The sequence below is a fragment of the Eulemur rufifrons genome, chromosome 8 (assembly GCF_041146395.1).
Source record: "Eulemur rufifrons isolate Redbay chromosome 8, OSU_ERuf_1, whole genome shotgun sequence".
Taxonomy (NCBI): Eukaryota; Metazoa; Chordata; class Mammalia; order Primates; family Lemuridae; genus Eulemur; species Eulemur rufifrons.
The window spans coordinates 97,319,214-97,391,302 of NC_090990.1; the positions used below are offsets into that span (position 1 = coordinate 97,319,214).

Genomic DNA, 72,089 nt, shown 5'->3' on the forward strand with positions numbered 1-72,089 from the left:
ATCTTGAAAATCTGAGAGGACTTTTAAGTAGAAATGTCCAATTGTCATTAAAGATGAAGAACTGGAGTTGAGAAGAGATGACAAGTCTATGGACACAGATGTTTGTTATTTAAGTAACGATTATAATTAAACTGTGAGAATACATTAGATAATTGAAAAAGAAAATATTGAAAGTGAGAAGAGACTGGAAGATTACAAGTGGTAAGTAGGAGAGAAATGGGATTAATAATTAACACCTACCATTTTACTAAATATGTGCCAAAATAGGCTAAGCCATTTTTATATTTCATCTCATTTCATCTTTTCAGTATTCCTGTGGTCCTTATTATCCCCACCTCAAAGAGGAGAAAACTAAAGTTAATGACTATGTATCTTCCCCATAGTCATGTGGCTAAGAAAGTGGCAGAGCCAGAATTTGAACGTAGGTTTATCTTACCAATTTATCACAAAGTGTTCAGGAAACTAAGAGAGCAATGGCAGTCCTGTATCAAAGAAATCAAGGGAGAGAATTATAGGAGCAAAGAAATGTTTAGTGGGTTGAGAAATGGTCTGGATTTTACTATTATTATTTCTAATACTTAGTGTCTAGAAACTAATACATCTAGGAACTTATATATGTATAATATATAAACATATATATTATATATGTGAATAATTAATTATTAGGGAAAATGAGAACTAAGAAATGGCAATTAAATTTTGTGATTAAGGAAAAAAAGACATTCTATAATAAAAACATCTGCGCTCAAATATTTATGGCAGCACAAGTCATAATTGCAAAGATGTGGAAACAACCCAAGTGCCCATCAATACATGAGTGGATTAAGAAAATATGGCATATGTATACCATGGAATACTGCTCAACCACAAAAAACAATGCTGATCTAGCACCTTTTATATTAATTATCCTGGATAGAGCTGGAGCCCAACCTTCAAAGTGAAGTATCACAAGAATGGAAAAACAGACACCACATTTACTCACCATCAAATTGGTACTAACTGATCATCACTAAGGTTCTCACATGGAACTAATATTAATCAGGTGGTGGACAGGTGGGAGGAGGGTGGTGGTGGGTAAACTCACAACTAATGGGTGCAGAGTGCACTGTATGGGGGAAGAGCATGCCTGTAGCTCTGGCTTGGGCAAGGCAAAGGAATTATATGTAACCAAAATGCTTGTACCCTCATAATATTCTGAAATTAAACAAAAATAAATAAATAAAACAATAAAAAATAATGTAAATATTTTAAATAAATAAATAAACTTTGTGATTAAGGGGTTACTGGCAAATGTGGAGTAAATATAATTTTAGTCATGAAAGCTTCTATATAGATTGTAGAGTATGAAAAAAGTTTAATTTAAAAATAAATTAGTCAGTGTGGATCACTTTCAAGAAGGTTGATAATAAAAGGATGGGAGAACTAGAGTTGGTAATGTAATAAAGGTTACTTTCCCTAAGATATAGTAAATATGTGCATATTTGAAAGTGAAAGGAAGAAGTCGGTAGTGAAAGATGAGGTAGAAATACTAGAGAACAGAGATAATAAATGGAGCAAGTGAAAGATTGGAAGGTATAATGAATGCACACATAGAGGGAATGGTCTTGGAAAGAGAAAGGATAAAAGTATGGTTGGGTATTTTTCGATATTTTGACATAGAGAAACAATTAGGGAAAGCACCCAAACAACTTTCTGATGTGAGTTGGAAAATCACTGTAAATAGATGTCACAAATCAATATGAAATTTAAAAATCTGAATAATATTCTTTTCATTAAGTGAATTATTAAACTACTTTTTTAAAAGGACAGCATCAGGCCACAATAGCTTACCTATGAGCTTTATCAAATAGTAAAGGAATAAAAAATTATAAGCTTATTAGAACATTTAGAGACTAAAAATCAAACACTCCTGCATTTTATAGTACTATATTCTTGATACCAAAGCTAGACAAGAATAGTATAAGAAATAAAAGTCACATAAATTTATACTCATAGTCATGAATGCAGAAATTATAAATCTCAAAAAAAATTCAGTGATATATTAAAAATCTATTAAGTTGCAAGTCCAAGATAAAATTTATTCCAAAATATATGTTTGGTTAACATTAGATATCTATTAATATTATTCATCATGTTATATGATTAAAGGGGGAAAACTGCACTGTCATGTCAATAAATGCAGAGAAAATATTTCTTATAATTCAGCCCTTATTTTAATTTAAAAAAAAGTCTTAGCACACTAGGAGCAGAAGAAAATTCTTTTTAATACTAATAAATAATATATTTTAAAAGTCATAAAATCGTATTTGATGATTAAATATTAAAAGTGTTCTTTTTTATTTCAATTAGATTTAGAGGTACAAGTGGATGTTGTTACATCAATGAATTGTATAAAGGTGAAATCTGGGCTTTTAGTGTACCATCACCAAACAATGTACATTGTACCCAGTAGGTAATTTTTCATCCCTTACCCTCCTCCCACTCTGCCCCCTTCAATCTCTAATGTCCATTATGTCACTCCGTATGTCCCTGAATACCCATAACTTAGTTCCCACTTATAAGTGAAAACTTGTACTATTTAGTTTTCCATTCCTGAGACACTTCACTTAGGATAATGGTCACCAGTTCCACACAAGTTGCTGCAAAAGATATTATTTTATTCTTTTTTTATGTCTGAGTAGTTTTTCATGAGGGGGGGGTGTGTGTGTGTGTATTTGTCTATATATACATCACATTTTCTTTAACCACTCATTGGTTGGTAGGCACATTGATTCCATACCTTTGCAATTGTGAATTGTGCTGCAATAAACATGTGAGTGCAGATGTCTTTTTGATATAATGACTTCTTTTCCCTTTTTAGATTCCCAGCAGTGGGATTGCTGGATCAAATGGTATATCTCCTTTTAGTTCTTTGAGAAATCTCCATACCATTTTCTATAGAGGTTATATTAATTTACAATTCTACCAACAATGGATAAGCATTCCCTTTTCATTGAATCTGTGTCAACATCTGGGTTTTTTTTTTTGTTGTTTAATAATAGCTATTCTGACAAGGCTAAGGTGGTATCTCATAGTTTTAGCTTGCATTTCCCTGATGATTAGTATTGTTGAATTTTTTCGTATGTTTATTGACCATTTCTACTTCTTCTTTTAAAAAATATTCATGTCGTTTGCTCACTTTTTAATGAGGTTCATTTGTTTTTCTTGCTGAGTTGTTTGAATTCCTTGTAGATTCCAAATATTAGTCCTTTGTCAGATGTATATTTTGCAAATATTTTCTCCCTTTCTGCAGGCTATCTTTTTACTCTGTTGATTCTTTGTTTTGCTGTGCAGAAGCTTTTTAGTTTAATTAAGTCTCATTTGTTTACCTTTGTTGTTGTTGCATTTGCTGTTGAAGTCTTAGTCATAATTATTTTTCTAGATCAAGGTCTAGAAGAGTTTTTCTAGGTTTTCTTCTAAAATTTGTATGGTTTCAGGTCTTACATTTAAGTCTTTAATCTATCTTAATTTAATTTTTATATATAGTGAGAAATAGAGATCTCATTCTTCTGTATGTGGCTATCCAATTTTCCCACCACCATTTATTGAATAGGATGTTCTTTTCCCCATGTGTTTTTGCCTACTGTGTTGAAGATCAGTTGGTTCTAGGTATATTGCTTTATTTCTGGGTTCTCTATTCTGTTTAATTGACCTATGTGTTACTTTTATACCAGTACCATGATATTTTGGTTAGTATAGCCTTTTAGTATAATTTGAAATCAAATAACGTGATGCTTACAGTTTTGTTCATATTGCTAAGGATTGCTTTGGTTATTTGAGCCCTTTTTTGGATCCACGTAAATTTTAGGATTGTTTTTCTAATTCTGTGAAAAATAATGTTGGTATTTTGATAGTAATTGCATAAAATCTGTATAATTCTTTGGGCAGTATGGTCATTTTTACAATATTAATTGTTCTAATGCATGACCATGGTATGTTTTTCCAATTGTTTATGTCATCTACAATTTCTTTCACCAGTGTTTTGTAGTTTTTCTTGCAGAGATCTCTCACTTCCTTCATTAAATATATTCCTAGGTATTTTATTATTATTTTTTTTAACTATTGTAAATGTGATTGAGTTACTGACTTGATTTTCAACTTTGTCATTACTGGTGTATAGAAATGCTACTAATTTGTGTGCATTGGTTTTGTAACCTGAGACATTACTGAGTCTTTTGGAGTAGTCTTTAGGGTTTTTTATGTATAAGATCGTATTATCAGGAAATAGATACAGTTTGACTTTCTCTTTTCCAATTTGGATGTCTTTTATTTCTTTATCTTGCCTGATTGCTCTGGCCAAGACTTCCATTACTATGTCGAATAGAAGTGGTGAAACTGAGCACAATTTTCTTCTTCCGGTTCTTAGGAGGAATGATTTCAACTTTTCCTCATTTAGTATAATGTTGGCTGTGGGACTGTAATATGTGGCTTTTATTAGTTTGAGGTTTGTTCCTTATAGGCCTCGTTTGTTGATGGTTTTTATCATGAAGAGATGCTGGATTTTATCAAATGTTTTTTCTGCATCTATTGAGATGATCATATGGTCTTTGTTTTTAATTCTCTTTGTATTGTGAATTTTATTTATTACTTTCATATGTTGAAGCAACCTTGCACCCATGGGATGAAACCCACTTGATCACGATGAATTATCTTTTTGATGTACTGTTGGATTCAGTATGCTAGAATTGTGTTGAGGGTTTTTGTGTCTACATTCATCAGGTATATAGGTCTGTAGTTTTCTTTTTTTGTTGTGTCCTTTTCTCCCTTTGGTTTCAGGATAATACTGGCTTTGTAGAATGAGTTAGAGAGAATTCCCTCCTTCTCAATCTTTTGGAATAAGTTCAGTAGGATTGGAAATCAGCTCCTTTTTGTATATCTGGTAGAATTCAGCTATTAATCTGTCTAATACTGGGGTTCCTTTTTAGTAGAGACTTTTTATTACTGATTCAATCTTACTACTTGTTGGTCTGTTCAGGATTTCTATTTCTTCTTGATTCAAGCTTGTGGGGTTGTATGTTTTCAGGAACTTATCCTTTTTTTTCTAGATTTTTTGTTTGTGTGCATGAAGGTTTTCATAGTAGTCTCAGATCATCTTTTGTATTTATGTGGTGTCAGTTGGAATATATCCTTTTTCATTTCTGATTGAGCTTATTTTAATTCTCTTCCTTCTGGTCTTGGTTAATTTAGCTAGTGGTCTATCAATTTGGTTTATCTTTTCAAAGAACCAAGTTTTTGTTTCAATTATCCTTTGTCTTGCTGGTGTGTGTATGTTATGTGTGAATTTTGTCTAGTTCAGTGTGATTTTTCTTATTTATTTTTTTCTGCTATCTTTGGATTGGGTTTGGTCTTGTTTTTCTAGATATGACTTTAGGTTGTTAATTTGTGATCTTTCTGTATTTTTGAGTAAGCATTTAGTGCTATAAACTTGCCTCTTACCACACTGTTTTTTCTGTATCCCAGAGATTTTGGTAACTTATGTCACTATTATCATTCATTTAATAAAATTAAATTTTCATATTGATTTCATTGTTAAGAAAAAGGTCATTTGGGGCAGGTTGCTTAATTTCCATGTATTTGTAAATTTTTGAGATTTCTCCTTGGAATTGATTTCCAGTTTTATTCTGCTGTTGTCAGAGAAGATACTTGACATGATTTTCATTTTTTTAAGTTTACTGAGATTTGCTTTGTGGCCTGCTGTATGTTCTATCTTGAAAAATTTTCCGTGTGCTGATGAGAAAATTGTATATTCTGCAGTTTGGGGGCAGAATGTTCTGTAAATGTCTGTGAGGTGCATTTATTCTAGAGTCCAATTTCAGTCCAGTGTTTCTTTGGTGACTTTCTGCCTCAATGATCTCTCTAGTGCTGTCAGTGGAGTGTTGGAGTCACCACTATTTTTGTACTGCTATCTATCTTTTTTCTTAGGTCTGCTAGTATTTGTTTTATGAATCTGGGAGTTCTGGTTTTACATGTATATATATTTAGGATTTTTATAACCATTTTTCATTGTATTATGACTTTCTTTGTCTTTTTTTCTATTATTGATTTAACATCTGTTTTATTGGATGTAAGAATAGCTACTCCTGCTTGCTTTGGGTCTCCATTTGCATGAAAAATTTTTCCCACCCCTTTACCTTGAGTCTATGAGACTCCTTATGAGTTAAATGGATTTCTTAGGGACCACAGATATTTGATTTGTGTGTTTTTATTCATTTTGCCAATCTATATATTTTAAGTGGGGGCATTTAAACCATTTACATTCAATGTTAATGTTGATATGTGAGACATTTTTCCAGTCATCATGTTGATTGCTACCTAGTTACTTTGTATTCTACATTGTTATTGTTTTCTAAGACCTTTGCATTTTATACTTTTGAGTGTTTTTATACTGGTGAGTACCAACCTTTTGTTTTGATGTTTAGAACATCTGTAAGCATTTCTTGTAGGGCCAATTTAGTGGTGACAGAATCCCTTATTGTTTGCTTTTCTGGGAAAGACTTTATTTCTTCTTCATTTATGAAACTTACTTTTTCAGGATACAAAATTTTTGGTTGACAATTGTTCTGTTTAAGAAGACTAATGATATGATCACAATCCCTTCTGGACTGTAAGGTTTCTGCTGAGAACTCTGCTGTTAGTCTGAAAGGTTTTCTTATAAGTTATTTGAAGTTTTTGTCTTTCTGCTCTTAAGATTCTTTCCTTCACATTGACTTTAGATAGTCTGATGATGACTGTATTCCTTGGTGATGTCCTTTATGTAATCAATATCCCAGGAGTTTGTTGAGTTTCTTGTGTGTGGAAATCTAAATCTCTAGCCAGACCAGGGAAATTTTCCTTAATTATTCCCTCAAATCGGATTTTTAAAACTTTTTTCCTTTTCTTCTTTCCCTCAAGAATATCTATGATTCTTAGGTTTGGGCAGTTTTTATAATCCTATATTTCACAAAGAATTTGTTCATTTCTTTTAATTTTTTTTATCTGATTGCATTAATTCATAAGACCTGTCTTCAAATTCTGAAATTCTCTTCTCAGCTTGGTGTATTCTGTTGTCTGAGTTCTCAACTTCATTTTGTAATTCCATCAATGTGTCTTTCATTTCCAGAAGTTATGTTTGTTTGTTTGTTTGTTTGTTTCAAAATATCCATTTCTCTAGTAAATTTTTTATTAATGTCCTCAATTATATTTCTGGTTTCTTTGTGTTGGTTTTCAGCTTTCTCTTGGATTTCATTGAGCTTCCTTACAATCCATATTATGAATCCTTTATCTGTCATTTCAGAATTTTCCTTTTGGTAAGGATCCGTTGATTGAGACCTAGCGTGATCCTTTGGTGGTGTCAAAACAGTCTGTTCATACTGCCAGCATTGTTATACTGGTTCCTTCTCATCTGGAGAAAATGTCACTTCTTATCTTTTGGTTTACTTTCATTTAGATGGTTTTTTTAATTTATTTATATTATTCTATTTTCCCCCTTGACGATATGTCCGTAATGTATGTTGTGTTTGTTTATTTAGTTTTGATTTTGGGTACTTTCAGGGATCTAAGGCTCTTTATGTGTTCCTTGATTATAGATTTTTTTGTGGTGTCTTTTTCAGATGTTGGTTGTAGTAGGGAGGTACCGGGTGCAGTTCAAGCACGTGGCCAGTAGGTGGCGAATATGTTGTAAGAGCCCGCTGCAGCAGGAGGTGCGGGGGCGGGGGATGGGGGTGTGTGCTTGGTCTCAGTTTGTTCAGGTAGTGGTGTGGTCTGTGGGATGCCTGATGTCTTTTGCTCCCTACTCATCCCGGTAGAAGGGGACAAAGCTGGGTGGAGCTGGGCTGCCAAGCTTACCCTCATACATCCCAATGATAAGCAGAAATACCAGCCCTGACAAGGGTGGCGAGGAAGCTTGTATTGAATTGCACTGCTGTCTCTGTCAGGAGTTGGGGTATGGAGGCAGGGGACTCCACTTCTTCAACAGCCTGGATAGGTAGAAATGTGATCCATCTCCCTATCACACCACTGTCCTGGGGCTCATGACTTTCAGTTCAGATACACACTGACATTTTCCTATAGGCTATAATGTTGCTGAGGGCCACAGAAAACTCTCCCACAGATCTCCACCCAGATGGCCTTAGGGCAAAACTTCTCTCTACCTGAAATTGGAAGCTCTGAGGCTCACCTGTACTCCACTGTAGGAAGCTGCAGCTCCTTAAAGAGGGGGGGCTCCACCCTCCATTCAAGCTGGGGTGTGGTGGGCATGCTATCAGTTGGAGTGCAGGCACTCTTAAGCTTCCTGGAATGATGGTCCCTCTGCCTGCCCCTGCCCCCTGCCAAGGGAACAGCCATGGCTGCATCAGCAGCAGTGAGGGGAGTGAGGAGAAGTCCATGAATGGAAGAGAGTATGGGCAGCCTGTGCTCAATGTTAAAGCTCCAGGAATCCCGCAGTTCCCCAGGGAACCGCTGGCCCCAGGAGGCTGCTGTAGTCTGAGTGGGTGCTGTGGAAAGTTTGCTGGGGATCTAGTGATGTGGATACCCGAGGACTGAAATTTCCTATGCAGGGCAGCTGCAAAAACACTGCCTCTCTGTGTAGGGAGGGAAATGGGCTGCATTCCGCATTCAAAACCAGGTGCTGTGAGCACACTGTGAGTGGGGGTGCAGTCCCCTGCCAAAAGCCCAGGACTGGTCACACCCTGGCCCACCTGCAGCAAACCCTTGTGGGAGCAGCCATAGCTATGTCCACAGCAGTGGTAGGTGCTGGGAGGAGAATTCCCTGTTTCCATGTCCCTTCCTGGGTCCTGGTGCTGCTTGTGTTTTGGGGTAGAACCATTCTCGTCCCCTAGAGACTTTGTTCTGCACCTGTGTTTCCACTAAGAGGGGTGCAGACAGCTTAGGATCACAGCAGGTAGCTCTCAAGTGAAGAAGGGCACAAGCTCTGGTTTCCTTTGTCCCAAAGTGCACTTCTGCGTGCTGCACTTTCCCATCTCCTAGGGGAAGCCTGTCCTGTGGGTTAGAACTCCAGGGAACCTATTGCTCCTTTGGGTCCCTTTGGACCTATGTGGTTGCCACAGTCTTAATGGTTGTTGGGGAATGTTTGTGTTTGTGTGGGATACAGTGATATGGAGACAGAAGGGCTGAGACTCCTTGCATGGAATAGAGACCCACAATGGGTGCATAAGCGGTATGGTACCTGCCACCTTGGCTTGGGTTTGTGGGGAGGGGAAGTGACTCTGTACATGCTGACAGCCTAGTGCTCTGCCCTTAAGAAGTTTCCAGTTTGTCAACTGCAGCAGTCCTGGGGCTCATAAGGGTAGAGGGGCTCTCGGACGATTCAGGAGCCAGTAGTCTGCCTTGGGGTGAGGTGAGAAAAAATAAACACCTCCACCTACCATTTCCATGGCACTCCAAATTCCTTGTGGATTGATCTCTGCCAAAATGTTGTTTCTTCTTTTTCTACTTCCCAAGTTCTTCTCATGGGTTCTCTGGCAGGTTCTTGCACTCTTCCCTCAGTATTCCACTTGAGCTATGCTTATTCACGTGCAACTTTTTCTTCTTCCTGGGGAGAACTGGCGATCTATCTCTCTAGTCAGACATCTTGAAAAAAAGTGCTCTCCTCAAAATAAAAAATAAAATATGAGTGTCCACCATAAAAAGTAGAACTTTGGAAACAAGAAAAGAGAAAGAAACATACAGCATTAAGATTATAAAGAAGAAAGAATGGCATTAAAGCTAGCATAAAATTTTACATAGAAACAAAAAGAATGTACAAACAAATTATAAGAGGAAGTTAAGGAAGTGAATGGATACAAGTTTATGTATTTAACAGCTGCATTATTATATAACAGCAACAGTTGATAGAAAATGTAATAAAAAGATACTCTTTGAAGTATCAACAAAATAAGGCACTATATGAGATCTGTTACATCTAAATATAGCACTTTATAAAACTGTGTTGGAAGATATCCAACACCTAAATAAATCAATTCATATGCTTGATCAGTAAATAGAATGGCTCAGTAACATACATATGCCAATCATCTACAAATCCATCTATTACTTCAATGCAATTCCAATCAAAATACCATTTTGAGTAGAGAGGATTGGAATACGTAAAAGGGAGGGCCAAGAATAAGACATTTTTAAAGAGAAGATTAAAATGATGAGGCTTGTCATATTATATATCAAAGGTTATTATAAAGCAATATATGTAACAAAATACCAATGGGAGAGAACAAGCTTATGAAAGCCAAGAAATAGACAGATGTAATGTGGAAGTTTGACATATGGGAGAACAGATACAGCGGATTACTTGGGAAAAGATGGACAGAGCTGGTATAATACGTGTGTGGGGAAAGGTGGATTATTTAATCAATAGTGTTGGAATTTCAGTTTAAAATCATTAATTCAATAAAATTATAAACCATAAATGAAAAAACTTATGAATTCAACTGTATAATATTTCTATTCAACAAATGGTATCATTAAAAAATGAAAATATAAGATACATACTAAGAGTTTGTATTTGTAACATATATATCTGACAATTATTGTTCATAATATAAAGAGTTCCTACAATTAATAAGAAAGAGGTGAACAGCTAAATGAGGATATGTATATGTATGTATATGTGTGTGTGCTCAAATTCATTTATAAGCAGGGAAATGCAAACCAAAATAATAGCATATTATTTATACAACAAGCAAATAGCAACTAATATGACCACACAGAATGTAAGAAATGATGTGCATCAATACGAGCACATGCACTGTTGATGTAAACAGACTTTGGAAAACAATTTGGCAGCATCTAGTAAAGTTGAAGATGCAAATACTCTAAATATTAAAGGTTCATGCCTAATGAATGATGAAAGTTTGTCTTATTTATAGAAGACAGCCATGATTTTCTTTTAAAGCTGCAGCTAGATACATTGACATGAATGATTCTCAAAAACATAATGTTGAGTGAATAAGCAAGCTGTAAAATAACACCTAAAATATGATTATATTTGCATAGACAGAACTAAGCAGACAGAACTAAACAGACAAAACTAAACAATATATTATTTTTGACTGTGTATACATGTGCTTACTAGAATAATAAACACAAAATTTAGGTTAGTGGCAATATGTAATATGAGAGGAAATAATTGTATTGGGAGGAGCATAGAATGGGATTCCAAGTTATTGATAATATTCTATCTCTTAAGTGGGGTTACAGGTTCATGTGAATGAGAGATGAAAAAGTGGAGACAGAAATAGAGATAAAAATGTAAACTACTCTTTTAAGAGGATGAAGAAGGGGAGAAAAAGGAAGTCTGGTAGCCTTAAAGCAACAATAAGTAGAGGAAGAATATGCATTTTAAGATGGATATACTTGAGCATATTTATAACCTGAATAGGTACACTAAGTAGAGAGGAAGTATTTGAGGATATATAGATAAGTAGGGCACCTGAAGAAGCACTATCTCTGCATGAGATGAAGCAAATAGCTTCAGGGCATCAAAGGAATTTGTCTTAGATGGCAAGAATGAGTGAAACAAAGTGAGGAGGTAAACACGAGTGTAGCTACAGATTGGTCTATCCTTGGGTCACTATCTGATTCTTAAAATTAGCTAATTCATCCATCCATTCAATTATTTATTCATTTGGTTGCATATTCATTCATCAAATGCTTATTGAGGGTCTGCCTTTTAAAATCACCTTTTTAAAATTTAGACTTTCGGAGTCAATAGATAGAGTCACCTCTATTCTGTTTTTGTGTCAGATATACCCTTGTCTTATCAGGTTTTATTTTTTTTTTAATTTCAAGTCTGTTTTCAAATTCTATTTCCTTTCCATATTCACTGCTACCATTATATTAGATATTTAACACTTTGTGTCTGTTTTACACATCTTCTTGTGAGAGAAGAAAAAAAAATCTTATGTGTTGTATATGTCTTTTCCCCCTGGCTTTACTCATTTGGAGGTTAATATTAGGTCAAATTTCAGTTTTTAAAAGAGGGGTAAAAGAAACAAAAGTCTCCCTCCATTTGTATTTCCCACCCAGTATATGAGGGACTTTTCCACACCCCTGTCTCTCCAAGGGTAGCTCATATGTGCTCATTAATACAGCTTTCGTGTAGCAGGAAAGGTTGTCCTCAAATCTTTTTGTGACTCCAGCCCCTTGGGGACATCTGCTCCTGGGACCACTGAAGCCTGTGAAATCTCATGAGAGCCCCTCACTCCTGCTACCACCACTAATGGCTGTGTGATCCCTTGGATCCTTCTGAAGAAGTTCTGCTGCCCTGTGTTGGGCATCTTCTGGCTGAATCTTTTGTAACACACTTCAGGTTTGTGCTGTGCTATCACTAAGCTGCTCTGAAGCTGTTTTAATGAAAAGAGGGGAAAATCCTCCTGCCTTTGAACCACAATTTTGTTAGCATGATTCCTTTTGTCTCTTATCCTTCCCCTGTCTCAGCAAACACTTTGTAATATAGAGTCTTTCACCCTTTGGGCAGAAAGGAAAACCAAGTATATCTTTCCTTCTGACTTCTAGCCTGATTTAAAAATGTAGTTTCCTGTAGTGTGGTGATCTCATGAAAGGTAAGTGTGGCAATAAACATTCCTCTAATTAGCCACATGGGGCATAGAGTTGCTTTCCCCTTCCCCTAGGCACTGGGGGAGAATTCCTCAGAAGAAAGCCTTTCTCCCACTTAGCTATTCCCTGAGAAGTTGAGAGTTGTGGTTGTGGTTTCAACCTTCCTACTTGTTGGGCTGCACAGAAGTGAAGATGAAGACATTTGGAAAAGAGGAGGTGGCCCTCTTGGTTTCTGGAAGAGGTGGGTATGAGATGAGGGGCGAGCTCTGTACTTGGTGGTATGAGTGAGTGGCTTTGCTTGCTGTGTATTGGGGAAGATTCTCGCAGAACCATATTAATAATATAAGTCTGTTGGGCTTAAATTAAAGGAGATTTGTGGAAACTTTGTTGAGGTTGTAAAAGCACATGAGGTGAAGGAAAAGACCATAACTCAGGGATGAGGAGCTTTGGGAAGTTTGTGTCTTTTTTTTGTTGTTGTTTGTTTGTTTGTTTTTGTTTTTGTTTTAGTTTTTCAGCTCATTATGGGGGTACAAAAGTTCAGGTTATTATTGCCCATGCTCCCCCATCCCCCCGAGTCTGAGCTTCAATTGTGTCCATTCCCTAGACAATGCATATGGCACTCATCATGTAGGTATGCACTCATCCCCTCCCACCACCCACTCCCCCCCCAGTAAGAACTTCAAGCACGTCCATTCCCCATGCAGTGCGCATTGCACTCATCAAGTAGGTATACACCCATCCCTTCCACCCAGCCCCGACCTCTGTCTGATACCCAATTGGTGTTATTCCCAAATGTGCACTCAGGGAAACCAGTTTGCTGGTGAGTACATGCGGTGCTTATTTTTCCATTCTTGGGATACTTCACTTAATAGAACGGGTTCCAGCTCTCTCCAGGAGAACCAAAGAGATGCCATATCGCCATTATTTCTAATAGCTGAGTAATATTCCATGGTGTACATGTACCACATTTTGCTAATCCATTCATGAATTGATGGGCATTTGGGTTGTTTCCACATCTTTGCAATTGTGAATTGTGCTGCTATAAACATTCGGGTGCAGGTGTCTTTTTTATAGAATGACTTTTGTTTTTCTGGGTAGATGCCCAATAATGGGATTGCTGGATCGAATGGTAGGTCTACTTGAATCTGTTTAAGGTATCTCCACATTGCTTTCCACAGGGGTTGCACTAGTTTACAGTCCCACCAGCAATGTAGGAGTATACCTGTCTCTCCACATCAACGCCAACATGTGTAGTTTTGGGACTTTTTGATAAAGGCCATTCTCACTGGAGTTAAGTGATATCTCATTGTGGTTTTGATTTGCATTTCCCTGATGATTAGAGATGTTGAACACTTTTTTTCATATGTTTGTTAGCCATTTTTATATCTTCTTTTGAAAAATTTCTATTCATGTCATTTGCCCACTTTTTGATAGGGTTGTTTGATTTTTTCTTGCTGATTTTCCTGAGTTCTAAATAGATTCTTGTTATCAGTCCTTTATCTGACGTGTAGCATGCGAAAATTTTTTCCCATTCTGTAGGTTGTCTGTTTACTCTTGTGACTGTTTCTTTGGCTGTGCAGAAGCTTTTTAATTTGATCAGGTCCCATTTATTTATTTTTGTTGTTGCTGTGATTGCCTTAGGGGTCTTCTTCATAAATTCTTTGCCTAGGCCAAAGTCTGTAAGAGTCTTTCCTACGTTTTCTTCTAGAATTCTAATAGTTTCCGACCTAAGGCTTAAGTCTGTTAACCACCGTGATTTGATTTTTGTGAGAGGTGAGAGCTGTGTGTCGTGTTTTAGTCTTCTACATGTGGCTATCCAGTTTTCCCAGCACCATTTATTAAATAAGGAATCTTTTCCCCAGAGTATGTTTTTGTCTACTTTGTCAAAGATTAGATGGCTATATGAGGACAGTTTTATATTTTAATTTTCTGTTTTGTTCCAGTGGTCTGTGTCCCTGCACTTGTGCCAATACCAGGCAGTTTTAAGAACCACAGCCTTGTAGTATAGTTTGAAGTCTGGCAAATTTATACCTCCCATTTTGTTTTTGTTGTTTAAGATTGCTTTTGCTCAACGGGGTCTTCTCTGGTTCCATACAAAGCATAAAATTATTTTTCTATATCTGTGAAAAATGATGTTGGTAATTTAATAGGAATTGCATTGAATCTGTAGATAACTTTGGGCACTATAGACATTTTAACAATGTTGATTCTACCGATCCATGAGCATGGTATGGTTTTCCACCTATTTAAATGTTCTGCAATTTCCTTCCTCAGTGTTTCGTAGTTCTCCCTACAGAGGTCCTTTACCTCCTTAGTTAAATATATTCCTAGGTATTTTATTTTCTTTGTTGCTATTTTGAAGGATATTGAGTCCTTAATTTGGTTCTCCGTTTGACTGTTGTTGGCATATATGAATGCGTCTGATTTGTGTGTATTGATTTTGTATCCTGAGACTTTAGTGAATTCATTGATCAACTCCAGGAGTCTCTTGGTTGAATCCTTGGGGTTTTCTAGATATAACCTCATATCATCAGCAAAGAGTGAAAGTTTGATCTCTTCTGTCCCTATTTGGACTCCCTTGATTCTGCTCTCTTGCCTGATAGCTCTTGCAAGGACTTCCAATACTATGTTGAAAAGTAATGGGGACAGTGGGCAGCCCTGTCTGGTTCCAGTTTGAAGTGGGAATGCCTTCAGTTTTTCCACATTCAGTATGATGTTGGCTGTGGGTTTGTCATATATGGCTTGTATCATTTTTAGATAGGCCCCATCTATGCCTATTTTGTTAAGTGTTCTTATCATAAAAGGGTGTTGAATTTTCTGAAATGCTTTTTCTGCATCTATTGAGAGGATCATATGATCTTTATTTTTGCTTCTACTATGTGGTGAATTACATTTATAGATTTGCGTATGTTAAACCATCCCTGCATCTCTGGGATAAAGCCCACTTGGTCATGATGGATTATTTTTTTGATAAGCACTTGGATACAATTTGCTGGGATTTTATTGAGAATTTTTGCATCTATATTCATAAGAGAAATTGGTCTGTAGTTCTCTATTTTTTTTGCATCCTTTCCTGGTTTTGGTATCAGGATTATGTTGGCTTGGTAAAAAGTGTTGGGGAGAATCCCATCCTTCTTGATATTGGAGAATAGTTTATGTAGGATGGGCACCAGTTCTTCTTTGTAGGTGTGGTAAAATTCAGATGTGAACCCATCTGGTCCAGGGCTTTTCTTTTTGGGAAGGTTTTTTATTGCTGTTTCGATTTCAGATCTAGATATCAGTCTATTCAGGAATTCTATTTCTTCCTGGTTGAGCCTGGGAAGGCTGTGAGTTTCTAAGAATTTGTCCATTTCCTCCAGGTTTTCTAATTTGTGTGCATAAAGATTTTTGTAGAATTCATAGATGATATCATGTATCTCTGTGACATCAGTCGTGATTTCTCCTTTTATGTTCCTGATGGAGGTTATAAGAGTTTTTTCTTTTCTGCTCTTGGTTAGTCTAGCCAGAGGCATGTCAATTTTGTTTATTTTTTCAACGAACCAACTTTTTGTTTTATTAATCTCCCTTATGGTTTGATTGTTGTCCTTTCCATTTAGTTCTGATTTAATCTTAATAATTTCTCTCCTTCTGCTGGGTTTGGGGTCGGTCTGTTCTTCCTTCTCCAGCTCTTTGAGTCTATTCATTAGGTTGTCTATTTGTAAGTTTTCTGTCTCTTTGGTATAGGCATTTATGGAAATAAATTTTCCTCTCAGGACTGCTTTAGCTATGTCCCACAGATTTTGATAAGTTGTGTCTCCTTTGTCATTTAATTCAAAAAATCTTTTGATTTCTGACTTGATTTCTTCATTTATAAAATGATTGTTCAGGAGAAGGTTATTTAGCTTCCATGACTTTGAGTAGAAATGAGAATTTCTGTTAGGGTTCATTGTTACTTTTATTCCACTGTGATCTGAGAAGATGCATAGTATAATTTCTATTTTTTTAAATTTTTTAAGACATGCTTTATGTCCTAGGATATGGTCAATCTTGGAGAATGTCCCATGAGGTGATGAGAAGAAAGTATATTCAATGGTTTTTGGGTAGAATGCCCTGTAGATGTCAGTCAGGCCCATTTGTTCTAGCATTCTATTTAAGTCCAATATTTCTTTGTTTATTTTTTGTTTGGAGGATCTGTCCTGAACTGTCAGTGGCATGTTAAAATCTCCAGCTACTAAAGTGTTGTTATCTATCATTTGGTTCAGATCAAGTAGGGTTTACTTTATGAATCTGGGTACACCTAGATTGGCCGCATATATACTAAATATAGTTATGTCTTCTTGCTGAATTGTACCCTTGACCAGTATATAGTAACCATCTTTGTCTTTCATTACTTTTGTTGATTTAAAAACTAAGTTATTGGAGATTAAAACCACCATGCCAGCTTTCTTTTGGGTTCCATTTGCTTGAAATATTGATTTCCACCCTTTTATTTTCAGTCTAAATGCATCCTTGCAGGTTAGATGAGTTTCCTGAAGACAGCAGATACTTGGCTTATATTTTTTTATCCATTGGGCCAGTCCATGTGTCTTGAGTGGGGAATTCAATCCATTCACATTTAATGAGAGAACTGATAAGTGAGATAGATTGCTGTTCCTCATGTTGGGTTGAATTTCATTGATCTGTTTTCTCTCTTGAGCCATTATGATAACTGGGTTTTTATCTTTATCTCTTGATTAGTTTTACATTCGTGGGTTTCTTGTGCTGGACCACATGTAACTCTGTTTTGAGTACTTCTTGGAGAGCTGGTCATGTCTTGGTGAATTCTCTGAGTTTTTGTTTATCTGAGAATGTCTTAATTTCACCTTCATATATAAAACTGAGCTTAGCTGGGTACAGGATTCTAGGCTGGGCATTATTCTGTTTCAGAAGAATGAGAATGGGGCCCCAATCTCTTCTTGCTTGTAAGGTTTCAGTTGAGAAATCTGGTGTGATTCGGATGGACTTTCCTTTGTATGTTACTTGTTTCTTTCTCCCTACAGCTCGAAGAAGGGCCTCTTTAGTGGATATTTTCGTCAGTCTGATAACTGCCTGACGTGGTGTCTTCCTATTTGGTATGAATCTCCCAGGGGTTCTTTGAGCTTCTTGAACCTGTATATCTAGAGATTTAGCAAGGCCTGGGAAATTTTCCTCAATTATATCTTCAAATAGTTTATCCAGCCCTTGCTTATTGTCTTCTTCACCCTCAGGAATGCCGATAACTCTGACGTTAGGCTTCTTCACATAATCCCACATTTCTTGTAGACTCTGGTCTTTTCTCTTGTTTCTTTGCTCTATCTCTGTGACTGACTTATTTAATTGGAAATTAAATTGTTATCTTCGATCTCTGAGATTTTTTCTTCTGTTTGATCTACCCTGCTCTTGAGACTTTCCACTGTGTTTTGTAGCTCCCTGAATAAATTCTTCATTTCTAGGAGTTCAGTTTGATTTTTCTTCAATATTTCAATTTCTTTAGTGAATTTTCTTCCAAGCCCTGGATCTTTTTTGTGGTTTCTTTGTGTTGGCTATCCATTTTTTCTTGCATAATGTTCAGCTTATTTATGATCCATGTTTTAAATTCTTCCTGTGACATGTTGCTATTTAGAATCTGGTTTGTGTCAATTGGTGGAGAACTAGTAATCCTCTTTGAGGGCAAGGTTTCAGCTTGATTCTTTATACTTCCAGAGTTCTTTCTCTGAGCCCTTCCCATCTGGATGAATCCTTAACATCCCTTCTTTCAGCTTTAGTCTTGATAGGGTCATGCTGTGCGCACCAGGTAAGCTGCCTCCTCTGTAGCTAGGGGGAGCCCTTTGCGTGTTGTTCAGGATTTTGCTACCTCTACTGAGGGGGCTGCTCCTCTTCCTCTCCCAAGGTGGTTTCCGTGTCTCTCTGGGAGAAAGATAGTGGATGGGGGGGACGGCACCCTCATTCACCCAGCACCCCAGCCTCTGCAGTTCCCGCGGGCGATGGTCTGCCACACCACAATGTCTGCAAGGTCCATGCTCCACTCTCTCGCGACTGGGGAAGCACTCAGTGTTCATACAAAGGCGGAGCTCCTAGTTGGGGTCCGCGGACTAGGGGAGGGAGCCGCCTAGGAAGTCACACGGTACCCAATCGCTCCGCAGCGTTTAGGCTGTGGACCCCTACAATGGCGGCTGCCTGTCTGCAGATCACTGTCACTGGGGTTGAATGCTCAGGGTCCAGCAGAGGCCAGAGGAGCCGGGGACTGAGAAAATCCAGCCGCCTGCCTATATGAGACAGTTCGGCGTGTGCTAGAGCCGGGATCGGGGCAGCCCTGCTGCCCGCATGTAGGAGACGGGAAGTTTGTGTCTTAAGACTAGAGATAGTCATAAGATAACAAACACCTGGATAAATTATCTATTAAGTTTTGTCTGGGCCACTACCTCTATGACTCCTTTTACCTCTACTAATTTCTGGGTTAAATCCTAAACGTGGATGCTTGCGTTTATATTCAGTGGAGTCAGAAAAAGTTCTTAAGAATAAAGGAATGCCAGTATCAGAAGTGGAGCTTACTAGTTGATATTCTGGGCTATCCATTCCTCCAGAAAACATAAAAATGCTGTTAGGTATAATTTTTTATACCTACATCAAATCACTTTCCTCCTTAAAAAATTAAGTTCCTAAAGACCTGCCATTTTTTCTGTTTTCTAGGTTTCAATTTTTTAATTCCAAAAAAAAAAAAAAAACCTGGACATAAATCATAATGCTAGTTTCCCTTTTTATCTCCTTACTGCATCTGAAAAAGTAACACAGAATGATTATAGGTTTATTTTCTGTCATACTAGAAAAGAATATTGGGCATAATAAAATCAAAAGAAATTGAGATGTCAAAATGATTTTAAAATCGCGTATACATTTATATTATGTGTCATGCTTAGAAGCACTTATTTGATTTGCAAACCTATAGAGAACTACTAGAAGGTTTTCAGACAGAGGATTGGCAGCTTTGAATTTAAGAAAGATTATTCTACTAGTTAAATGGAGAATGAATTGTAGAAAGACGAGTCTGAAAACAATAAGCTTAGATAAGAGTAATTAAGATAAGAAATGATCATAGCATGAATTATTTTTGCTTGTAAACCTCTATTTTTTATGTAGTTTTTTCTAAAAGAAAAACAAAGGGGAATTTTGTCCTTAATATGTCTTGTGTTTTCACATAGGTTTAACATTCTACTGTGTCTATAAAAAGCAAGAAAAAAATCTTTGGTTCCCATATGCCAACCTGACTTCCTATTTGCATAAAGCCTCTTGTAGTGTGGTTTCAGAATAATTTTATCTATTTATTGTATCCATTGGTAATTCACAATTATCTGACTCTTTTGGTAGGTATCAGTAGCTTTCTCCACTTAGCGGTCCCATCTCCCATAACCTCACTATCAAATAAAGGGAAGTCTCAGAATTCTGCCATGCAAACATTTATTAGCAAACAGGCACCAAAAAAACCCCACTAATCAAACCTGTTCATGGAAGTCCCAACTCTCTATCCTTTGGGCTTTCTGATTAGTAGAATGAATGAAAGCTTTTATCAAAGACCAAAGATAACAGCATTCTCACCAGTAAAAAGTGAACTTTTTAGTGAGATTAGGTGCTGAATCTCCCGTGAAGGAAGAAACACAGGAATGAGTGTATCAAGTGCCTGTGAAGGAAGAAACACAGGAGTGAGTGGATCAAGTGCCTGTCACACCCTTGCAAGCTTTATAGTGTGTTTGGCTCATGATATTGTTATATCCCTCCAAGCAAGGGAGTAGGTCTGTTTCCAGTCAATCAACATATCTTAACCATCTGGTTTTTCATAAAAAAAAAATCTGCATGCCAGTGGTTCTCAACTGGCATGATTTTTTGCCCACTTCTCCCCTGCAGGGACATGTGGCAATTTCTAGAGCCATTTTGGCTGTCACGACTGGGGCAGGGGTTTGTGCTGCTGACATCTAGTGGGTACATCTAGTGAACATTCTGTAATGTAGGAACAGCCTCCCCCTCCTCCCCAGGAAAGAATTATCGGTGAGTGTTGTAGGGGGTGAAGGGCACATCTCAAATCATGATTGGGATATGGAAAAGTCATAACATGTAACCAAAATGTTTGTACCCCCATAATTTCTTGAAAAAAAATCTTAAACTGCAAAAAAAAAAAAAAAAAAAAAAAAAAGAATTATCTGGTCCACAATGTCAATGGTGCTGAAGGGGAGAAAAACCGCTTTGTGCTAATTAATAAACTCTACAGTGTGCATACAGATAAGACTATTTGAAGCTATCGCCAAACTTGCCTCTGGAAGTGAACTGGGGTTTTTGTTTGTTTGTTTTTTAAATTTCTTCCCACCCCCCTTTTAGCTTTTATTTATTTATTTATTTATTTTAAAAATTATTTTTATTCAGCATGTCACAGGGGTACAAATGTTTAGGTTATATATATTGCCTATGTCCCACTTGCGTCAGAGCTTCAAGCAGACTGTTGATTAAAGTCTTTCAGATGTTACCAAACTACTCCTAGAATGTGATTTTTAGATCACTGTACCTCACTATTAACTAGCTCTGTTTAGAGTGTAAATTTTAACATGCACACACAGATATATTACATGGGTCTGGGCTGTTGAGTTTTAAAGTAAATTATATTCAATAAATATTTGTTTTTTTCTTTTTATTCAAATGTTAATAATGAGACAGACTAAGCAAAGCCAGTGCCTACACTTTAGTTTTTAATATCCCCACTTTAAAATGGTCTTATTTTTATATTCACAGAAGGGATCATTTTGTCACAACTCATTCTGTGTCCCCAATATTTTATCTCAAAAACTAAAAAGTCAACTTACTTAAATTGTTTCTAATTTACTATTACAACAAACATACCACTTAATATTAATATTGTTGTGCATCTTTTTTTTATATTTAAAATATTTTCCCTAGACTACCTGGTGAAAGGCAGTCTACACGTCTTAAGGCTCTCAATAAAAAATGTCAAACTGCCATTCAGGAGAGTTTGCACCAATTTATATGTCTAAAGAGAAAACTGTTGGCTTATCTAACAGAATAGTTGACAGCATAAGATACTATAATTACTAAAAACCATTTGCAAATTTGACAGGATCACTTCATAATTTATGACAACTCAGCATATTTTATTTAATAACTTAATTTCAGGGCTATTCAGCTGCTTGAAAAGGAAGCTTTTATTTGTTCTTTGAATGCACTTAGAATTTTGACTGTTTGTTTTTTTATCAGCCAACAAGTGAAACCCCTGAAAATATGGATCTGGAGAATCAGACAGTGGTGACTGAGTTTTATTTCTCTGATTTCCCTCAATTTAAAAATGGCAGCCTCTTGTACTTCATTCCTTTGCTCCTTATTTATATGTTTATTGTTGTTGGAAATTTCACGATCTTCTTTGCTGTCCAGCTGGACACCCGTCTCCACAATCCCATGTACTATTTTTTCAGCATCTTCTCCTTTCTGGAGATTTGGTACACCACAGCGACCATCCCCAAGATGCTCTCCAACCTGATCAGTGAACAGAAAACCATTTCTTTCTTTGGTTGCCTCCTGCAGATATATTTTTTCCACTCACTGGGGGTCACAGAAGGCCTAATCGTCACAGTGATGGCCATTGATAGGTATGTCGCCATCTGCAACCCCCTCGGCTATGCAATCGTTATGACACCTCGGCTGTGCATCCAGGTCTCCACTGGCTCTTGCATCTGTGGCTTTCTTATGTTACTACCAGAGATTGTGTGGATTTCTATTCTTCCCTTCTGTGGCCCCAACCAGATCCACCAACTCTTCTGTGACTTTGAACCTGTGCTGCGTTTGGCCTGTACAGACACGTCCATGATTCTGATTGAAGATGTGATCCATGCTATTTCCATCCTGGCCTCTGTCTCTACCATCACCCTTTCCTATTTAAGAATCATCAGCGTGATCCTGAGGATTCCCTCTGGTCAGAGCTGTCAGAAGGCATTCTCCACTTGTGCAGCCCACATTACAATTTTCTTGCTGTTTTTTGGCAGTGTGGCATTCATGTACCTACGCTTCTCTGTCACCTTCCCCCTACAACTGGACAAGGCCATTGCTCTGATGTTTTCTGTCCTTGCCCCACTTTTCAACCCAATAATCTACAGTCTGAGAAATAAAGACATGAAAGATGCCATCAAGAAAATCCTCTGTTCTCAAAAAATGTTCAATGTCTCTGGTAGCTAATGGAGTTTGCACACATCTGTTCAAAGAAATCTTGTCATCTCCATCAGTTTAAAATAATAACAAGTCGGTTTCCAAAATTATTGTGCACATTTTTTTTTCACGTTGCTGATTTGGTGTACTTTCCAATTTTCTAATGTGAGAACTGTTATTTGATCTGATAGAGGAAGTCTTCTGCAGATTTACTTTTTATCATTGAAAGATTATAATGGAATATTTTCTTCACTTCATAATTCCAAATAATGTGGTATCGTCTTCTCTAAATCAATAGAAAATACTGGCCTAAACAACTATTGTATTTATTACTTGCACATTTAAATGTTTGCCTTATATACACTTTCATTCTAAATGTACAATATCCTTAGGTCATTTATTAATTTTTTCATTTTAAGAACATTAATGAGATGCAAAGCAGTGAGGTGATTTTGGCTTGGGAAAGAAGCCTGACTCCCTAACATGTAGCCAAGAGACCTTTTAACACTCCTTAGATTGTCTTTTGATATGTTACAATGATAATGCAGCGCATATAGTCACTGACTTTGCAATGTTGATGTAATGCAGTCATTATTAACCCTTTTTTGGGTTAATCTCAAATTGTTTGGAAGATTTCAAACATTCTTGGGTGCTTGAAGATTAAATAGATATATAATAGGTAGGCTTGGGACCAAAAAACTTAAATACACAAATTATACAAAGATATACAGTAACATCTTGGTATTTTATTATGTTAATACCATTACTATTAAAAAGGTTCCATGTCATGTTATGTGTCATACCTCAACATCTTGGCTCTCATTGTTTCTTTTGCTTTGGAATGTTCCTCTCTTCCTTCTTCTCTGCTTTGGAACTTATATTCACCATTAAAAAGTTCATACACATTTCATCATCTGGGATAAATGTTTGTGCCTTCCTCTCACAAAACTGCACTAGCAGTTTTAGAGGCTGAGTGAATTGAACTAGGAAAATAATTTTGCTCAGCTTCTGTGGAAAGAAAAGCAAGGACATAGGGCAGCTGTCAGTGGGATCATAAAGACCAGGAGGCCAGCTAGTGGTGTGGGGAGAAGAGAAAAGGTCGAAAATGGAAACATCAGTAGTATTGGACAAAAAAAAAAAAAAAAAAAAAAGCCTCAATGAGCTGACGTCAGGCAGGTAGATAAGTCCTTGGACACACTTGAGAGCGCTGAAGTGGAAGAAAGACCTTACTCCCAACTCAGGTCCACTCTAGATCCTGTTCCCTCCCCTGCCTTAGGGACCCAGTCCTACCTTTTGTCTTCTCTTCCTCCTGTATCCTCAAATCCTCCCGTCCATTAATATGAGCTTTTTAATACCCATGACAAAAAAATTTTCCATCAAGAAAATTGTATATAAGTTTCTTTGGTTATAAAATTTAAATTTATTTGAGGTAAACATTCAGGAACTCACATCTTCTTTAATCTTTGAATTCTTACTTAAAGATCTTAGTATTCTATTTATAAATCTAATAGATTTTATCATTCATTTTCACAGATGTTTAAGAAATACTTGGTCTGATTCAAAACTTGGCAAATAAGTTCCTTTAAACTACATTTAAATATGATACACATAATTGACTACCTCAATTTTTTAACTTAATAAACAAAGCCTACTCAGGTTTTTGGAAAAAAAACCTTTATAATCTAAAAAGAAAATTATAAATATGGCTACTCCTAAATCTTTTTAAAAGTTTCAATATTGTGATTGATGATGTAAGATTTCATTTAAAAATAGCAAGCTTATAAAAATATATATAGAAAAAATCAGCCGGGCATGGTGGTACATGCCTGTAGTCCCAGCTACTTGGGAGGCTGAGACAGGAGGATCGCTTGAGCTCAGGAGTTTGAGGTTGCTGTGAGCTAGGCTGACGCCACGGCACTCACTCTAGCCTGGGCAACAAAGTGAGACTCTGTCTCAAAAAAAAAAAAAAAAAAAAAAAAAAAATAGCAAGCTTAATATCTTGAATAAATGTGTAAATTTTATTAATTATACATTTTACGTAAAAAAGTTGATTTATAAGAAAAAAGTCTAAATTAATTGCTAAATTACAAATTTAAAATTAGAATTACAAAGTCCACCTCATTTTTTAATAGGTCAAATTATCCTAAATAATACAAATACAAAAATACTAAATATATATGAGTTTCTTTTTTTTTTTTTTTTTTTAATTTATTTTTTTTTTGAGACAGAGTCTCATTTTGTTGCCCAGGCTAGAGTGAGTGCCGTGGCATCAGCCTAGCTCACAGCAACCTCAAACTCCTGGGCTCAAGCGATCCTCCTGCCTCAGCCTCCCGAGTAGCTGGGACTATAGGCATGCGCCACTATGCCCGGCTAATTTTTCTATATATATATTTTTAGTTGTCCATATAACTTCTTTCTATTTTTAGTAGAGACGGGGTCTCGCTCTTGCTCAGGCTGGTCTCGAACTCCTGACCTTGAGCGATCCACCTGCCTCGGCCTCCCAGAGTGCTAGGATTACAGGCGTGAGCCACCGCGCCCAGCCTATATGAGTTTCTTATGCAAAATATGAATAACAAGTTTTGAGTCTCTTAAATATTTGTGTAGTTAGCCCTAAATCTTACTAAGTTTAAAAGATGCTAAACCACTGAGAAAATAATAATGTGCCCTACTTCTTTACCCATGCAACAAATATTTCCTGAGGCCACTATGCCAGGCACTGTTTTAGATGCTTGAGACATACTGTATCTAACAAGATATACTGTTAGACTCTTTGATTCTGTAAAATTAAATTGTTATTAATGATAAAAAAATAATAAAAAAATGTTATAACCATAATAGTAAAATAAAACTGTTTAGGGAAAAAAAAAAAAATTCCCTGCCCTTCCTTATGCATCTTACCTTCCCTCATTTGTAAGATATTTTAAAACTACATACTAAAAATATGCAAAAAAGATTAACAAGTTCATGAAGCCATGTGTTCTGTGGGAAATAGAAAAGAAAATATACCAGAATAAAATAATTCAGAATGGTAGAGAGATCATAATTATAATAGATTAGTCAAGTTAAAACTCACTTAGAAGGTCCCACTTGAACAAAGATTTGAAGAAAATGAAAAAAGTTTGCCACGTTGGTACAAAGGGGGAAAATAATCCAGGCAACAGTGAAAGCTGGTGAACAAGCCCTAAGGTGGGGTATTTGGATTGTTTAAGGAATCATGGAGTCTGCTGTGGTGCAAATGCAGTGAGGGATGGTCCAGAAACCCAGAAGATGAGTTCAGGGAAACAAAAGACAGGTGGATCATATAGGGCCTTCAAGGCCATTGCAAGATTTAGACTTCCCTAATTTACTCTGAGAACCGAGGGAGCTGAATGAGAGTTTGGAGCGGAGGAGAGATGTTATCTGATTTAGAGTTTAACGGAATCATGCTTGCGTCTCTCTTGAGAAGACACTGAAGGGAGGTAAGGGTGGAAGCTATGGTCCTTAGGGGGGGTATTGCAATACTCCTGGTGAGAAAGGATGGTGGCTCAGATCAGGATAGAGCAATGGGGATGGAGAAACGTGGTCCAATTCTATATATAGTTTGACAGCAGGGCCAACAGAATTTCCTGACAGACTGAAAATAGAATGTGCCAGAAAGGGGGCAGTCAAGGATGTCCATCTGGAATGATGGAGTTGCCATTAACTGAGACAGAGAAGACTGCTGGATGAAGGTGTTGGGAGGAGGGATATCAGAAGGTCAGTTTTGCATATTTTAAGTTTAACTGGACTATTAGAGATCTAATAAAAATATTGATTAGGCTGTTCCATGAGTCAGATACTCAGGAGTGAAGGCAGGGATGGAGATATATGTTCAATTCATCAGCATATAATAAGTATTTAAAGCCATGTCACTGGATGTGGCTACCAAAGTTCTGAGTTTTGGAGCATGCCAACATTATAGATTTATGGAAAACAGGAGAGATCAGAAAATATGACCCACAGGGAGTGAACAGTAAGATAGAAGGAAAACCAAGTGTCCTGAAAGCCAAGTGAATAAAATACATCAAGGAGGAGGAAGTGATCAACTTTGTCAAATTCTGCTAATAGTCAAGTAACATAAGAACTGAAAATTGACAATTGGGTTTAGCCATCTGGAGATCACTATCAAAATTCATAAGAGAAGTTTCATGGAGTGGTCAAGGCAAAAGCCTGCCTGGATTAATTTAACAGAAGATCAAAAAAATTAGCAATTCCAAATATAAATGACTTTTTCATAGAATTTTATTACCAATAAAAGGAGAGAATTGGGGCAAAAAGGAGCAAGTGGGATCACTAAAACACTTTGTTGACTCTTATTCACATAAAGAATATATTTTAAATCATAACTTAGGACACATATACATATATTTACACATTCTTATCCATATTTCTAACAGAAACACATTTTTACAAAACAATATTTCACCCACTTCACATGGTACTTTTGATTTTTTCTGTTATGTTTTGTCCAGTTCTATTTTGTTAAAAATATTTTTGCAACTGATTTCACCACTCACTAATGGGTTGTGATCCTCAATTTGTAAAAAAAGAAAAAAATGAAATTATATCTTTAACTCTGTTTACCTTTGAATACAAATCTAATACACAGTTTCTATTGTTAACTTTGTATTTGTCTATGGTTTCTAATGTATTTATCATAAACTATTGCATTGTATTAAAAGCCATATTTTATTTTAAAAATATGGTAATTTGTATGTGATGAAGAAGATATACACTCTTTGACAGGGCCAATAGGATATCAAAATGGTGTAATCCTTTCTAGAGCAATTTAGCAATATAGGTAAAAAGAATTGTTAAGCATGAACATGCATTTAGAAGTAAGGGACAGAGAAGACATCTTTGATGAAGCGACATTTAAGAAGACTGAGAACGAGCCAGCCAGAAAAATGTATAAAATAAATCATTTGTGCAAATGCCATGAAGTTAGAAAGAGTTGGATGCGTTGCAAGAACCAAATGCAGGTATGTTCAGATGGGACACTATGAATAAAAGTCTTGAGAAGAAGGTAAGGGGCAAATATGCAAAATGTTATAGGTCATGCTGTGAGATAATGGTGTTTAGTCCAACCTACAAGTGAAGACATTGAAGAGATTTAGGTATGACATTATATTTTTAGAATAACATTCGTGGTGTGGTATGGATAGTAGGCTGGACGGGACCAAAAGTAGAGGTGGAAAGGATGATTTAAGAGACCTTACCAGTTATCTTTTGCTATGGAACAAACCACCCCCCAAATTAATGGCTTAACACAATCTATTTGCTTCATAATTTCATGGATTGTCTGTTTGGGCCGGAATGAAATGTGTGGTTTTTCTAGTCTTGGGTTATTTGTGTATACAGGGTCTACAAGTGATTGGCTAGAGCTGACTAAACTATGGCAACATCAGCTAAGACAATTATACTCTTGTTCGTGTGGTCTTTTATCTTCCAGAAGGCTGGTCTGAGTTTGTTCATTCAGTGACTGTTTAGGGTGTCGAGATACAAAATAAATGCTGAAGGAGTCTGGAGAACTGGCCCATAACTGCCACACAATCTCTTCTGTTACATTGTATCGGCCAAATCAAGTCACAGGGGGACTTAGGAGAAGGGAAAGAGATTCCACTTCTTGACGGGAAGAGCTGTCAATTTACCTTCAAGGAACATGGACACAGGGAAGAGTTAAGACTGTGCTATTTTCTTAGCAATATAGAGATTATTGGTATCCTCACATTATTATGCTAAAATCTACATTATGCTAAAATCTACACTGGAACCACTGGAACTAATCATGCACCTGTGGGCTAAGGTAGTGGAGAAGTGGTCTATATTTAGAACTGTGATGAAGGACTATCCTGAGCTAAGTAAACAAATTATCTAGCATTGCCTTTTGCATAGTCGATAATGTTACTGCAATGAATTGTGTCTTCCTTGGGAAAACTGAACAGGCCTTGATAAATTTTAACCCTTTCAGAGGGTATAGCAGTTAAAAAATATTTAACTCCCTAATTCTGTTGGAAGCAATTCTTCTTAAGAATGCGTATTCATCTAACCTCTTGATTCTGAGCAAATTTATCAAAGGAGGCCCATACTTTACTAAGGCTCTTGGAGTTTCTGACGTTATGTAGAACTAATGAGGAAATATCAGAGGAGGAGGTTTCTATTAATTAAGCTATGGGGAAATAGAATTGCTGCTTTTCCCTAGTTATCAGGGGAAATACCCCAGTAGAGAAATCCCCCTAAGAACCTTTAGTGTAATAGCCTTTCCTGTTGAACTGAAGGGACTTAAACTGCATAAACCCAGGAAAGGGAAGGAACCTCATTGTCTCTGATAGAGGTAAGAGGAGAATGCACATGGGTCCAAGATGTGGACTTGTTATATGCCAAGGAGACAGTGAATTGGCTAGTAGGTACAGGGAAAAGGACAATTAGCTACTGCTCCTTCTATTGACTTAAATAGTAATATTTGGGAACATATTTGAGATTGCATGAGTGGATGAATGGAATTATTCTCAGGGGGAAGGAGAAATACAGGATAAGAAATCAGTGATGATGTTGTATTTTTTCTGGAGCATGACAGGTTGAATGATTAAGACTTTTTCACAGGTAATCGTATTATTATTTTGTTTTCATACCCTCGGACTTTTTTAAGTTAATTAAGATACAAAGGACACATTTCACAGAGTGGTTTCTGGTCCCAGACAAATGCACATGAGATTATTAATAAAGAGAAGTCAGATATATCAAAAGAATCTATTACTGAAAATCGTATCCTAGGGTATTGAAAACAGAACACAATCTCTACCCAGGATCAATTTTTTATGCTTACCATCCTTTCTCTCAGTGGGATTGGATCAGCTCATTTCTCTCCTTCCAGTCTGCAACAGATAAACTTCTAATGTATATATTAATCTCTGTGGAACAGAACATTGATTTTGCCAAAACATAGGAACCCCAAATCTACTAAAAGGATGAGTACCATCACTTTGTGGAAATAAATATGGATGCTAGAAACACAATAAGACAATAACTCTGACTGCTTTAGAGGCCCCCAAAGTCTCAATTCTCTGCAGTTAGTAGTACTCATCTCTATACTGATTTAGAAATGGAGACAGTATGTAAACCTTTTCTACCCCTTTTCTTAATCCCTTTGTGTGTAGGGGTCAGGGGCTCAATAGAGTTGAGAGAGAGCATTGAGATGGCAGGTATTGGAGAAGAAATTAAAACAACAAAGAGCCAGAATGAAAGTGAGCAGGGAAGTCTTGAATTGCTTATTGTGATAATATGAGCAAAGGCTAAAATCAGAGTAAATGCCACTTCCGTGTTCCATGCTCCCCCAAGGACTGGTGCACCCGTCCGGGGTCAAGTGGATCAGTGCAGACTTGGGGGTTGTCTCATGGTGAGGGAGCCCCAAACAAAGAGCTGTAGCAGTTTGAGGAATCCTGAGGGGAGGGAAGGAAGAAAGCTAGGAGTGGAAAAGTACTGGGCTGAGTTAGAGCAGGGCAGCATGTCTTCAAGGTTTTCCCTTCGTCCCCCAGTAAGTAAGCCGCTGCAGAGGTACTTGAAGAGGACCTGGCCAAAGGCTTCAGAGAAAGAAACCTCAGATGAAGACTTTAGGGCTAGGAATATAAATATGCAAAGAGCATGACCAGCAGAGAGACCTGAATCCTTGGACCACAACTCCCTTCAGAGACTTGGTCCTGACGCAAGTATGGCAGAAGGTTTCCCCATGAGGTTGCCAGGCAAACCCTTTGTAATTGTCAGGCTTGGAAAATGACACGTAGGTCTTCACTAGGAGCTGGAGTCCTCAATTGCATCCCTTGATTTTTCAGGAATTGAGTGAGAAACACAGGCTACCCCACCACTGGCCAGAGTTAGGTCAGACTTTGAGAGGCTGTGACAAAAACCTGATAATTAGTCTAAGGGAATAATGGACCAAGCTTATGACCAAGATCATTCCAAGTAAGATGATAAGGCTCACTTGGAGGACTGAATGGAGCCATGAGTCCCAATAGTTACCAAGGAAGGAAAAGATGCTCCACAGCCCACTAGGATCAACTTTAGAGAGTCAGGAAGTATTTTTCTTCTATTTATTTTTTTATTTCAAAATATTAAGGTAGAACAAATGTTTCTGTTACATGGGTAGGTTTTATAATGCTTAAGTCAGAATCTTTTTTACCTGCCTGTGATATGAATTCAGGCAGAGAACAGCTCTGGCCAGTAAGCTGACCTGAAGGCCTTCCAGGATTCCAGCAGTGTCAGCACAGTCAAGGTACACACACAAGAAGCATCATCTCAGAGGGTACACATGGTCCCCTGAAAACAAAGAGTTAACAAGGTAAGGTACCCCAAGGTAAGACAGGAGGCAAGTGAATAGGGCCCCCAAAAGGGACTCCCATCATGGGGACTCCTGCCCTGGGCTTTCCAGTCTGGTCCAAATAATTCCATTTAGTTATTGGTTTCAGAGGGACTGTACAAGTCAGTCAATTTTAAACTCTTCTATGTTTCTGTGCCATTAGTCTATGAGTCTATCAGTCTGACAAGTGTGGATGACAGTGGCAGATATTTTGGGGGGAAAGTGTAGGAGCTGAGGCTTTCCTCTGTTATCTCAGTCAGTGTTATCAGTTTGCAGCAGCTTGGAAAGGGAGCACAGGAAGGCAGCACACCGAAGTATTATTTTGTTTTTGTTTTTGTTTGTTTATTTCCTTCTATCTTTCTGTTTTTGATGAAGGGGAAAACTTTTAAAAGAAAATCTGAAAACAAAACAAACAGAAAAACAAATATAATTAATATCCTCCCCTTCTTCCACGTCTCCCCAGGTGCCAGGTTTTTGTTTTTTTATCAATGTGTCTCATGCAGTAATCAAATATTTACATTTCAAAAACAATTACCCCCTTTTTTATGTGATATGGAGCTTGGAGAGTCCATCTTATGGCCCATGACTGGGCTCCCTGATGTGCAGCTTGGGTGGGAAATTGGAGCCATTATCCTATGCAATGTGCTCGGGAAAAGTGAACAGAAAACAAAAGTGTTCTTGTAGGGTCTGGATAGGGGAACCTGAGTCAGTGGAATGTGTAGGTTTGGCCAGGCCAAACTCAGAGAAAGTGTCAGTTGCAGTCAAGATGCTGAGAAACCCTTCAAATGGGACAATGTGATTTATTGACCAAAAAGGTCCTGGCTCACTGGCTTGGGAATCTGTCTATGGGCATTTTTTTAGCCTTAGCCAGGTTCTGGCAGGTATAACAGCTTTTCAAGCACTTTTGGTGAATTCTCATGACAGTGGCAGCCCATATGTGTCGGTCCCATCTAGGGTGGTGTCTTCATTTTTATGGGCTGTCCTCTCCTGGATCACGGAGGTGCTCAGGTGCACAGCAGCTTGCTCTGGGGCAGAGGACTTTTTAGTCTCTGTGTCCAGTTGACAAGTGCAGTCTGTTCATTGGTTTATGTCCCCCTGGTGAGAATAATGACCTCTCTGGTGAGCATCCACATGGGCAACAAAAAGTGTAATGGGTGAATAACTGATATCTATCCAAATGTGTCATCCTCACAGAGGACTTGTGTATGCCAATCCTAGACTTCCCGGGGGCCCCAACAATTGGCCAGGCTAACAGAGAAAGCTCACGGATGAGGTAGGTTTACAGTATGCCATTTGCCCCACTGAAATGGTGCAAACTGCAGGAATTGTCTGAACTTGGGGGAAAAGGATGGAAGAGGTAGACAAAGCCAGTACATTAATATCAATAATATATTTAGTAGTAGGGACCATGACAACGTAGTCTTATAGGGACCTGAGGGAACCCACTCATTTTTGTGCTTGGACAAGGATCTGGATGGTGGTGACCTCAGAACAAAGAGCATTATCTATTTTCAACTCATTTTGGTGCCAGAAAATGTAGGATTCATAGGCACTTGTGAATGGGTAGCTTAAAAGCTTATGATATATACTGTATTCCTTTATTTCCCTACTGAATTTTACTGTGATACTATGAGCAAGAGGCTAAAACTGGAAAAAGTGTTGATTCTCCTCAATTTCATTTCTCCCATGAAATGGAGGTGGAGAGTAAGGGATCAGGGGAGGTGTAGGGCTTGTCTCACTGTACAGATGCAGTAGATGCAGTGTCTAGAACCATGTCACCACCACCAAAATGAAGGTAAAGAACAAGTCCACTCCTTGCAGGCCCCTTCCCAAAATTTCCTAATTGTGCCCTTCAAAATTGACACCTCCTCCCAACCCATCCTCTGGCAACCATTTTCTGTTTCTGATCCTGTGCTTTCACCTTTTCCAGAAAGTCACATAAATGGAATCATACAGTATGTAGCCTTTGACCTGAACTTCTTGTGGTTAACCTAATGTTTTTAGGATTCATCCATGTTGCATATACCAGTAGTTTATTCATTCCTATTTCAGAGTAGCATTGTACTACTACGGTACCTATCCCCTGGGCCACAGACTAATGCCAGGACCTGTTAGAAACTGGGCTGCACAGCAGGAGGTGAGCAGCAGGTGAGGAAGAAAATCTTCATGTGTATTTACAGCTGCTCCCCATCCCTTCCATCACTGCATAAACTCTGCCTCCTGTCAGATCAGGGATGACTTTAGATTTTCATAGGGGTGGAACCCTACTGTAAAGTGGGCATGCAAGGGATCTAGGTTGTGTGTTCCTTATGAGAATCTGATGCCTGATGATCTGACGTGGAGCTGAGGCAGTGATGCTAGGGATGGAGAATGGCTGCAAATACAGATTATCATTAGCAGAGAGGTTTGACTGCACAATACATGAAATGTCCTTGAATCATCTTGAAACCATCCCCCCACCCTTGGTCTGTGCAAAAATTGTTTTCCATGAAACAGGCCCCTGGTGCCAAAAAGGCTGGGGACTGCTGTTCTATTAAATTGATGTATCAGTTTGCTTAGCCATTTATCAGTTGGATGCTATTTAGGTTGTTTCCAGTTTTACGAATAAAGCTACTATAAGTATTTGATTACAGGTTTTGGAGTGAATATAAGCTTTCATTTCTCTCAAGTAGATGCCTAGGAGTGGGATTGCTGGATCAATACCAATCATATGTTTAACTTTATAAGAAATAGGTAAACTTTTTCCCACAGTGGCTATAACATTTTTCATTCTCACCAGCAATGTATATGAGATCCAGTTGCTCCACATTCTGTCTAGGAATTAGTATTATCAGGTGTTCTTTTTCTTTCTATAAAAAAAGGTAGTGGCATTTTTATAGATGTATAGCAGTTATGTATCTCATTGTGGTTTTAACTTGCACTTCCCTAATGACCAGTGGTGTTGATGTTGAACACATTTTTTATGAACTAATTTGACATCTACATGTCCTTTTGGTGAAATGTCTGTTCAGATTCTTTGCTAATTTCTAAAAGAGTGTGTTGTTTACTTTCTTATTGTTGAGTTTTGGGGTTTTATGTATTTTGGATATGTTTTTTGTCAGATATGTGTTTTGCAAATATTTTCTCCCAGTACGGCTTTTCTATTCCTTCTCTTAACATTTTAGTTTGTACAGTAAAACTTTTCAACTTTGGTGAAGTTCAATTTATCAATTGTTATTTCTTTTCTGGATCATGCTTTTGGTATTATAACTGCTAAACTTGTCTAACTAAAAGTCATAGAGTTAAAAAAAAAAAGTCATAGAGTTGTTCTTTCTGTTTTCTTCTAGATGTTTTAAAGGGTTTTTTTGTTTTACATTTTTATCTATGATCCACTTTGTGTTAATTTTTCATATGGTGCAACATTTTTAATCATATTTATGTCCACTTGTTCAAGTACCATTTGCTAAAGTACTTTCTTTTCTCTCTTGCATTGCTTGGCCATGTTCATGGGTATCTATTTCTATACTCTCTATTTGGTTACATTTTTTATGTGTCTCTTCTTTTGACAATACTTCACTATCTTGATTTCTTTAGCTGTATTGGGAGTCTTGAAATCACTTAGTGTGATTCTTTCAGTTTTGTTCTCCTTTTTAAAAATCTTGCCTTGTCCTTTTCCTTTTTCCTTTGGCTTTTCATATAAATTTCTGAATCCTCCTGTCAATAACTCTGAAACAAAAACAAGAAAAAAACCTTCTGGAATTTTGATTAAGGTTGCATTGATTAGTCAGCTTGTGGAGAAGTGGCATCTTTACATTATTGAATCTTCCTATTCGTGAGCACAGTATCTTTCCACTTAACTGTCATTGTTAATTTCTCTCATCAGTGTTTTAAAATTTACAGCACCTGGATTCTGCAATATATTTTGTTATATTTATGGCTATTCATTTTGATGTTATTGTATCATACTGCTTGTAAATTTTACTTTCCAGTTGTTCATTCTTAGCGTATGAAATATATATAGCAATTGATTTTTATATGTTGGCCTTTTGGCCTCTAATCTTCTTTCACTGCCTCACATTATCTCAGCCTGTAATCCATTCTACTCAACGTAACCAGAGTCACCTTTCAAAATCCAAAGCTTTGTCAAATACAGTTTGCTTATGCTTATGCTCAAAGGAAATAGATTATAGACTGACCCACAATAAAGAATCAACAACTGTTTGTTAAATGAACTAGTAATAACTTGTAACTGAGAAATTGGTTTTTATTACTAGGCCATTCAATAACCCCTAGATTATTTTGGCTTTTAAGGTCACTATCCTATCTGTAATCTACATGTATTCTTTTATTCTCAGTAGACAAAATGAGAATAGTCCATTCTTTGACTCATCTTTTACAGTTGAAACTAAAATAAGATCATGTGTTCATATATTATTATTCTTTTCTCCTACAGGATAATCCAATTTATAAGATAATTAAGATGAATATATACCTTAAAACATCATGTTGTACATGATAAATACATAGGCAATTTTATCTATAAATTTAAAATAAAATAAAAAGATACAGAAGATAATTACATATCTAAGAGTATGCATAAAGATCCAGTCTTTGGTCCTGGATTCTGTGTGTCTTGGATATACTCAATTTCAAACTTGCTTTTTAGGTTAGAGATGATTTTTCATCTTTTTAATTTGTTGCTGATTTGCTCTGCTAATAGATTACTACAAGTAAATTATTTTCTCTTTAAACAGTGTTTAAAGTGAGCTTCAGATGATAACAAGCCTTAATAGGTTGGTTTTGTATCATTTGTTTGTTATCTTCATTTTGTTTTGTTTTGTTTAATGTTCATCCTCTGTGTTAAATCCCTCTTCTCTAGTAAGTACTTTCCTTGGAGAAAAGCCAAAAGAATTTTTCTTATCAGTACCCATACTGCATCAACAAATTTAAGGTCTTATTTGAAACTATCAATACTCATATCATTACTTCTTGCCAACCCACCTTATAATGTAACAAAAGATTATTTCTATTAGGTCCTCAGAATGATTCCTATACCCTTTTTCTCGGTCAATTATTCATTAATAACCAGCTTGGAGTAAGTGGGACCAACAAATTAATTTTGTGGCATTCAGTTTCATTAACCAGAATTATATGTTTCAAATAATAAGCATATTGAAAAATTTGTGAATTGCCTATTAGATTCATAAACTTTCTCATAACCTTCTTTAGCAACATGTTTTATAATCGACATAATATCAGGGAACTAGTAAACATGAATGTTTCAGCAGTCTGGTACTAAGAGAAAAAAGTTGAAACTAACTTGGAAAGATTATTTCCAAAAGTAAAACCATTGAAAGAACCAGTAAGGGATAAAGATACACACAGATGTGTGTGTGTATGTGTGTATACGTATGCATATCCATGTACCAGATATTCCATAAACAACAAATAAATCAATGACAACTGATATCTGTAAAGAAATAACATTTTTCTGTTTGCATGCTCCTATTTTGTGAAAGTCTGAGGGATTAGCATGTCTACAGCCAACATGTCCAAATTATCTGTAGGATAATTTGCACTTGATCAACAAGCACTTGATTTTTCAGGAACTGTCAAAGTCACATTAATATTTGTCAAACTTAGTCAATATAAACTGGTTCTTGATATAATTTGTTCTAGATACATATTTTGTTCTGTAATGAGAGCTTTGAAAAATACCAAAATGTGCCAAATATTTATAATTGGCTCCATTTATGTTTCAAATACCTCACTTTAATGTGTGAATTCAAATATAATTTCTCAGTAAAATTACATAAAGTTTGAAAGTAATTTAATTATGAATAATTGTTTTTATTTCATCTTATTATGGGGGATACAGAATTTCAGGTTACATACGTTGCTCATGTACCGCCTGTCCCCCCAAGTCAAAGCTCCAGGCGTGTCCGTTCCCCAGACAGTGCGTATTGCACTCATCATGTAGGTATATACACATCCCCTCCTCCCACCCCCCCTCCCCAAGTCAGCACCTTCAAGCGTGACCATTCCCCAAACGGTGCGCAATGCACTCATTATGTAGGCATACACCCATCCCCTGCCCCCATCCCCCACCTCAGTCTGATATCAGATTGGTATCGTTCCTAGATGTGAATTTAGGTGATGATCAGGGAAACCAATTTTCTAGTGAGCACATGTGATGCTTGTTTTTCCATTCTTGGGATACTTCACTTAATATAATGGGTTCCAACTCTCTCCAGGAGAACCATAGAGATGTCGTATCTCCGTTATTTCTTATAACTGAGTAATATTCCATGGTATACATACACCACAGTTTACTAATCCATTCATGTATTGATGGGCATTTGGGTTGTTTCCACATCTTTGCAATTGTGAATTGTGCTGCTATAAACATTTGGGTACATGTGTCTTTGTTAAAGAATGACCTTTTTTCCTTTGGATATATGCCCAATAATGGGATTGCTGGATCAAATGGTAGGTCTACTTGAATCTGTTTAAGATATCTCCATAATGTTTCCCACAGGGGTTGAACTAGTTTGCAGTCCCACCAGCAGTGTATGAGTGTTCCTGTCTCTCTACATCCACGCCAACATGTGCTGTTTTGGGATTTTTTTGATAAAGGCCATTCTCACTGGTGTTAAGTGATATCTCATTGTGGTTTTGATTTGCATTTTCCTAGTGATTAGGGATGTTGAGCATTTTTTCATGTTTGTTAGCCATTCTTATATCTTCTTTTGAGAAATTTCTATTCATGTCATTTGCCCACTTTTTGATAGGGTTGTTTGATTTTTTTCTTGCTGATTTTCCTGAGTTCTAAATAGATTCTTATTATCAGTCCTTTATCTGATGTGTACTATGCAAAAATTTTTTCCCATTCTGTAGGTGGTATGTTTATTCTCGTGACTGTTTCTTTGGCTGTGCAGAAGCTTTTTAATTTAATCATGTTCCATTCATTTATTTTTGTTGTTGCTGTGATTGCCTTAGGGGTCTTCTTCATAAATTCTTTGCCTAGGCCAATGTCTGTAAGAGTCTTTCCTACATTTTCTCCTAGAATTCTAATCGTTTCACACCTAAGGTTTAAGTCTGTTATCCACCGTGATTTGATTTTTGTGAGAGGTGAAAGCTGTGGTTCCTGTTTCAGTCTTCTACATGTGGCTAACCAATTCTCCCAGCACCACTTATTGAATAGGGATTCTTGTCCCCAGAGTATGTTCTTTCCTGCTTTGTCAAAAATTAGGTGTCTATATAAGGATGGTTTTATATTTGGATTTTCTGTTGTGTTCCAGTGGTCTGTGTCCCTGCACTTGTGCCAGTACCAGGCTGTTTTAAGAACAATAGCCTTGTAGTATAGTTTTAAGTCTGGCAAATTAATACCTCCCATTTTGTTTTTATTGCTTAAAATTGCTTTTGCTATACGGGGTCTTCTCTGATTCCATACAAAGTGTATAATTATTTTCTCTACTACTGTGAAGAATGATGTTGGTAATTTAATAGGGATTGCATTGAATCTGTAAATCACTTTGGGTAGTACAGACATTTTAACAATGTTGATTCTTCCGATCCACGAGCATGGTATAGTTTTCCACCTATTTGCAAGTTCTGCTATTTCTTTTCTCAGTGTTTCATAGTTTTCCTTATAGAGGTCCTTTACCTCTTTAGTTAGATATATTCCTAGATATTTTATTTTCTTTGTTGCTATTTTGAAGGGTATTGAGTCTTTAATTTGGTTTTCTGATTGACTGTTATTGGCATATATAAATGCCTCTGATTTGTGTATATTGATTTTGTAGCCTGAGACTTTGCTGTATTCGTTAATCAATTCCAGGAGTCTCATGGTTGAATCCTGGGGGTTTTCCAGATATAACATCATATCATCAGCAAAAAGTGAGAGTTTGATCTCTTCCTTCCCTATTTGGACTCCCTTGATTCTGCTCTCTTGCCTGATTGCTCTCGCAAGGACTTCCAATACTATGTTGAAAAGTAATGGGGACAGTGGGCAGCCCTGTCTGGTTCCAGTTCTAAGTGGGAATGCTTTCAATTTTTCTCCATTCAGTATGATGTTGGCTGTGGGTTTGTCATATATGGCTTGTATCATTTTTAGGTAGGTTCCATCTATGCCTATTTTGTTAAGTGTTCTTATCATAAAAGGGTGTTGAATTTTGTCAAATGCTTTTTCTGCATCTATTGAGAGGATTATATGGTTTTTGTTTTTGCTTCTATTTATGTGGTGTAATTATGAGTAATTTTTAAAATAGAACAGGAAAAATTTTTGCTGGGGAAGTGCTGACATACAGCATAAGCAAGTGTTCTTAGTTAATTTTTTGATTAGTTCATTTTTAAATGGTTGTATGTTGCCCCCAAACAGATTTTATTTTTCAGACTTCCTTTGTGTTTGATAATAAATATTTCTCCTTGACAGATCTGCAATCTGTTAGGACACTTTTCTGAATTACCTGTAGAGTAAAACCTGAATGCAACTGATAAGTTTCTTTGCACTACTTTTAGAGGTAGCATCTTCATACTCCATGCAACTTTCAAGGAACATGGTAGCAAGAGCCCTCAATTGTGCTACAATCCTACATTTTGGCTCTTACCTTCTCATGATGATGGTCTTTGTCAGGACAAAAACAATCTGAGTAGAGAGACTTAGATATTTATCAAGAATCTCTGCTTCTTTTCAGTCTGTCTCATGGACTGACACTATAGGAGCCTGATTAAAAAGACACAAAATCTGGCACTGCTAAATTTCTCCCTTGTCCTTTCTTTCCGTGCTGCTCAATTTCTATTAGCTTATTCTTTTTCTACTGCAACGAATAGTTTCCTACCAAGGCTACACCTTGATATTTGTGTCTGAAAATTTTACCCTCTTCTTTATCTGCGTTTGATATTACACTGTGGTGTGATCAAGGAGCAGAACTGGAAACTGGGAACATTCAGGAAAACACAGAATACAACTTTACAATAATTACATAGATGAGAAGCAAAAGTTTTGTCTAATTTTTAGTTAAGAACTGTTAGAAGATTTATCTGGTATGTGATTCAGAACTATTTTGCCAATTACTATAAAGGACAATTATTATTACTCTACAAGCTTATTTTAATTTATATCATTATAAATATGGCATTCTTGATATCTTATTTTCTTCTTATTTGTATCCTTTTTAGAATATGAGCTTCAGGAATATAGGGATACTTTCTTCACTGCTGAATTCAGCAAACTCACAGCTGTGTTTGCCACATAGTAGGCACTAAATGAATATTGAAATAATCTATGAACAAAGAGAAATACATTATTTACCTAAAGCATATTTTTCATTTGATTCTTATGTGAGCTAATACATTTCACTTTTTCAATTTTGTCTAGGAAGTGAGCTGTGTCTTTCCACCCAGAGCAGTTAAGGTTGCTGAGACCATGGTGAGAAGTAACCAAACTACTACAGTGACAGAGTTTGTCTTCTCTGGATTCCCCCAGTTTGAAGACGGTAGCCTCCTCTTCTTCATCCCTTTGTTCATTATCTACATATTCATTGCTGTTGGGAATCTCATTGTGTTTTTTGCAGTCAGGATGGACACCCATCTCCACAATCCCATGTATAATTTCATCAGCATTTTTTCATTTCTGGAGATCTGGTACACCACTGCCACAATTCCCAAAATGCTCTCTAACCTCATCAGTAAGCAGAGGACCATCTCCATGATTGGCTGCCTCTTGCAGATGTACTTCTTTTATTCCCTGGGAAATTCAGAGGGGATTTTGCTGACCACCATGGCTATTGACAGGTATGTTGCCATCTGTAACCCTCTGCGCTATCCAACCCTCATGACCCCTTGGCTCTGTGCTCAGCTCTCTGCAGGCTCCTGCGTCTTTGGCTTTCTTGTGTTGCTTCCAGAGATTGCCTGGATTTCCACACTGCCCTTCTGTGGACCCAATCAGATCCATCAGATATTCTGTGACTTTGAACCTGTGCTGCGCTTGGCCTGTACAGACACATCCCTGATTCTGATTGAGGATGTGATCCATGCGGTGGCTATCATCTTCTCTGTCCTGATTATTGCCCTCTCTTATATCAGAATTATTACTGTGATCCTGAGGATCCCCTCTGTTGAAGGTCGCCAGAAGGCCTTTTCTATTTGTGCAGCCCATCTTGCTGTTTTTCTGATGTTCTATGGCAGTGTGTCCCTCATGTACCTGCGTTTCTCTGCCACATTCCCACCATTTTTGGACACAGCCATTGCACTGATGTTTGCAGTTCTTGCTCCCTTTTTCAATCCTATCATCTATAGTTTGAGAAATAAGGACATGAAGATTGCAATTAAGAAGCTTCTATGCCCTCAGAAGATGTTTACTGTATCTGTAGGTTAATGCTAGATTATAGGTACATTTCACTGTGGATGTTACTCTTACAAGCTAAACCATAAAAGTAACACACAACTCATTTACTTTCACACAGATACTTTGTGTCCTTTATCCCGGTTCTTCACGTGTACCTGTTTATTCTGTACATGCATGTTTAATTAAGATAGCAAGGACTACTAGTCTAGACTTTCACAGATGGGTAAAATATAGAAAGGAAATATATGTTTAAGCCAATAAAATGTTTTAAGAACTTTAATTTTAGAATTTTTATATAAATATTATTTAAGCATTATATAAGCATTCAAATCAACTATAGATTATAAAACGTAGTGGTTAAGAGAATAAGATCTGTAAAAGCGGTTAAGGTTTATATTTCAGTGACACCACATACTTGTGACTTTGAACAAGTTACTATTAATTTATCTACATCTTAGTTTTACCATCTCAGTGTAAAAGTAATATATTTTAAAAGTAGAACTTTATATGTTATAATGAATATTAAATGAGTTACTCTATGCAAGTGCTTAGAATACTGCATAACACAGAGCAAGTGAAAAATAATATTAGCTGTTAATATTACTTGAACTACTAATATTTGTTTTTTTTTATTTTATTTTTTTTTTTCAATTTAATTTTACAGAATCAAAGAGTCTAACAGTATATCTTGTTAGATACAGTATGACCTCATAATGTATACATTATTTCTTGTACAATGATATGAAATAATATGGGAAATATTCATGATAAATTATTAAGTGAACAGTGCAAGTTAAAAACAATAGTTTCATATTTTTTTCCCCACCCCCCCTTTCCCGAGTCAGCACCTTCAAGTGTAACCACTCCCCAAACGGTGCGCAATGCACTCATTGTGTAGGCATACTCCCCATCCCCTCCCCCACCCCCCACCTCAGTCTGATGTCCAATTGGTGTCATTCCCAGATTTGTATTTAGGTGATGATCAGGGAAACCAATTTTCTGGTGAGTACATGTGATGCTTGTTTTTCCATTCTTGGGATACTTCACTTAATATAATGGGTTCCAACTCTCTCCAGGAGAACCATAGACATGTCGTATCTTCATCATTCCTTATAGCTGAGTAATATTCCATGGTATACATATACCACAGTTTACTAATCCAATCATGTGTTGATGGGCATTTGGGTTGTTTCCACATCTTTGCTATTGTGAATTGTGCTGCTATAAACATTTGGGTACACGTGCCTTTGTTACAGAATGATCTTTTTTCCTTTGGGTATATGCCCAGTAATGGGATTGCTGGGTCAAATGGCAGGTCTACTTGAATCTGTTTAAGATACCTCCATAATGCTTTCCACAGGGGTTGCACTAGTTTGCAGTCCCACCAACAGTGTATTAGTGTTCCTGTCTCTCCACACCCACGCCAACATGTGTTGTTTTGGGTTTTTTTGATAAAGGCCATTCTCACTGGGGTTAAGTGATATCTCATTGTGGTTTTGATTTGCATTTCCCTGATGATTAGAGATGTTGAACACTTTTTCATATGTTTGTTAGCCATTTTTATATCTTCTTTTGAAAAATTTCTATTCATGTCCTTTGCCCACTTTTTGATAGGGTTGCTTGATTTTTTCTTGCTGATTTTCCTGAGTTCTAAATAGATTCTTGCTATCAGTCCTTTATCTGATGTGTAGTATGCAAAAATTTTTTCCCATTCTGTAGGTGGTCTGTTTATTCTCTGGACTGTTTCTTTGGCTGTGCAGAAGCTTTTTAATTTAATCATGTCCCATTCATTTATTTTTGTTGCTGCTGTGATTGCCTTGGGGGTCTTCTTCATAAATTCTTTGCCTAGGCCAATGTCTGTAAGAGTCTTTCCTACATTTTCTTCTAGAATTCTGATTGTATCACGCCTAAGGTTTAAGTCTGTTATCCACCGTGATTTGATTTTTGTGAGAGGTGAAAGCTGTGGGTCCTGTTGATGTTTCCAAGAATGTTACAAAGAGTGATATATTAAAAACAAATACATGCAGAATAATAGCTATGATTATCATCTATAATATTTTTGTTACATTTTTGGGGGGCCAAGTAGAAGTCAATTTTCATTTTATGGTGACCATTTTGATTAAATTCATCCAATTGGGTTGAACTAAATTATTTGGCTAATAGTAGTCTCAAACATATTCAGAAGTGGTAGAGAGATAGATATATATCTCTCTCTCTATATGGAGATGTATACTATTTTGAAATACATTATCCTTGCTTTTATTTTTCTTTCCTTTTAAATGTGTTTAATACATTGCTACTAGAAATTAATTTTCTAAAATTCAAGTTTAGATTTCTGTATTAAAATAGCAGTTTAAATTTACATATTTAAATTTTTCTCCAGCAAAATTGAATGGGAATAAAAAAGTCAGAACTTGATAACTGCTAGATGTCCTAAGCAGTGAAAGGTGTTAAGAATATAATAATAAAGAGTGAAGTATGTACAATATTATCTAAGGACCTTTATAATGGTTATTTTGATACTCTGAAATATCACATCTCACATTCCTTTCCAGAAAAGAAAAAAGTTTCTGTTTGGCTAAAGTATTTAAAGCATCAATTGAGTTTGTATATTGAGTAGTCTGGCAATGTTCAAAGATATACATTTTAAAAATTAGCAGCAACAAACCAAAACACAAAATAAAATAAAACCCAAATATTAGTAATCCTGAGGGGAAAAAAAAGAGTACCCAATTGACTCCCAAAGTTCAAACAGTTCCTTAAACACAATGAGTTTTCACTTGATTCCAGTGAGAATGGCTTTTATCAAAAAGTCACAAAATAATAAATGTTCGTGTGGATGTGGAGAGATAGGAACACTCATACACTGCTGGTGGGACTGCAAACTAGTACAACCTCTGTGGAAAGTAATATGGAGATACCTCAAAGAGCTACAAGTAGAATAACCATTTGATCCAGCAATCCCATTACTGGGCATCTACCAAAAGGAAAAAAAGGCATTCTATAAAAAAGACATCTGCACTATCATGTTTATAGCAGCACAATTCACAATTGCAAAGATGTGGAAACAACCCAAGTGCCCAGAAATACATGAGTGGATTAATAAAGGGTGGCATATGTATACCATGGAGTTCTACTCAGCTATAAGAAACAATGATGATATAGCACCTCTTGTATTATCCTGGATAGAGCTGGAACCCATTCTACTAAGTGAAGTACAAAGAGAATGGAAAAACAAGCACTACATGTAGTCAACATCAAATTGGTATTAACTGATAAACACTTAAGTGCATATATAGTAACAACATTCATCTGGTGTTGGGTAGATGGGAGTAGGGAGGAGGGGATGGGTATATACACACGTAATGGGTGCGATGTGGGTGTGCACAGTCTGGGGGGGGGACAGGCTTGAAGCTCTGACTTGGGTGGTGCAAGGGCAATATATGTAACCTAAACATTTGTACCAATATAATATGCTGAAATAAAAATAAATAAATAAAAAGAAAATTTAGATTTTTTCTAATTACTTCTTTTTTTCTATTTATTTATTTCATCTTATTATGGGGGATACAGAATTTCAGGTTACATACATTGCCCATGTACCGCCTGTCCCCCCAAGTCAAAGCTCCAGGCATGTCCGTTCCCAGACAGTGCGCATTGCACCCATCGTGTAGGTATATATCCCTCCCCTCCCCACCCCTCCTTCCCGTGTCAGCACCTTCAAACGTGGCCATTCCCCAAACGGTGCGCAATGCACTCATTATGTAGGCATACACCCATCCCCTCCCCCCTCCCCCCACCTCAGACTGATATCCGATTGGTATCGTTCCCAGATGTGTATTTAGGTGATGATCAGGGAAACTAATTTTCTGGTGAGTACATGTGATGCTTGTTTTTCCATTCTTGGGATACTTCACTTAATAGAATAGGCTCCAACTCTCTCCAGGAGAACCATAGAGATGTAGTATCTTCATTATTTCTTATAGCTGAGTAATATTCCATGGTATACATATACCACAGCTTACTAATCCAATCATGTATTGATGGGCATTTGGGTTGCTTCCACATCTTTGCAATTGTAAATTGTGCTGCTATAAACATTTGGGTACATGTGTCTTTGTTATAGAATGACCTTTTTTCCTTTGGATATATGCCCAATAATGGGATTGCTGGATCAAATGGTAGGTCTACTTGAATCTGTTTAAGATACCTCCATAATGCTTTCCACAGGGGTTGCACTAGTTTGCAGTCCCACCAGCAGTGTATGAGTGTTCCTGTCTCTCCACATCCACGCCAACATGTGCTGTTTTGGGATTTTTTGATAAAGGCCATTCTCACTGGTGTTAAGTGATATCTCATTGTGGTTTTGATTTACATTTTCCTAATGATTAGGGATGTTGAGCATTTTTTCATATGTTTGTTAGCCATTCTTATATCTTCTTTTGAGAAATTTCTATTCATGTCATTTGCCCACTTTTTGATAGGGTTGTTTGATTTTTTCTTGCTGATTTTCCTGAGTTCTAAATAGATTCTTGTTATCAGCCCGTTATCCTTCTATAGGGGCCCCACCCTTGTGTAAACACTGAGTACTTCTCCAGATGCGAGAGTGTGGAGCCTGCTCCCTGGGGACATTGGGCCAGGGCAGACTTTTGCCCGTGAGAGCTGCAGCAGCTGGGGCGCTGAGTGAGCGAGGGCACCGTCCACTCCCCATAGCTAGTATCCTTCCTGCAGAAAGAGACAGAAACCACCCCTATAGAGGAAGAACAAAAGGGAAACAAACAAGAATTTCGGTCTGCTACTAGTGCGGACCCTGCCTGCCTACTGAAAGGCAACAACACAGTGCCCTAACTCACCAAAGCGGTATTGGATCTCTCCAATCCTCTAGGGTGGGACCCACCAGAAGCAGCCCCCCAAGTGAAAGAGAAAAAACTCTAAACAATACAAAACAGTCTCCCCCTCTTGACAAAAGAAGCAACATACCTAGACTGCTTCACAGCCTAAGAACAGAGTACAAAGAGTGCTGTTAACCAGATTAAATCTGTAAGAAAAGATCCAATGATAAATCTAGATGGGAAGGGCCCAGCGAAAAAACACGGGGAGCACAAAGAATCAACTGGAAATCTCACCCCCAAAGAGAAATACCACCTCTCAATGATTTCACACAAACCAGACTCAAAATACCAACATGTTACAGGAAGAATTTCAATTATGGATTATAAACAAGCTGAATAATATACAAGAAACAATGGATAACCAACACAAAGAGACCACAAAAAAAAAAAAAATACAGGATTTGGAAGAAAAATTCACTAAAGAAATTGAAATATTAAAGAAAAACCAAATTGAACTCCTAGAAATGAAAAATTCACTCAGAGAGCTACAAAACACTGTGGAAAGTCTCAAAAGCAGGGTAGATCAAACAGAGGAAAGAATCTCAGAGATTGAAGATAACTCTTTCCAACTAAATAAGTCAGTCACAGAGATAGAGCAAAGAAATAAGAGAAATGAGAGTCTTCAAGAAATGTGGGATTATGTGAAGAAACCTAACTTGAGAGTTATTGGCATTCCTGAGGGTGAAGAAGACAATAAGCAAGGGTTGGACAAGCTATTTGAAGACATAATCGAGGAACATTTTCCAGGCCTTGCCAATACTCTAGACATACAGATTCAAGAAGCTCAAAGGACCCCTGAGAGATTCATAGCAAATAGGAAAACACCACGCCACGTAGTCATCAGGCTGACCAAAATATCCACTAAAGAGTCCCTTCTTCAACCTATAAGGAGAAAGAAACAAGTAACATACAAAGGAAAGCCCATCAGAATTACGCCAGATTTCTCAGCTGAAACCTTACAAGCAAGAAGAGGTTGGGGCCCCATTTTCACGCTTCTGAAATAGCATAATTTCCAGCCTAGAATCTTGTACGAAGCTAAGCTAAGTTTTCTATATGAAGGAGAAATTAAGACATTCTCAGATAAACAAAGGTTGAGGGAATTCACAAAGACAAGACCAGGCCTACAAGAAGTACTCAAAAGAGAGTTACACATGGATCAGCACAAGAAAGACCCACGAATGTAAAACTACTCAAGATCTAAAGATCAATTCCCAGATACCACAATGGCTCAAAAGAGAAAACATAGCAATGTAGTTCTACCCAACAAGCTGAACAGAAATCTGTCCCACTTATCAGTTTTCTCAATAAATGTGAATGGCTTGAATTCCCCACTCAAGAGACATAGACTGGCCCAATGGATAAAAAAACACAAACCAAGTATCTGCTGTCTTCAAGAAACTCACCTAACCTGCAAAGATGCATTTAGACTGAAAATAAAAGGATGGAAATTGATATTTCAAGCAAACAGTAGCCAAAAGAAAGCTGGTGTGGCAGTCTTAATTTCCAATAACTTAGCTTTCAAACCAACAAAAGTAATAAAAAACAAAGATGATTACTACATACTGGTGAAAGGCACAATTCAACAAGAAGACATGACTATAGTCAATATATATGCACCCAAACTAGGTGTACCCAGATTCATAAAGCAAACCCTACTTGATTGGAACCAAATGATAGATAACAATACTATAATAGCTGGAGACTTTAACACCCCACTGACAGTACAGGACAGATCCTCTAAACAGAAAATAAACAAAGACATAATGGACTTAAACAGAATGCTAGAACAAATGGGCATGGCTGACATCTACAGGACATTCTACCCAACGTCCACAGAACATACATTCTTCTCATCAGCTCACGGGACGTTCTCTAAGATTGACCATATCCTAGCACATAAAATATGTCTTAAAAAATTCAAAAAAATAGAAATTATACCATGCATCTTCTCAGATCACAGCAGAATAAATGTAACAATGAACCCAAACAGAAACCCTCATTCCTAATCAATGTCATGGAAGCTAAACAACTTTCTCCTGAACAATTATTCTATAAAGGAAGAAATCAAGACAGAAATCAAAAGTTTCTTTGAATTAAATGACAATGGAGATACAACTTATCAAAATCTATGGGACACAGCTAAAGCAGTCCTGAGAGGAAAATTCATTTCCATAAGTGCCTATACCAAAAAGACAGAAAACTTACAAATAGACAACCTAATGAATAGACTCAAAGAGCTGGAGAAAGAAAAACAGAATGACCCCAAACCCAGCAGAAGGGGAGAAATCACTAAGATCAAATCAGAATTAAATGAAAAGGACAACAAAGAAACTATAAGGGAAATTAATAAAACAAAAAGTTGGTTCTTTGAAAAGATAAACAAAATAGACACACCTCTGGCTACACTAACCAAGAGCAGAAAAGTAAAATTTCTAATAACCTCCATAAGGAACATGAAAGGAGAAATCACAACCGATGCCACAGAGATACAAGATATCATCTATGAATTCTACAATAATCTTTATGCACACAAACTGGAGAATGTGGAGGTAATGGACAAATTTTTATAAACACATAGTCTTCCCAGGCTCAACCAGGAAGAAATAGAGTACCTGAACAGACCAATATCAAGAACTGAAATCAAAACAGCAATAAAAAACCTTTCCAAAAAGAAAAGCCCTGGTCCAGATGGGTTCACATCTGAATTTTACCATACATACAAAGAAGAACTGGTGCCCATCCTAAACAAACTATTCTCCAATATTGAGAAGGATGGAATTCTCCCCAACACGTTCTACCAAGCCAATATAACATTGATACCAAAACCAGGAAAGGACGCAACAAAAATAGAGAACTACAGACCAATTTCTCTCATGAATATAGATGCAAAAATTCTCAATAAAATACTAGCAAATCGAATCCAAGTGCTTATCAAAAAAATAATACAACACGACCAAGTGGGCTTCATCTCAGAGATGCAGGGGTGGTTCAACATACATAAATCTATAATTGTAATTCACCACATAAATAGAAGCAAAAACAAAAACCATATAATCCTCTCAATAGATGCAGAAAAAGCATTTGACAAAATTCAACACCCTTTTATGATAAGAACACTTAACAAAATAGGCATAGATGGAACCTACCTAAAAATGATACAAGCCATATATGACAAACCCACAGCCAACATCATACTGAATGGGGAAAAATTGAAAGCACTCCCACTTAGAACTAGAACCAGACAGGGCTGCCCACTGTCCCCATTACTTTTCAACATAGTATTGGAAGTCCTTGCGAGAGCAATCAGGCAAGAGAGCAGAATCAAGGGAGTCCAAATAGGGAAAGAAGAGATCAAACTCTCACTTTTTGCTGATGATATGATGTTATATCTGGAAAACGCCCAGGATTCAACCATGAGACTCCTGGAATTGATTAACGAATATAGCAAAGTCTCAGGCTACAAAATCAATATACACAAATCAGAGGCATTTATATATGCCAACAACAGTGAATCAGAAAACCAAATTAAAGACTCAATACCCTTCAAAATAGCAACAAAGAAAATAAAATATCTAGGAATATATCTAACTAAAGAGGTAAAGGACCTCTATAAGGAAAACTATGAAACACTGAGAAAAGAAATAGCAGAACTTGCAAATAGGTGGAAAACTATACCATGCTCGTGGATCGGAAGAATCAACATTGTTAAAATGTCTGTACTACCCAAAGTGATTTACAGATTCAATGCAATCCCTATTAAATTACCAACATCATTCTTCACAGTAGTAGAGAAAATAATTATACACTTTGTATGGAATCAGAGAAGACCCTGTATAGCAAAAGCAATTTTAAGCAATAAAAACAAAATGGGAGGTATTAATTTGCCAGACTTAAAACTATACTACAAGGCTATTGTTCTTAAAACAGCCTGGTACTGGCACAAGTGCAGGGACACAGACCACTGGAACACAACAGAAAATCCAAATATAAAACCATCCTTATATAGACACCTAATTTTTGACAAAGCAGGAAAGAACATACTCTGGGGACAAGAATCCCTATTCAATAAGTGGTGCTGGGAGAATTGGTTAGCCACATGTAGGAGACTGAAACAGGACCCACAGCTTTCACCTCTCACAAAAATCAAATCACGGTGGATAACAGACTTAAACCTTAGGTGTGAAACGATTAGAATTCTAGGAGAAAATGTAGGAAAGACTCTTACAGACATTGGCCTAGGCAAAGAATTTATGAAGAAGACCCCTAAGGCAATCACAGCAACAACAAAAATAAATGAATGGGACATGATTAAATTAAAAAGCTTCTGCACAGCCAAAGAAACAGTCACGAGAATAAACAGACCACCCACAAAATGGAAAAATTTTTCTAATTACTTCTAATTTTAAATAGAGCCACAGTGAAAAACCTATATATATATAAATTTGAACACTTCAATACTGTTGTGAGATCAATACTCAGAAGTATGGATACAATATTCTATAGTGTTCAGTATTAAAAATTTAATAGATAATGTGAAATCACTATTCCAAATATTTTAAAACTACACATCCAGAAACACCAATTGAGAATTTCTATTTCAACACATTATCCACATAGTGCATATCACTCCTTTTATTTTTTGCCAATCTAAGGAGACAAATACACACACATACACACACACACACACACATTTTGAAATTTACAGAGTAGAATAAACTTGCATATGTTTAATAACCAATTGTAGCATTTTTGCTGTTGTTAACTACTTGATTATTGTTCATTGCCAATTTTTCTGTTGAGCCTTTTGTTTTATATATTTCAATTCATTGAACAATGACTACATATTTCATTCTTTTTATAATGATTCAAAATAAAAATATGAAAATGTATCCATAAAGTTATAATTTATTTATTTATTTTTTTATTGTTTTTATTTCAAAATATTATAGGGGTACAAATGTGTTTGGTTACATGTATCGATTTTGTTATGCTTGAGCCGGGGTTGTAAGTGTGCCCACCACCCAGATAGTGTTCGTTGTACCCGTTAGGTAGGTTTTCGCCCACCCGCTTCTGCCCCATTCCCCTTGCTTGATTTCTGCTGAGTTTTACTTCAGAAAAGGCCAATTTTCAATTATTTCGAGGCGCTCATGTTATTTTTTTTTGTTTTTTTTTTTGTTTTTTTTTATTTCATCTTTTTATGGGGGATACAGAATTTCAGGTTACATACGTTGCTCCTGTTCCGCCTTTCCCCCCAAGCCAGAGCTCCAGACGTGTCTGTTCCCCAGGTCGTGCGCATTGCACCCATCATGTAGGTATATATCCCTCCCTTCCCCACCCCCCCTTCCCGAGTCAGCACCTTCAAGTGTTACCACTCCCAAAACGGTGCACAAGGCACTCATTGTGTAGGCATACCCCCATCCCCTCCCCCGCCCCCCACCTCAGTCTGACATCCAATTGGTGTTGTTCCCAGATGTGTATTTAGGTGATGATCAGGGGAACCAATTTTCTGGTGAGTACATGTGATGCTTGTTTTTCCATTCTTGGGATACTTCACTTAATATAATGGGTTCCAATTCTCTCCAGGAGAACCATAGAGATGTCGTATCTTCATCGTTCCTTATAGCTGAGTAATATTCCATGGTATACATATACCACAGCTTACTAATCCAATCATGTATTGATGGGCATTTGGGTTGCTTCCACATCTTTGCTATTGTGAATTGTGCTGCTATAAACATTCGGGTACATGTGTCTTTGTTAAAGAATGACCTTTTTTCCTTTGGGTATATGCCCAGTAATGGGATTGCTGGGTCAAATGGCAGGTCTACTTGAATCTGTTTGAGATACCTCCATAATGCTTTCCACAGGGGTTGCACTAGTTTGCAGTCCCACCAGCAGTGTAGGAGTGTTCCTGTCTCTCCGCACCCACGCCAACATGTGTTGTTTTCGGTTTTTTTGATAAAGGCCATTCTCACTGGGGTTAAGTGATATCTCATTGTGGTTTTGATTTACATTTTCCTAATGATTAGGGATGTTGAGCATTTTTTCATATGTTTGTTAGCCATTCTTATATCTTCTTTTGAGAAATTTCTATTCATGTCATTTGCCCACTTTTTGATAGGGTTGTTTGATTTTTTCTTGCTGATTTTCCTGAGTTCTAAATAGATTCTTGTTATCAGTCCTTTATCTGATGTGTAGTATGCAAAAATTTTTTCCCATTCTGTAGGTGGTCTGTTTATTCTCGTGACTGTTTCTTTGGCTGTGCAGAAGCTTTTTAATTTAATCATGTCCCATTCATTTATTTTTGTTGCTGCTGTGATTGCCTTGGGGGTCTTCTTCATAAATTCTTTACCTAGGCCAATGTCTGTAAGAGTCTTGCCTACATTTTCTTCTAGAATTCTGATTGTATCACGCCTAAGGTTTAAGTCTGTTATCCACCGTGATTTGATTTTTGTGAGAGGTGAAAGCTGTGGGTCCTGTTTCAGTCTTCTACAAGTGGCTAACCAATTCTCCCAGCACCATTTATTGAATAGGGATTCTTGTCCCCAGAGTATATTCTTTCCTGCTTTGTCAAAAATTAGGTGACTATATGAGGATGGTTCTATATTTGGATTTTCTGCTGTGTTCCACTGGTCTGTGTCCCTGTACTTGTGCCAGTACCAGACTGTTTTAAGAACCACAGCCTTGTAGTATAGTTTGAGGTCTGGCAAATTAATACCTCCCATTTTGTTTTTGTTGCTTAAAATTGCTTTTGCTATATGGGGTCTTCTCTGGTTCCATACAAAGTGTATAATTATTTTCTCTACATCTGTGAAGAATGATGTTGGTAATTTAATACGGATTGCATTGAATCTGTAGATCACTTTGGGTAGTATAGACATTTTAACAATGTTGATTCTTCCGATCCACGAGCATGGTATATTTTTCCATCTATTTGCAAGTTCTGCTATTTCTTTTCTCAGTGTTTCATAGTTTTCCTTATAGAGGTCCTTTACCTCTTTAGTTAGGTATATACCTATATATTTTATTTTCTTTGTTGCTATTTTGAAGGGTACTGAGTCTTTAATTTGGTTTTCTGATTGACTGTTGTTGGCATATATAAATGCCTCTGATTTGTGTATATTAATTTTGTAGTCAGAGACTTTGCTATATTCGTTAATCAATTCCAGGAGTCTCATGGTTGAATCTTGGGGGTTTTCCAGATATAACATCATATCATCAGCAAAAAGTGAGAGTTTGATCCCTTCCTTCCCTATTTGGACTCCCTTGATTTTACTCTCTTGCCTGATAGCTCTCGCAAGGACTTCCAATACTATGTTGAAAAGTAATGGGGACAGTGGGCAGCCCTGTCTGGTTCCAGTTCTAAGTGGGAGTGCTTTCAATTTTTCCCCGTTCAGAATGATGTTCGCTGTGGTTCTGTCATATATGGCTCATATCATTTTTAGGTAGGTTCCATCTACGCCTATTTTGTTAATCGTTTTTATCATAAAAGAGTGTTGAATTTTGTCAAATGCTTTTTCTGCATCTAATGAGAGTATCATATGGTTTTCGGTTTTGCTTCTATTTATGTGGTGAATTACATTTATAGATTTACGTATGTTGAACCTTCCCTGCATCTCTGGGATGAAGCCCACTTGGTCGTCGTGGATTATTTTTTTGATAAGTACTTGGATTCGATTTGCTAGTATTTTATTGAAAATTTTTGCATCTATATTCATGAGAGAAATTGGTCTGTAGTTCTCTATTTTTGTTGCGTCCTTTCCTGGTTTTGGTATCAATGTTATATTGGCTTGGTAGAACGTGTTGGGGAGAATTCCATCCTTCTCAATATTGGAGAATAGTTGATGTAGGATGGGCACCAGTTCTTCTTTGTATGTATGGTAAAATTCAGGTGTGAACCCATCTGGACCAGGGCTTTTCTTTTTGGGAAGGTTTTTTATTGCTGTTTCGATTTCAGTTCTTGATATTGGTCTGTTCAGGTACTCTATTTCTTCCTGGTTGAGCCTGGGAAGACTATGTGTTTCTAAAAATTTGTCCATTTCCTCTGCATTCTCCAGTTTGTGTGCATAAAGATTTTTGTAGAATTCATAGATGATATCTTGTATCTCTGTAGCATCGGTTGTGATGTCTCCTTTCATGTTCGTAATGGAGGTTATTAGAGATTTTAGTTTTGTGCTCTTGGTTAGTTTAGCCAGAGGTGTGTCTATTTTGTTTATCTTTTCAAAGAACCAACTTTTTGTTTTATTAATTTCCCTTATAATTTCTTTGTTGTCCTTTTCATTTAATTCTGATTTGATCTTAGTGATTTCTCCCCTTCTGCTGGGTTTGGGGTCATTCTGTTCTTCTTTCTCCAGCTCTTTGAGTCTATTCATTAGGTTGTCTATTTGCATGTTTTCTGTCTTTTGGATATAGGCATTTATGGATATGAATTTCCCTCTCAGGACTGCTTTAGCTGCGTCCCACAGATTTTGATAAGTTGTATCTCCATTGTCATTTAATTCAAAGATACTTTTGATTTCCATCTTGATTTCTTCCTTTATAGAATAATTATTCAGGAGATAGTTCTTTAGCTTCCATGACTTTGAGTAAGAGTGAGGGTTTCTGTTTGTGATCATTGTTACTTTTATTCCACTGTGATCTGAGAAGATGCATGGTATAATTTCTATTTTTTTGAATTTTTTAAGACATGCTTTATGTCTTAGGACATGGTCAATCTTAGAGAATGTCCCATGAGCTGATGAGAAAAATATATATTCTGTGGACTTTGGGTGCAATGTCCTATAGATGTCAGCCATGCCCATTTGTTCTAGCATTCTATTTAGGTCCATCATGTCTTTGTTTATTTTCTGTTTAGAGGATCTGTCCTGTACTGTCAGTGGGGTGTTAAAGTCTCCAGCTATTACAGTACTATTATCTATCATCTCGTTCAGATCTGGTAGGGTTTGCTTTATGAATCTAGGTGCACCTAGGTTGGGTGCATATATATTGAGTATAGTCATGGCTTCTTGTTGAATTTTGCCCTTGACCAGTATGTAGTAGCCATCTTTGTCTTTTATTATTTTTGTTGGTTTGAAAGCTAAGTTATTGGAAATTAAGATTGCCACACCAGCTTTCTTTTCGTTACCGTTTGCTTGAAATATCGATTTCCATCCTTTTACTTTCAGTCTAAATGCATCTTTGCTCGTTAGGTGGGTTTTTTGAAGACAGCAGATACTTGGCTTGTGCTTTTTTATCCATTGGGACAGTCTATGTCTCTTGAGCGGGGAATTCAAGCCATTCACATTTATTGAGAAAACTGATAAGTGAGACGGTTTTTTGTTCAGCTTGTTGGGTAGAACTTCATTGCGATGTTTTCTCTCCTGAGCCATTGTGGTATCTGGAATTTCATCTTTAGCTCTTGAGTAGTTTTACATTCGTGGATCTTTCTTGTGCTGATCCGTGTGTAACTCTCTTTTGAGTACTTCTTGGAGGGCTGGTCTTGTCTTGGTGTATTCCCTCAACCTTTGTTTATCTGAGAATGTCTTGATTTCTCCTTCGTATAGAAAACTTAGCTTAGCTGGGTACAAGATTCTAGGCTGGGCATTATTCTGTTTCAGAAGCGTGAAAATGGGGCCCCAACCTCTTCTTGCTTGTAAGGTTTCAGCTGAGAAATCTTGCGTAATTCTGATGGGTTTTCCTTTGTAAGTTACCTGTTTCTTTCTCCTTACAGCTCGGAGAAGGGACTCTTTAGTGGATATTTTGGTCAGCCTGATGACTACGTGGCGTGGTGTTTTCCTATTTGCTATGAATCTCCCAGGGGTCCTTTGAGCTTCTTGAATCTGTATGTCTAGAGTATTGGCAAGGCCTGGAAAATGTTCCTCGATTATGTCTTCAAATAGCTTGTCCAACCCTTGCTTATTGTCTTCTTCACCCTCAGGAATGCCAATAACTCTCAAGTTAGGTTTCTTCACATAATCCCACATTTCTTGAAGACTCAGATCATTTCTCTTACTTTTTTGAACTATCTCTGTGACTGACTTATTTAGTTGGAAGGAGTTATCTTCAATTTCTGAGATTCTTTCCTCTGTTTGATCTACCCTGCTTTTGAGACTTTCCACAGTGTTTTGTAGCTCTCTGAGTGAATTCTTCATTTCTAGGAGTTCAGTTTGGTTTTTCTTCAATATTTCAATTTCTTTAGTGAATTTTTCCTCCAAATCCTGTATTTTTTTGCATTTTCCTTGTGTTGTTTATCCATTGATTCTTGTATATTATTCAGCTTGTTTATGATCCATAATTGGAATTCTTCCTGTGACATGTTGGTGTTTTGAGTCTGGTTTGTGTCAAATGGTTGAGAGCTGGTATTTCTCTTTGGGGGTGAGCTTTCTGTTTGATTCTTTGTGCTTCCTGTGTTTTTTGCTGGGCCCTTCCCATCTAGATTAATCGTTGGATCTTTTCTTATAGATTTAGTCTGGTTAACAGCACTCTCTGTGCTCTATTCTTAGGCTGTGGAGCAGTCTAGGTATATTGCTTCCTTTGGCAAGAGGGGAAGACTGTTGTGAATTGTTTAGAGATTTTTCTATTTCAGTTGGGGGACTGCTTCTGATGGGTCCAATCCTAGAGGATTGGAGTGATCCAAGACTGCTTTTGCGAGTTAGGACACTGTGTTGTAGTCTTTCAGAAGGCAGGCAGGGTCCACACTAATAGTGGACCAAAATTCTCTTTGTTTGTTTGTTTCCCTTTGGTTCTTCCTCTATAGGGGTGGTTTCTGTCTCTATCTGCAGGAAAGATACTAGCTGTGGGGAGTGGATGGTGCCCTCGCTCGCTCAGTGCCCCAGTTGCCGCAACTCCCACGGGCAAAAGTCTGCCTTGGCCCAATGTCCCCAGGGACCAGGCTCCACACTCTCACTTCTGGAGAAGTAGTCAATGTTTAGACATGGGTGGGGTCCCTATATAAGGTCTGTGGACCAGGGGAGGGGGCCGTCCAGGGAGCCTCTTGGCACCCTATTGCTCCGCAGTGACTTGGCTGTGGGCCCCAAGATGGCGATTGCGCGCCCGCAGATCGCCGGCTTTGGGAGTGACTACTCAGGTTCCGGTATGTACCAGAGCCAGGAGCCTGGCCCATTCCCAAGCTCACCGTGGGTTCCCAGGTAGAAGGCAAAAAGAGAGAAGAAATAAAGGAAAAGAAAAGAAAAAAAAAAAGGAAGCGAAAAGAAAGAACAGAAGGAGAAGAAAAAGAAAGAGAAAAGAAAAGGAGAAGAGAAGAGGAAAAAAAAAGGCAAGAGAGAAAAGAAAAAACAAAACCAAAAAAAAAAAAATATAAACTTTTTCAATAAATCCCAAATGGCTGAAATTATATAAATTTCCTAGAATGCCTTCATATACTAGTTGAAGGCTACCATTATCTGAGTTTCTAATTGGTAACAATAATATATTTAAAAGTAATCAAGTTTTCAACTATACCTAGCAACATCTACGAGATTTCCAAGGGGAATAATCTTAGGTACGGGATGGGGAGGACTGCTATCATTTCCCATGTAAAATAATACTCAAAGGACATAAATGTAATTTATTTTCCTAAAACTCACATTTGGGTTTTTAATAGTTTTTAATAAAGCAATTAGAACCCTTTAAAGAAGAGTTTATTCCATACTGTAGGGCAAGAGATATGCAAGAGAATGGAATGTCTTGTGGTTTCATTTAAAAGATTCAGGAGAAAAATAGAAAAGAGTAAATGAGAACTTAAAAATAAATGTGGCCCTGCACTTGTGCCAATACCAAGCAGTTTTTATAATCACAGCCTTGTAGCATAGTTTGAAGTCTGGCAAATTAATTCGATCCAGCAATCCCATTATTGGGCATCTACCCAGAAGAACAAAAGTCATTCTATAAAAAAGACACCTGCACCCGAATGTTTATAGCAGCACAATTCACAATTGCAAAGATGTGGAAGCAACCCAAATGCCCATCAATTCATGAATGGATTAGCAAAATGTGGTATATGTATACCATGGAATATTACTCAGCTATTAGAAATAATGGTGATATGGCATCTCTTTGGTTCTCCTGGAGAGAGTTGGAACCCATTCTATTAAATGAAGTATCCCAAGAATGGAAAAATAAGCACCACATGTACTCACCAGCAAACTGGTTTCCCTGATCATCACCTAAGTGCACATTTGGGAATAACACCACTTGGGTATCGGACAGAGGTGGGGGCTGGGGGGAAGAGATGGGTGTATACCTACTTGATGAGTGCGATGCGCACTGCCTGGGGAATGGACACGCTTGAAGTTCTGACTGGGGGGGATGGGGGTAGGGGGAGGGGATGGGTGCATACCTACATGATGAGTGCGATGTGCACTGTCTAGGGAGTGGACACGCTTGAAGCTCAGATTTGGGGGGATGGGGGGGCATGGGCAATAATAACCTGAACTTTTGTACCTCCATAATGAGCTGAAAAAAAAAAATAAAAAAAAAATGTGAATTAAATATAAACTTATAAAATCCATATATCCATAAGGATACTCAAAAATAAAGCAATTCAATTTAAATGTTTTTTTCTCTTCAAATAATTAATATATATAAGTTGATTTTATTCAGAAAAATATACTCTTATGAGTCATAACATACTCTTATGAGTCAATTATGTGAGCAAAAGTCTCTACAAGCACATTCACACTCAGGAGTAAGCAAGTAAATGAATAAATAACATTAATTCTAGTTTTTTTATTACCCATAGAGACATTTACTTGCATCTTAGAAATATGTTAAGAACTTCAATATTCAATTGCATCTTTTATTACCATATTATTTCATAATAGCTAGAATGAGATTAGCACTTTGGATAGAGCCCTGAAATTTTTTATTATATTAAGTAGCTGTATACTTATATGTGATTAATATATTAGACAATGATAAAGCAGATTATAACAAAACGTATACAATGTTTTAAAGGTTTTTACTCACAGACATTAATAGCCCTTCTTATAGACCAGAATTAATTTATGCCATTGTCTTTATAACCTATAAGTTAAAGTCATATCATGGTTCATCCAGAGACATTTCTCAAACAAGTTAAGAAATTATAATTAAAAATCTATAAGACCTACAAGAGTCCCTGAGTCTTCCTATTTTGCTGGGCCACTCTAGCTATTTTCCAGATGGCTGAGCACCCAAAACTTTATCCTTTTTATAACCAACACTAACCAGCTTTAGTCTTGGCCACTGGAGAGCTGAGTTTGCAATTCAAACTCCAGAAAAAGTAAGATATTTCTCATCATTATTCCTCAGATAGAAAAAAGTAGTTAATCATTCCTTGGCCATGGGAAAGAGAGGAAGTTTTCTTGAAACACATCCTATGATTCAGACAGAGCACAGAGCTAAAATAATAGTTCTAGCTTAGTAGTCACTCTTCTAGCAAAAAAAGACACTCTTCAAATAACAGAGACAAGGACAGTAAGTACAGCAGAGGCTCTGACATCAGACTCCCAGACCTGAAATCTAATTCCGACACTTACTAGCTGTGTGACCCTAGGCAGTATACTTAACCTCTCTATACCACAGTATTTTCATCTGTAAAATTGGTATAATCATAGTTCTTACCAGGAATAAATAAGCTTATATAGTAACACAGTTCCTGGCCAATGGTAAGTGCTCAGTGAATTTTATGTTTTATTATGAAGGTCATCTGCATAACCTCCTTGGCCTAATTTCCTTTCAGTCAACAAAGACTATTTTCTGAAAGTATCTGCAATCACTGTTCTTTGGTCTTCAACTCTTTTTATCCATATCATCCATGGGCTGCCAGACCTTCCTGGATAATACATGGCACACATGTCTCCACTCATTTAATGGTACCCCATCTTCTCAAGTCTGAAAATTCACATTTACCCAGTTACTCTTCCGCCTGCCATCCAAAACACACACATGAAGACAACCAACAACAGACGTACGTGGGAAGAATATTATTACTGAATATAATTGTGTGTTTGTTTGTTTTTAAAGTAGATATTCTTAAATAAAAGTGAACAACTAAAAGCATTTTAGGACCTTGGCTTTATGAATTTGATGTAAGAAACGTCTTAGTGGTGTTAAAATTCAACAGAGAGAGAGGAGAAGAGCTGGGGAAGGAAATAATGAACTTGGTCCCTGAAATGAAGAGCAAGACCTGGCTGTCAGGTCCTGGTTTCCTAAGACAGAATCACTGCAGAGACAGCTGTGTAAAGAATTGGGGGGGGGGAATAGTCCCTGCAGCCATGAGCACCCACCAGGAGGACGTCCACTTTTCATTCTCCCCATCCTTATATATACAGGAGTGTGTTCTTTGGGAGTTCTACAGAGCTGGGACTGAAACTTCATTTCACCACTTACAGGGCAAGAATCTTAGCAAGTTTTGTTCTTTTAGACCTAGTTATTTTTGGTCAAATTCTCTCTGAATTCTTGAGAAAGAATTAATTGCCCTCTTCAGGCACTTTGTTCTTGTATATGTTAGGGAGATTACCATCTTGTAAAATATTGATTTGTACCCATTTCTATATTCTATGTTAGATATTGATTTTCTAAAGAAAAGGAATCACATACTAATCTTTTGATTCTCAGAAGTTTGGAGAAAAATGAAAGGAGGTAGAAACAATCTTACACAATGCTGTTCATTTGCTTTAGCCTTTTAGAGATTTCTTTGTCTGTCATTTCTCTGCCTAGAAAGGGTCTGACCTCTGTGCACAAACATGGAAAAACAGTAAAAAAAAAATCAACATTATTAGCTAAAATAATGTCGCCAAACTTCAACATGGAAGTAGTAGGTGGACCATGTGGAAGGCCGATTGTTTTTCCTATGCTGGGCTGAATGGCTGAGAAAGAAACAAGACGAAAACTGCACTCCCTCCTTTCCTTTGCTCAGTAATCTCCTTCCCTGTACTGTAGCAACATCTCTCAAATCTAAATATTAGATTTCAGCATTCTAATTCATTAAAAGTCAATCCAACTAAAAAATATCACAGAAAAAGAAGTTAAAAAAAAAAAAGGTACATTTATTCTGCTGCCTAGAGCTCCCAAGCCATCTTATTAGTCCTGGATTGGAGTTCCCTGGGATTGGGGTTCTACTAATTATCAGCCTGACCTACTCTAACTGCTTTTCCTAATTGAAGCCATTTAGTGATGGTTGTTTTCCTATGTAAATCTTGAGTCATCTGTGTGCAAATCCCAAGAGAGTCTTCCTTACCATTCTAGTTATGCTCAAGAAAAGATACATACACACACACATACAGAGGGAAGTAGGATAGAAGGACACAACGGCAGAGAGAGAGAGAGAGAGAGAGAGAGAGAGAGAGAGGGAGAGAAACTCTACAAGGAGAGTCAGATCTATATATCACCAAGTGACGAAGGAAATTTATCTACCATGAAGGACTCAGGGTAGAAACACAGCAGGAGAGCAAAGCGAGTTTGTCTTAGTAGCTCTATATTCACTCCATCAGGGTAGGAAAGAGTCTTCATCTCTGTTTATTCCAACTGTGGAACCCAACAGCAGCAAGGTCAGTGGATTAACTAATATTGGAAATGGGAGTTAGCCAGGGGAAAAAAATGACACAGCATGCATAATAATAGGCTGTCTCAATAGGCCTATAGATACTGTGAGTAGCTGCTGGAAAGGTTTTGAGCAGGGAGGAATTAGGAAATGTTAACGAAAAAGAAGCCAAATTCTGCAAAACAATTTTAAAGAGATTTATTCTGAGCCAAATTTGAGGACCATGACCTGGAGCTGTGCCCAAGAAGCCCTGAGCAAGTGGACTCACTGTGGTTGGGTTACAGTTTTGTTTTTACATTTCAGGGAGACAGGGGTTACAGGTAAAGTCATAAATCAATACATGGAAGGCATACATTGGTTTTGGCCCCAAAAGGTGGGTCATTTCCAAGGAGGGGGCGCTTACAGGAGATAGGTGGGTTAAAAGACTCTTTGACTTATAATTAATTGGTTAAAGACATGAAGCTATTATCTAAAGGCTTGGAAAATTAAGATAAGTAAGCCTGTAAATCAGAGACAAGCTTATATATCCTGTGTATTTTTGTTGTGTAAATATATTTGTTGTGTAAATTGAGGACCTGCAGGTTTGTTTTACATAGCCTTACTGAGTTGCAAAGGATATCTCCAAGAAGGGGGCAGGGCATGATGAGGCCTGTCTGACCTCTCTCCTCCTGGCAGGCAATTTAGTTTTAGGATATCCCCTTGGACAAGAGGGAATCCATTCAGTCAGGCAGTGGGGGAGGCAGCCTTAGGATTTTATTTTAGTTCACACAAAGAATGTTATAGGGCAAGTTAGTATAAAGTGTAAAAGTTTCAATTAATACATTTTCTAGGAAGTGGGTGGAATGCAAATAGGGTCAAAACTCCAAAGATTGCTTTAAAAACACAAAATCAGCACTGTGATTGATTTTCTAAAATGTTTAAGGAATAAATGCTTCAGGAATCAGGTGAGACTTCCAGTTACCTGTTGGGCATTTAATGTCATTGACATTTGTACTCCACTTATCACAAATGAGTTTTGGATGAAGATAGAGGAGTTCGATAGGCAAAGTTGAATGGTGTTTCTTTTTGGTTCTTATCTTCCTTATCCTTTCTTTGTTTAATCACCTCTCTTCAAAAGATTAGGGAATTAGGTGTGGGTCTGCTCAGAAGACACTTTCTTGAACTAGCAGCCTGATTCGATTTATAGAACACTGTTCTGTGGACCATAGAAGATGTGGTGACTTACTTTTTTGCAGACATCAGGACTTATGGGGAAGATCAATTATGCCTGCAAACAATCAAGAACACTTAAAAGGAAAAATATTTTAAAAGGAATATACACACAGCCCCCACACAGCCCCCTGTGTGCATACATATAGATATATATATATACACACACACACATATATATGTACATGCACACACATACACATATATATTGCTTATGTATGTAATGTGTGTATATATATATGTATATGTTTCACAAAGAATAATCACGTCTTCAATACAGTGATTGAAGATGTGATATTAACTCCTTAAAACTAGAAGAGACCCATGTAGAAACTGGTTACAAAAACAGGAAGCAGAAATTGGAAGCGAAATTAGAGGACAATATTTCAGGAAGGAGAGATTTCCTTTAGGAACCTTAGAAACCACAAAATGTAAGTTATATGTTTGGAATAACAGTTTTGCTAAAGTGGATTGGTAATTGGCAAGTTGCCATAGCAATGAGAGATAAGGTATCTTTGTTTTCTGAAGAAAATAAAAAAAAAAAAATTTCAGTGAAGTATTAAATGAAGATGATGCTAGCTGTTGTGTGCCCAAAGAAAAAGAAAAAAAATTGGAGTTAGATGGGGCTTAATCACATAATCAATGAACAAATGCATAACTAATATAAATAAGAAACTATTAATAAAGTGCCCTTTCCTAAGGCATGCACAAAGCTAGACAATTATCAAACAGTTTATTTCCTGATTCAGTGATTAGGAAAGAGTTATAAAAGAGAATTTGAGATTTTTTTTTTTTTAAGAAGGGATGCTTTGGAGGAAGATAATGGTGAGAAAGTAAAACTTAAGTGTACATATGAAAGTGGAGTCTCATGAGGAAACTAAAATTTGCAAAATTGAACTTTAAGGAATGGAAGTTGAGTAGAAAAAAGTACAACTAGAAGCAGAGACCACTGAAATTTCATTACATAAGTGTGTTCATTAGGACTAGGCATCCAATCAGGGTAAAGAAAGTGGAAATAAAAGATATTAGTAATAGGAAGAAAAAATAAATTAGGTAGACTTTGATCATTATTTGGTTTCAGAACTTAGGAAACAACAGATAATACAGAAATGAGTAAAATTGGTATCTAGGTGAAAAAAAATTAATTCAGTGATGGAAACTGGTGGTGTTGAAGGTAAGGATGGTGTATTAGTTTGCTAAAGAAAAAGGACGGTAGATTGAGTGGTTTAAACAGGCATTTATTTTCTCACAATTCTGGAGAGTAGAAGTCTGAGATGCAGTTTTCACTAGGGTTGTTTTCTTTTGAGTCCTTTCTCCTGGGCCTGTATGTAGGTGGCTGTCTTCTCCCTGAATCTCCATATGGTTCTCGCCCTGAAACTGTCTGTTGTACAAATTTCTGCTTCTTTTAAGGACACTAGTCATATTGTATTATAGCATACCCTAATTTCCTCATTTTAACTTAATTATGTCTTTAAAAACCTTATGTCTAAATACAGTCACATTCTGGGGTACTGGGTATTAGAAACTCAACATACGAATCTTGGGGGGGGGGGCATAATTCAGCCCATAATAGGTGGGGATGGCAAATTTGGATCAAGGTGAGGCTCTAAGAGGGTGAGTCCTGAAGAAAAGATGAGGCCCAGGAGAGAGACCTAAAGCAAGGAATTCTGGAGTCACATTAATTAAAGAGAATAGCAGGAGTTGATAGGTAATCTTGAATAAATGAGATCTTGAAACAAAGGTTTCTTCTTTGTGCAGGGGAATTGAGAGAGCAGAGAAAAATGAAGACAAAATGGCTGGTTATCATCATACTTGGGACATGGAAAATGGAATAGGTAATGAGGGAAACAGGGGTACTGCGAAGTTAAAAAGGCAAAGGAAGGAAAGACATTCAAGGTTTGGGTGATTGAACTTTGGATGTTAGTGGCAATGAGGACAGAAGGAGGCCATTGACTGTCCAATCAGAAAGCCACTGGTTACTTCAAGAAAAGAGATATGGAAAGTTGAGAATAGATAATTTATGCAAAGTAATTAAAAAATGAATGAAAAAAATATCTATTACACATTAGAAAAATAATGGTGTTGATACCAAGGAGAGAAATAGTCTGAGTAGAGATAGCATTTTTCTTCCAAGAAAAGAAGATATGTGCATATTTGATAGCAGAAGAGAAGGAATTAATAAAGTAAAATAAATAATTCTGATAAGGGAATAAACTCACAGGACACTATCTTAAAATCTGTGAGATTTAAATTGTATTTCACAGAATCCCACAGCTTTGCCCACCCACCCCACAACCCTATATAATTCTACCAGAGAAGCTCCACATTTATAGTTTAATATTTTCACTTTCCATGAATTCTTTCATTTTACCAAAAGCTTCTGGTAAATATCCTTGAGAACCCCTTATCTAGAAAATGCAGAACAGAAAGGATTGAAGGCGATAGAATGGATCATCCTTTAAAAAAATCAAAATATCATGAAAATATTTCTATAGTTTTTCTCCTCTAAATATTCTCCGAATTATTTTTAAGAATATATATGTGAAAAGAGAGTGAGTTATTTAGAGAAAGAAAGGGAAAATGGACAGAATTCACCAGTGATGCCTTTGCCTTTATTGTTAAATATTCAGTTCAATCATATGCCAAGAATCACATGAACTGGGAGCTTGAGGAAAGAATTTTGGAACAGCTGGGGGAGATTGTTAGGGAAGCAATAAGATTTGAATACAGGAAAGAAAATCACCTTAATGATTATTTCTTCAGTGCCTTGTCTAAATCTATGTGTGTCTGAACAAAATGGTTTCAAGTTATAGTCTCTTGACCACCAGGACCTGCACTGCCTGGAAGTTTGTTAGAAATGCAAATTCTGGGGCCCTAACTAAGAACTGCTGGATTAGAAACTTTCAGTGTGGGGTCCAGCAATCAGCGTTTTAATAACAAATGATTCTGACACATACTAAAATTTGAGAATCACTGGTCAAAAACACTGGCTGTACTTTTAGACTGGACTTTTCCCATATTACAACTTTACTTGTAAGCGACTATGGGATATGGACCAGTCCCTTCTTCCTTTGTCTTCCTCTGTACCCAATACAGGGATCTATCCAGAGGCTCACTTCTGGCAAATGCATTTCTCTGATCAATAGCATAACATCCTAGAAATCTTGAGTACACTGGGAGTTGAAACTCTCACTTCCACTGTGGAGATGGAGACCTCCAATTGGACCACGTCACAGGAGTTTATCTTCTCTGCTTTCCCTTCTTCCTGGGGAGAATCTGTCATCTGCTTTGTTCCACTGCTCTTCATATATGTTTTCATTGTTGTTGGAAACCTGGTCATCATCACAGTGGTCCAGCTGAATACTAACCTCCACACTCCTATGTACTACTTCATTAGTGTGCTTTCTTTTCTGGAGATGTGGTTTACCACAGCAACCATACCAAAGATGCTCTCAACCCTGCTTTGTGAAAGGAGGAGAATTTCCTTTAATGGTTGTTTCCTGCAGATGTATTTCTTCCATTCCACAGGCATCAGTGAGATGTGTCTCTTGACAGCTATGGCCTTTGATCGCTACCTGGCCATCTGCAGCCCTCTTCATTATGCAACTATCATGACCCCCAAACTATGTGCCCAGCTGACTTTAAGTTGCTGTGTTTGTGGCTTTATCACACCCCTCCCTGAGATTGCTTGGATCTCCACATTGCCATTTTGTGGCTCAAACCACCTTGAGCACATCTTCTGTGACTTCCTGCCAGTGCTGCGTCTGGCCTGCACAGACACACAAGCCATCGTCATGATTCAGATTGTTGATATTGTCCATGCAGTGGAGATTATCACAGCTGCGATGCTCATTGTCATGTCCTACATTGGTATTGTGGCTGTGATTCTACGTATTCGTTCAGCTGAAGGTCGCCGCAAAGCGTTTTCCACGTGCGTCTCCCACCTCACTGTCTTTTTGCTCTTGTTTGGTAACGTGGCTCTCATGTACCTGCGCTTCTCTGCCACCTACTCCTTGTTCTGGGACACGGCCATTGCTCTGGGCTTTGCAGTCTTGTCCCCTTTCTTCAACCCCATTATCTACAGTCTGAGGAATAAAGATATAAAAGAAGCTATAAAAAAGCATGTGAGTCAAGCTAAGATCTTTTTTCATTAGACCAGGGACCTCAAGTAAGAGCTCTTAGTTGGGAGTCTATATACAGTAGTTGCTGACTCCTCTTCATCCTCTGAAATCTGTCCTTTTCCATCAGCATATTACAGAGACTGGTCTCCAAATGTCACCAATAAACAAAATTCACTAATAGTTGAAGTCAACAGCTTCTTTTCAATTTTTATCCAATTTGGCATAGTTTTGAGTTATTTAAACTTTATGCCTCTCAAGTTATGGGAGCTGAATTCATTTTGTTGAAATAATCTACATAAACATTAATTTTAATACAATCAAAACATTTGTTAGGAAGACCGGTAATTGAAAAAATATCTTTATAAGACTAAGTTTTCTTCACAATGTCTCCAGTGTATATATTTGAAGAAGGACTCAAATTTCTAAATTGCATATTCAAATATCAATCAATAAGCAATCTTACTAATTCATAAAATAATCAATTTTTCTTGATAAATAAAAAAACTAGTCTTTATATTCACTGTGATTAAATGGATTGTACATATTAGGAAATAAATATAACAATATCTGCTGAATGAAGAAACTAACACCAACATGCTACCTTCTGATTTTTCCAGCCAATTGGTCAACTGTAGTAGCAACACCCCTCATTTTTCAAGCCTTCTTCTCCTTTGGCCTTCAGGATTGTGAACTCTTTTTATCCTATCTTGTTGAAGGCTCCTTCTCTTGCTGATTCTTCTTGTCATACATGCTTCATAAAGGGGATTTCCTCTGGGGCCTGTGGCTCAGTTTGGATGGGATAGAGCTTATCACTGTGCAACTGTCAGCAGACTTTTACTCTTCCCTCACCCACCGTCACAAATCCTATAGCTGTCAGAGTAATTTTCCCACTTTGGTGCCACAGCCCTTTTCTTATCCTCGCCCCTAAATCTTATGATACTTTAAAGTCAGATGGAAAGACATTAATAAGGGAAGTTCTTTCAAAGAAAAGGCTCATGTTATCTAAAAAACAGTTGGAATAGAGAAGAGAATGAAAATAAAAGAAAAAAGCTATAGGCTGTGGGTGGAAGAGGTCTAGGTCAAAGAAAGTCTATGGAGATTACTTAGTTTAAGAAAAGGAGGATTTGTCCATTTCCTCCAGGTTTTCTAATTTGTGTGCATAAAGATTTTTGTAGAATTCATAGATGATATCATGTATCTCTGTGGCATCAATTGTGATTACTCCTTTCATGTTCCTGATGGAGGTTATAAGAGATTTTTCTTTTCTGCTCTTGGTTAGTCTAGCCAGAGGTGTGTCAATTTTGTTTATTTTTTCAAAGAACCAACTTTTGGTTTTATTAATCTCCCTTATGGTTTGATTGTTGTCCTTTTCATTTAGTTCTGATTTAATCTTAATAATTTCTCTCCTTCTGCTGGGTTTGGGGTCGGTCTGTTCTTCTTTCTCCAGCTCTTTGAGTCTATTCATTAGATTGACTATTTTTAAGTTTTCTGTCTTTTTGGTATAGGCATTTATGGAAATAAATTTTCCTCTCAGGACTGCTTTAGCTATGTCCCACAGATTTTGATAAGTTGTATCTCCTTTGTCATTTAATTCAAAGAATCTTTTCATTTCTGACTTGATTTCTTCATTTATAAAATGATTGTTCAGGAGAAGGTTATTTAGCTTCCATGACTTTGAGTAGAAATGAGGATTTCTGTTAGGGTTCATTGTTACTTTTATTCCACTGTGATCTGAGAAGATGCATGGTATAATTTCTATATTTTTAAATTTTTTAAGACATGCTTTATGTCCTAGGATATGGTCAATCTTGGAGAATGTCCCATGAGCTGATGAGAAGAAAGTATATTCAGTGGTTTTTGGGTAGAATGTCCTGTAGATGTCAGTCAGGCCCATTTGTTCTAGCATTCTATTTAAGTCCAATATTTCTTTGTTTATTTTTTGTTTGGAGGATCTGTCCTGAACTGTCAGTGGCGTGTTAAAATCTCCAGCTACTAAAGTGTTGTTATCTATCATTTGGTTCAGATCAAGTAGGGTTTGCTTTATGAATCTGGGTGCACCTAGGTTGGGTGCATATATATTAAGTATAGTTATGTCCTCTTGTTGAATTGTGAATTTTGGTGCTTAATATTGGTCTGTTCAGGAATTCTATTTCTTCCTGAATGAACCTAGGGAAGTTGTTTGTTTCTATGAATTTGTTCATTTCCTTTATGTTTTCAAGTTTGGGGGCATAGAGGTTTTTATATTATTCAAAGGTGATATTTTGTATTTCTGTGATATCAGTTGTGACTTCTCATTTTTCATTTCTAATAGAGCTTACTAAAGTCCTTTCCTTTCTGTTTCTGGTGAATCTCACAAGAGGCCTGTCAATTTTGTTTACCTTTTCAAAGAACCAACTTTTTTGTTTCATTAATTTTCTGTATAGTTCTTTTGTTCTCAATTTTATTTAATTCTGCCATGATCCTGGTTATTTCTTTTCTTCTGCTGGGTTTAGGATTGGTTTGCTCTTCCTTTTCCTGTTCCTTGAGATGATTTATTAAATTGTAATATTTCTGTCTTTTGGATATGGGTATTTAAGGCTATGAGTTTTCCTCTCAGGACAGCTTTTGATATATCCCACAGATTTTGATAACTTGTGTCCCCATTATCATTTAGTTAAAAGAATCTTTTGATTTCCATCTGAATCTCCTCCTTGATCCAACTATCGTTCTGCAATAGTTTGTTTAATTTCTATGACTTTGTGCAGAGATGAGTGCTTCTACTGGAATTGGTTTCTAATTTTATTCCATTGTGGTCTGAGAAGATACATGGTATAATTTCTATTTTTTAAGTTTGTTGAGATCTGTTTTGTGGCCTAAGATATGATCAATTTTAGAGAGAGTTCGATGAGCTGATGAGAACAATGCATATTCAGTGTTATCTTGGTGGAATGTTCTGTAGATGTCTGTTAGGACCATTTGTTCTAGAGTTCGGTTTACATCCATTGTTTCTTGGCTTATTTTCTGTTCGGAGGATGTGTCCAGTTCTGTCAGTGTGGTATTGAAATCGCCAGCTATTATGGCACTGATGTTTATCATTTTGTTTAGATCAAGCAGGATTTGCTTTATGTATCTGGTTGCTCCTATGTTGGGTGCATGAATATTTAGAATTGTTAAGTCTTCTTGTTGAATTTTTCCCCTCTACCAGTATATAGTGACCACTTTTGTCTTTCTTTACTTTTGTTGATTTAAAGTTTATGTTATCTGATATAAGAATGGCTACACCCACTTTCTTTTGGTTTTCATTTACCTATAATATTGTTTTCCATCCTTCCCATTGAGTCTGAATCAGTGTTTGTGGATTAAGATGGGTTTCCTGAAGACAGCAGATACTAGGCTTGTATTTTTTTTTTCAATCCATTCAGCCAGTCTATGTCTCTTCAGTGGGCAATTCAAGCCATTCACATTTATCGAGAGCATTGATATTTGGGGTGGATTTCTGCTCATGCTTTTGGGTAGACCCTTATTGTTTTGTTTTACTTCTTGAGCCATTGTGGATTCTGGGTTCTGGACTTTGGTTTTTTGGTGATTTTATACTGGTGGGTGTCTACTGTGCTGGTCAGTGTATAATGCAGGTCTGAGTTCTTCCTACAGGACAGATCTGGTCTTTACAAATTCCCTCAGCTATTGCTTGTCTGGGAAAGTCCTTATTTCTCCTCTATATAAGAAGCCTAGTTTTGTGGTATACAGAATTCTAGGTGTGTCATTATTCTCTTTTAGAAGACGGAGGATGGGTCCCCAATCCCTTCTGGCTTGTAAGGTTTAAGTTACAAAGTCTGTAGTTATTCTGATAGGTTTTCCTTTGCAGGTTACTTGCTGTTTTCACCTTACTGCTTGTAGGAGTGCTTCTTTTATGTTTACTTTGGCCAGCCTAATAATTATGTGATGTGGTGATTGCCTTTTCACACTGAATCTCCAAGGAGTCCTGTATACTTCTTGTGCTTGGATGTCTAGATTTCTTGCTAGGCCAGGGAAATTTTCTTCCATTATTTCCTCAAATATATTATCCAAGCTTTGTGTACTTTCTTTTTCGCCCTCAGGGATGCCTATGGTTCTTATGTTTGGCCTCTTTACATAATCCCACATTTCTTGTATGCTTTGTTCATGCCTGTTGTTTCTGTATTCTTTCTGTTTGACTGATTTGCTTATCTTGTAGGTGTTATCTTCAAGCTCTGAGATTAAGGCTTTCTACTGTGTTTTGTAATTCCTTCAAGGCATTTTTCATTTCCAGAATTTTTTTGGTTTTTCTTTAATATTTCAACCTTTTTAGAGAATTTTTCATTCACTCCCTGCATTGTTTGTGGCTTTTTTATGTTGGTTTTCATTTTCTCTTAAATTTCATTGAGCTTTCTTACAATCCATATTCAAAATTCTTCATCTATCATTTTAATCATTTTGTTTAAGTTGGCATCCATTGCTGAGCAGCTATTGATTATTTTGGAGGGTGACTTTTCACTCTTATTTTTCATGTATCCAGAGTTTTTTCACAGATTCTTTCTCATCTGGCCTCTTGGTTGAGAGCTGGGGGTGCTAGGGCTGGTTTATGGCCCTGTCTCCAAGTCCCTAAAGATGGTTTTTTGTCCATGCTGAAGAAAGGAGCACTGGTCCTGAATTGCCTTTGGGTTATTTTAGCATGTTTGATGCACCTCTTAGGTTACCTCTGACCTGTTGTCTTCACCTCTTCCCAATGGAGTGTAGTGAGTTTGGTCTCCCAACTTAAGCTCCAAGCTGGTGGATTGTTTTTATGGGTATAAATCCACTGCTCCCTAGTAACTGGAGATGGAAGTTCCTATGTTTAGCTATGGAGTTGTTCCCATAATTGTTGATTGTAGTTTGAATGGAGGTGCTA

General features: G+C 37.1%; 3 protein-coding genes across 3 annotated transcripts; all 3 read left to right on the forward strand.

Annotated features, from left to right (window-relative positions):
- Window positions 1–21,864: 21,864 nt before the first annotated feature.
- Window positions 21,865–22,812, forward strand: LOC138390333 (olfactory receptor 6K3-like). The gene has a single exon (XM_069479208.1). The coding sequence runs from the start codon at window positions 21,865–21,867 to the stop codon at window positions 22,810–22,812; it is 948 nt and encodes a 315-aa protein (XP_069335309.1).
- A 4,814-nt stretch (window positions 22,813–27,626) lies between these two features.
- On the forward strand, window positions 27,627–41,510 carry LOC138390334 (olfactory receptor 6K3-like). Its single transcript, XM_069479209.1, has 3 exons — window positions 27,627–27,782; window positions 40,512–40,562; window positions 40,620–41,510. Exons 1-3 carry the CDS (start codon window positions 27,627–27,629, stop codon window positions 41,508–41,510), a joined length of 1,098 nt encoding a protein of 365 aa, XP_069335310.1.
- A 24,779-nt stretch (window positions 41,511–66,289) lies between these two features.
- On the forward strand, window positions 66,290–67,265 carry LOC138389874 (olfactory receptor 6K2-like). Its single transcript, XM_069478530.1, has one exon. The coding sequence runs from the start codon at window positions 66,290–66,292 to the stop codon at window positions 67,235–67,237; it is 948 nt and encodes a 315-aa protein (XP_069334631.1). The 3' UTR covers window positions 67,238–67,265.
- The last annotated feature ends 4,824 nt before the right edge of the window (window positions 67,266–72,089 follow it).

Excerpts from the sequence above, each read along its gene's own strand:
- LOC138389874 (XM_069478530.1), top strand. The coding sequence starts at position 66,290 with ATGGAGACCTCCAATTGGACCACGTCACAGGAGTTTATCTTCTCTGCT.
- LOC138390333 (XM_069479208.1), top strand. The coding sequence starts at position 21,865 with ATGGATCTGGAGAATCAGACAGTGGTGACTGAGTTTTATTTCTCTGAT.
- LOC138390334 (XM_069479209.1), top strand. The coding sequence starts at position 27,627 with ATGCATTTAGAAGTAAGGGACAGAGAAGACATCTTTGATGAAGCGACA. Across the intron at positions 27,783-40,511 it reads GTTGCAAGAACCAAATGCAG|GAAGTGAGCTGTGTCTTTCC; the intron begins GTATGTTCAGAT and ends AATTTTGTCTAG. Across the intron at positions 40,563-40,619 it reads TTAAGGTTGCTGAGACCATG|TTTGAAGACGGTAGCCTCCT; the intron begins GTGAGAAGTAAC and ends GGATTCCCCCAG.